Source organism: Copadichromis virginalis, linkage group LG22, assembly GCF_057382275.1.
Source record: "Copadichromis virginalis isolate Kocher_CV1m ecotype Utaka linkage group LG22, C_Virginalis_male_GT1.1, whole genome shotgun sequence".
NCBI lineage: Eukaryota > Metazoa > Chordata > Actinopteri > Cichliformes > Cichlidae > Copadichromis > Copadichromis virginalis.
In genome coordinates this window covers 5,815,422-5,886,103 of record NC_140638.1, presented here as the reverse complement: position 1 = coordinate 5,886,103, position 70,682 = coordinate 5,815,422, and the positions used below count along the sequence as shown (strand labels likewise).

General features: G+C 42.1%; 3 protein-coding genes across 4 annotated transcripts; 2 read left to right on the top strand and 1 right to left on the bottom strand.

The window, feature by feature from the left end:
- The first annotated feature begins 6 nt into the window (after positions 1-6).
- brd2a (bromodomain containing 2a) lies at positions 7-9,535 on the top strand. The gene is made up of 12 exons (XM_085446206.1): positions 7-2,127; positions 4,632-4,935; positions 5,022-5,159; positions 5,374-5,524; positions 5,614-5,813; positions 5,933-6,415; positions 6,506-6,634; positions 6,758-6,949; positions 7,044-7,303; positions 7,394-7,704; positions 7,810-7,935; positions 8,092-9,535. Exons 1-12 carry the CDS (start codon positions 2,096-2,098, stop codon positions 8,217-8,219), a joined length of 2,454 nt encoding a protein of 817 aa, XP_085302332.1. The 5' UTR covers positions 7-2,095; the 3' UTR covers positions 8,220-9,535.
- A 3,031-nt stretch (positions 9,536-12,566) lies between these two features.
- Positions 12,567-18,926, top strand: hsd17b8 (hydroxysteroid (17-beta) dehydrogenase 8). 2 transcript variants are annotated; one of them, XM_085446694.1, is made up of 9 exons: positions 12,567-12,649; positions 13,542-13,744; positions 13,821-13,937; positions 14,157-14,252; positions 15,024-15,109; positions 15,184-15,268; positions 15,528-15,570; positions 16,236-16,310; positions 18,799-18,926. In XM_085446694.1, exons 1-9 carry the CDS (start codon positions 12,604-12,606, stop codon positions 18,915-18,917), a joined length of 870 nt encoding a protein of 289 aa, XP_085302820.1. In that variant the 5' UTR covers positions 12,567-12,603; the 3' UTR covers positions 18,918-18,926. The 2 variants fall into 2 exon arrangements, with proteins under 2 accessions (XP_085302820.1, XP_085302821.1); XM_085446695.1 differs by lacking the exon at positions 18,799-18,926 and adding an exon at positions 16,404-16,606 and having other exon boundaries at positions 12,568-12,649.
- Positions 18,559-59,529, bottom strand: col11a2 (collagen, type XI, alpha 2). The gene is made up of 65 exons (XM_085446707.1): positions 59,267-59,529; positions 48,423-48,584; positions 46,208-46,418; positions 45,849-46,011; positions 45,590-45,712; positions 41,239-42,096; positions 39,890-40,009; positions 38,330-38,545; positions 37,408-37,461; positions 36,448-36,489; positions 36,297-36,359; positions 36,076-36,150; positions 35,652-35,738; positions 35,250-35,306; positions 35,093-35,146; positions 34,894-34,947; positions 34,601-34,654; positions 34,250-34,303; positions 34,092-34,145; positions 33,954-33,998; positions 33,403-33,456; positions 32,680-32,724; positions 32,443-32,496; positions 32,231-32,275; positions 31,387-31,440; positions 31,245-31,289; positions 31,033-31,086; positions 30,878-30,922; positions 30,659-30,712; positions 30,360-30,467; positions 29,909-29,962; positions 29,767-29,820; positions 29,596-29,640; positions 29,339-29,392; positions 29,007-29,051; positions 28,850-28,903; positions 28,654-28,707; positions 28,181-28,234; positions 27,819-28,016; positions 27,646-27,699; positions 27,253-27,360; positions 27,058-27,165; positions 26,863-26,916; positions 26,683-26,736; positions 26,352-26,459; positions 26,165-26,218; positions 26,010-26,063; positions 25,773-25,826; positions 25,636-25,689; positions 25,414-25,521; positions 25,255-25,308; positions 25,036-25,089; positions 24,766-24,819; positions 24,311-24,364; positions 23,963-24,070; positions 23,782-23,835; positions 23,473-23,634; positions 23,320-23,373; positions 23,176-23,211; positions 23,025-23,078; positions 22,658-22,943; positions 22,272-22,381; positions 21,897-21,965; positions 21,507-21,743; positions 18,559-20,027 (listed from the first exon to the last, which is right to left on the bottom strand). Exons 1-65 carry the CDS (start codon positions 59,382-59,384, stop codon positions 19,881-19,883), a joined length of 6,177 nt encoding a protein of 2,058 aa, XP_085302833.1. The 5' UTR covers positions 59,385-59,529; the 3' UTR covers positions 18,559-19,880.
- Between the last annotated feature and the right edge of the window lie 11,153 nt (positions 59,530-70,682).

Here is a 70,682-nt window from a genome sequence, read left to right as displayed (position 1 = left end):
GTTTCATGGTGCAACGCAGACGCAGATCGACAGCAATCACGATCAGAAGAAAAAAACAGATGTCAGTATTTTTCTTTGACAAACTCCGACAAATGAGATGTGGATTATTACGGCGATCATAAACGGATTACAGGTGCAAGAGTTCGGCAAACAGCGCAATCAATAAAACTGCAATCGTTTTTTAGTCACGTGGTCACGCCTGGCCAATCAGAATGAGCCAAATCCTACGGAAAGTATGTCCTTTGTTCGGATATTTCGACAACTTTATTCGCCTAATTGTGGCGAATAATCTGCGCGTCTCTCTGGATATGGACACGGTGTTTTTATGAGCTCGGGCTCGCGTTGAACACATTTTATCGCGGTGTTTGCAGAATGCCACGTGTCCAGATTTGATGAACGGGCACGAGCCGTCACATGACTCCCCTCCCCCACCCTGCGCAGGGAATGGGGGAAGAAGGCGGACATGTTTGAGGGAAATGTGTTGGTTAAAAAGTATCGAGGTGGAAGACAAGAAGATAATTTGAAGAAAGGTTTCGCATTATTTTGGGATTTATCATTGGAATTTCTTACTTACTTTACATTCCAGACTTTATTGACTTATACTCAACATTCATTTTATATTTTTTATATATATTTTTAAAAATGTTTAGTTTAATGTTTGTTTTTACAGCACAATGTTATGAAAACGTTAGAAATATTTGAATCTGTATTAATATGTGCCAGTGCTGTATCGTGTATTTCAGTGACATTGCAGAGAATTTGTAACCTTGGTGTGGGGGATGGGCGCAGTGGTTAGGTAACCTTTTGTGTGTCGTCGTTTCAATGAGTTTAAGTCGTTTTTTTTTTTTTTTTAAAAAAAAAGAAGCCGCTTATATAGGTTTATTAAGTACGATTTTTGTACTATTATCTTGATGTTATTTGGTCTTTTATTGTTTGGTTGAACCACAAAGGTGTGGTTTGATGGTTTAATCTTTAAAACAATAGTCCAATCTTTAATTTAATTATTCCCTTGGACTGTATTGGTTAACGTAGTTGTAAATATTTCGGTTGGAGCTTGATTTAATCAGGCTTTGGATGAGGTTGTTAATGAAAACTGCTGTGTCATTCAGGCGTTGGTTTCTGTGACCTTCTTATAGGTGTTCGTGTTAGGTTTTTATTGCTGATGAAAGATGTAAATGATGGCTTCAGCACAAACATCGTTTAGTTAAATTATGTGTAAGGCCTGATCTGCGCCCTTTCACAGCGTGTAACTGCGGGTCGTGGAGGCCTCGTTTTACAGGCTTGGCTGGTCTGACTGTTAAAATTGTGGCGCTTTCTTCACCAAGTGTTGGGATCTTACACCGTTTGCGCGTGTAAATCGAATATACGGCGTTTTACAGGTTTTTCTTGACATTGTGTGTTTTGAGTTGAGGGTTATTTGATCATATTACTGTCTCTCAACGTGCTTAAAGATGGCGGCTGTGCTTCGTTTCCCTTAGATAAAAAAATGCGGATGTACTGTTTAGTACAACGCTCGTGGGAAGAAGCCCTTGGCTCTTCGAGGGTACGCGTGACTGGATGCAACAACCAATAGGCTTCATGGTATTTACCCTGAAAGCCCGCGTTACAGCAGCTTTGACCAATACCCGTCGTCGCTCTCAACACGTTGACGTAATGTAATATGATATGGAGCAGGCTGGCTTCCTTGCCCTCGCTTTCTGGAGGGATAATAATGGCGGAGCCAGTTGCATACAGTATATCTTAAAGGCTGTAGAAGGGTGGACCAATAGTGTTGTGCAACTTATTTGACGGACAGGAAAATCTTGCGAATAGGCTGACATGAATTGCAGGTTGGAGAGTTTCAGTATCCAGGGGTGTGGTCATTTTAACTGACGTCGTGAACAGCCAGTAGAAATTCAAGGGGCGGGGACGTTTTGGGGTGGTGTGTCCAATGGGTTTTGCGACGGGTCTATAAAAAGCCGGGTGTAGTCGCATAGTCGCCATTTCAGCGAAGCAGATTTGAAAGAGAGCTCCGTGGCGGGGAACGGAGAGATCTGACGACTGGAGACGGATCCTGGTTTGAGTGTAGCTAAAAACAGAATCCGGATCCATCCCGATGGAAATGGCTGTTAACCCGCCCATTGACAGGTATCTACCGGTATAACTGACTCTCAGCTTTCCATCAGTCGGAATATTGTGAACATTTATGGTTATTTATTTTAAATATAACGGAACGGGCACCCTGTTTGCTGTAATGCCAGTTGAAGAGAGGTGGACGCTGAGTATGCTACAGGAAGGACTTTATCGTGTCGTTACAGGCATTAGAAGTGACTTTCATGTGGAAGAAGTAAGGTTGTTTTGGGCTTTTTAACATAACAAACTGCGACTGTTGAGCGCTGTGCCGGCGCCATTTTCGGCTGCCGTTGGCCGCTCTCTCACACTGTCTAGCAGTTAGCATTACTAGCTCTAGCCTGAGCCCAAAGGGTTGCTCATGAGACGCGTAAGTATCACGTTTGGTGCTGTATGTCTGCGTTTATTGACAGTGACAATTGACAATGCTGACCTGGCATCTTTTAAGAAGGCTTTATCTAATGTATAAATGTGGCATTTGTGTAGCACAAAACCATAGTTAAACTTGATCGTTGTGCAAGTACATACGTAGGGGGGTCGGGCGCACCGCCACGGCAGAGTCACTGCGTGTTTCGCTGGTTTGTTGTTGTAGCCATGTGGCGGTCATGGGGTTGTTGTGATCGCCGGTGTAACGACTCCATTGTAGCATAACGGCTAACGCTCCGTTATCAGTAGCACCACTACCAGTTATTTATGTATTATTAAAGTAGTATTGTCACACATACAGAGAGCCTGTCAATGTCTCTGGTAAATGTTATTTTTAATGTAGGGTTATTAGTATATATGTTGGGTGTTTCCCTTGGTTGCCTGGTTACAGCGCACACTAGCCCCAGTAGTTAGCAGCTGCTATCATTTTGAACTAATCCGATAATGCCAAAAAACTGTCTCTAAATATGATAACTTTTTAATACTTTAATGGAGAATCTATTTTTTGTCTCTTAATTTGTTAAATATTTTTTGGGCCAACATGTTTTTTGTGTAGTGCTGTTATATTTTGTACATGATTATTTCCCTTTTTAATAATAAAGTACACTAACTGTCAAATGTGTTTCCAACAGTTGTATCATTTAAAATGACTGGTTTACAATAGCTTTGCACTCCTTTTGTTGTATCATGTTGCTAATTCTTCTTACATTTTGTGTGTAGGGTGGATCAGTGCAAACATACCTTTAGGCTATGCATAGGAGACTTAAGCTACTAATCCCATGGTTATATTACTTGCACTGTTTGCTTAAATGTGGAACTTAAAAAAACCAATTTTCTGTTTTGACTTAATGGTAATGGTGCAGCATCCAATAATACAACACCAGCTGTTTCAGGCTTTTGGTAGAAACCAGTTTTCAGGCGGGTGACCTTAAATACCCCCTCTGGCCTTGGTTAGTCTTGTAAGTCTTGTGGTTCAGATGGTGGGCCAGTGAAGGTGGATCATGGTGAGTCAATACTTTGCAGCACTGAAAGAGGACAACTGAATAAACAGAATTGCTGGTTTTTACATTTTTCTTTTTAAATTAAAAATACTAGCATTAGTGTCACTGTAGATTTGATGCTAATGCCACCAACAGTCCCCATCCAAGTAACCAGACTCTGAAAATACTGCACAGTTAATGACATAAAATACAACTACTGTTACTTTATATCCAGTACCCGTAACTATGCTGTTTGGCTCTAGAGTGTATAAGGATATGCTTTCTTTACACCTTAGTGTTATTAAAGGTACACATGGAGGCACAATGGTAAGTCAGGTCAACACCAGAGTTCAACAGAGATGGTCTTCCTTCGCTGGTGCAAAGTGTCGTGTTACGTATTGGTAATGTGACTTTTGTATAGAACTGTTTTCTCCTGTCATCTAAACATAACTCTGAAGTCACCAGGCGCTCATAGGTACAGTCATGGTTGCAGAGAACGAGTTTAGATAGTCGGTGTCTCGCACCTGTCAAACACAGAACAACAAGAAGTAGGAGTGGCTTAGTGTTAATACTGTGACAAGTTAATGTGTACCCTAAGCTCTGTTTATATATAATCACAATCCTGTGTTAATGACTAATGGGTGGCTTGTGGTAGACAAGGTTAGGAATTAGAATTTGTGTGTAAATTTTCTACACTATTCCAGTCATTACAGTAACATGGCAGCTTAAACTCCTCCCACAATCTAAGTTGTTGTTTTTTTTTAAAGCATGGAAATGGATGTTGGGTTTAAGTCTGAGTGAGACGTGTAAAAGAGGAAGTGCTTGTACCAGTTCACCCAGTGTGTGCGCTCAGGGTCAGGCAGATGGGTGCTTGCTAACAAACGTGTAGTATCCTTTTTGACTTTGTATCAAATTTGACATGATAACAGGAAGCATACGTCAACAAGGGAACACTTATTTATTATGAAAGTTGATTAGCTTACATGGTAATCCCAGGATGTACAGCACAGAATATTCATTGTAACCTTTCTATAATGAGAAGAAAAACTTAATAGAATTTCATCATCACAGCTCAAACCAAAATACTCAGTTCCTTTGTAACTGTGCTCTCTGCAGCTCCCATGTTGGGCCCGATGCCAGTATGTTGGGAATAATGATGGATCAGAACTGTGGCACAGCTGGAAAACGCATCCGAAAACCTTCACTGCTCTACGAGGGCTTTGAGAGTCCTGGAATGCCCCCCCACAGCCAGATGACCCCTTCCGGGCCCCCGCAGCCCCCGGTGAAGGACCCCAACCGCCAGGGGAGGATGACCAACCAACTGCAGTTCCTGCAGAAAGTCCTGCTCAAATCTTTGTGGAGGCACCACTTTGCCTGGCCCTTTCACGAACCCGTGGATGCTGTCAAGCTCAGCCTGCCGGTGAGTGTATAGTTTCAGGTTTCGGTTCCTGTTTAAAGAGTGAAGTTTGAATGTTTCCTACCCTGAAAATGCCTCTCTTCCTCCAGGACTATCACAAGATCATAAAAAATCCAATGGACATGGGCACAATTAAGAAGAGATTAGAAAATAACTACTACCGCAGTGCCAGTGAGTGCATGCAGGACTTCAACACCATGTTTACCAACTGCTACATTTATAACAAGGTAAATCTGCCCTGGTCAATATAACCAAAAATTGTAAAAATATATAGTATAAAATATTTAGAGCAATACTACCCTTGTATATTATGTATCTGTATATAATTATGTCTTTAGATGTTGCCTATAGTTATTAACTATAGTTAATGAATGTATTATGTATAAAGTGTGTTAATATCATTGTTTTAAAACCATTTTGTGTGAATTTCCTTCACTGCAGCCGACAGATGACATCGTGCTGATGGCTCAGTCTCTGGAAAAGGCGTTCCTGCAGAAGGTGGCTCAGATGCCTCAGGAAGAGTTGGAGCTGCCTCCCCCACCTCCACGCAGCAAGTCTGCAAAAAATGGCAAAAAAGGGAAAAACAATGCAGGTGAGCAGATGTGTCAGGCCAGCAGCTGTAGTACACTCAGGACAAGATCAGTCACTTCACAGCCTGATTCTCCTCTTTCACTCTTTCAGTCTCTGGAGGCGTGACAACAGCTCATCAAGTCCCAGCTGTCTCTCAGTCAGCATACTCGCCTCCCACTCCAGAAACGCCCGACTCAATCCTCTCCACCCCACCACAAACCATTTTGTCCAAGAGCATGCCCCACGCCTTTCAGACTGAGCAGACCATGCCCACAATCACAGGTCTCCTGCCCACCCAGCCCACGGCTAAGGTAACTGTAACGCTTGATTTCTTGTATTTATATTTTTGGAATGTGTTCTAAAATTCATGGAGACTAGACATGAAACGGGATTCCTCTGACTTCCTCTGTTCTTCTTTTCTCATCTACAGAAAAAAGGTGTGAAGCGGAAAGCGGACACAACCACTCCGACCACCGTACCCATGCCTATAATGAGCACGATGGGCGTTAGTGGCATGGGGCTAGGGCACAACTCACCGCTAACCCTGACCTCTCTGAGGGTGGACCACAACAGCGGCATGGGCATGGGGATGGGAATGAATATCAACATGAATATGGGCCGACCAGCAGTGGTTGTAGGCACCAAAGGAGCAGGAGGGAACAGGAGGGGAGTGAGCGGACGACCCATCAAACCTCCTAAGAAGGACTTACCAGATTCTATCCTGCCGCCGCCGGTGCGCCGCAGCAAGCTGAGCCCTCAGATGCGTTACTGCAGCGGCGTCCTGAAGGAGCTGCTGTCGAAGAAGCACGCCGCGTACGCCTGGCCGTTTTACAAGCCTGTCGATGCCTCGTCGCTCGGTCTTCACGACTACCACGACATCATTAAACAGCCCATGGACCTCAGCACCATCAAGGTACGCATTCGTTCCACAGACTGAATTTATCACTTCTGAAACTGAAGTTCAGAGACTGTTTATCTAAAATCTTTTCTTTTGTTGTTTTAGCGAAAGATGGACGGCAGAGAGTACCGTGAGGCGCACCAGTTCTCCGCTGATGTTAGACTGATGTTCTCCAACTGCTACAAGTACAACCCTCCTGACCACGATGTGGTGGCCATGGCCAGAAAACTCCAGGTGATTTTCTTTATTTCAATGATTAAAAAAATTAATTGGAACTTTTAAATTCTCGCAATTTGAAACTTCTACTTCTCATTTTCAGTTGCATTTTTTTTAAACCAAACCATTTTCTCTCTCCAGGATGTTTTTGAGTTCTGTATTGCTAAAATGCCAGATGAGCCTCCAGCACCACCGAGCTCTTCCTCGTCTTCCTCATCCTCTTCATCCTCCTCTGAGAGTGAGCTCAGCAGCGAGAGTGAGGAAAGCGACAGCAGCCCAAGCTCCGACTCTGAGGAGGAGAGGGCGAACCGTCTGGCAGAGCTGCAGGAGCAGGTGTGTACAGCAGCATGTCTGTAAACACATGTTCACACACCGGTTGTTCGCAGCACTGATGCCATTTTATCTTTTTATTTTTTTGATCTTTCAGCTAAAAGCTGTTCATGAGCAGCTCACCGCACTCTCACAGGGCCCCATTGCCAAACCCAAGAAGAAGAAAGACAAGAAGGACAAAAAGAAGAAGAAAAAGGTTGAGAAAGAGAAGCACCGGAGGATAGAGGAGGATGTGACACCTGTCAGGCCGCCCAAGACCCCGAAAATGACCAAAACTCCAAAATCTAAGAGCAAGAGTGTGCCCTGCCCCGTGATGCCGATGAAGAAGGCACCGAGCAAGAAAAACAACAAGAGCAAGTGAGTGCTGCCACCTACTGGACAGTTTATGAGTTGACTGCATTGTGCACATTTTTATTTTGTTAAACACTCCCTGCTTTCCTCCAACAGATCCAAAAAGGCCAACGTCATCCCGCAGGTGGCCCACGATCCCCTCGTGAGCCATTTTGACTCAGACGAAGAGGAGGAGACGGCGCCTATGTCGTACGACGAGAAGCGCCAGCTCAGCCTGGACATCAACAAGCTGCCCGGCGAAAAGCTCGGCCGTGTCGTTTACATCATCCAGTCCCGTGAGCCGTCGCTCCGAGACACCAACCCCGAGGAGATTGAGATAGACTTCGAGACGCTGAAGCCGTCGACGCTGCGGGAGCTGGAGCGATACGTCATGACGTGTCTGAGGAAGAAACCCCGAAAGCCTTACAGTTAGTGAACCTCATAAAACATTGGGAAGAAAATGAATAAGCTGGGTTAGTTGATCTTTGGTTAAAGTTCTCCAGCTCATTGATGTTCTCGTCTTCTGTCTGCAGCGAGTAAGAACAGTGCTGGAAAGTCGCGGGAAGAGCTCGCTCTGGAGAAGCAGATGGAGCTGGAGAGAAGGCTGATGGACGTCAGCGGTCAGCTCAACTCTGGAAAGAAGCCGATGAAGACCAAACGTAAGTCGTCCATGGTTGAAGAGTGAAACTTTATCAACAACGACTAAACTGGTCCCGGTGTTGAAAAATGACCAAAAACTACAGCCATGGAGCATAATGTAGTTTTCTTGTTTTCCTCTGAACACATCTTGATGTTGTTTTGTTTTCTTCCTCCAGCCGAGAAGCCTGCAGCCGACACCCACACACAGCCGTCGCGTCTCAGCGCCAGTAGCTCCTCCTCTGACTCTTCTTCATCATCCTCTTCGTCCTCGTCCTCAGACACAAGTGAGTCAGACTCCGGCTGAGAGACAGACTCTTCATATGAAAAGATGTCCCGTTGGACTCTTTTCCCCCCGAGTGGACTGAACTTATTTAAAGCTGCTGACGGAGCTGCAGGAAGGGCTGGCGAGCCCGGCAGAGATGGAGCGTTCCCGGCGCTCAGCTCCGACATGAAGGAGGTTCCTGCTCTCCTCCCTGAAGAACCGGCCTCGGCGGGTGGAGTGAGGGACGCTCCATCTCCTGCACATAAAGAAGATTGAGGCGTGCGTTGGAGGGATAAGGGTGCTAGAGCCAGAATGTGTCTAATTTCTGGAGATAATTTTCCCTTCTCACCGTGCTCCCTGTCTTTATGCTGTATAGACGAGGTGTACAGTACTCAATACATTTCTTTTATAAAGAAGCATTTTATGGAGCTAATTTATTCCCTCATTGTGGGAACAATGAAACTGGCATGAGCGAAGTCGTTTTTGTTTGTGTTTCTTTCTTTTTTTTCCGAGTGGATAAAGAGGGGAAATATTTGTGTGTGTGTTTCTGTGCGAATGACGTCGTGACGTTCTTCATAGTTTTGACGCAGGCGTTGAAAAAGTGGGTCTGCACACAGAAGCACCTTCAGAACGCATGAGATACAGAGGAGCTGACGAACATCTGCACACATCTGTTGGAGGGGCATGAATGTTTCTGTGTCGGCTGTTTTCTCATCCTTTTCTCTGTAAACGTGTTGCTTTTTCTAATGTGACCAATCTGCTAATAAATTGTGGGGGCGTTTCGTCCTGTGCTCAATAACATCTGTTCCTCTGATTTCTTTAATTCAGTCACAAAAACATCGGATCAGAGAGGTTTTAAATCCAGAAGTTTGTCTTTAAACAATCGGCCTTCGAGATCGACGGCAGCTGAAAGTTTCAGTTTTATTTGACTTTACTTTGTGTGATTAAACTTTAGTACAGCAGGTTAGAGACGGCGAGTTTGTTTTGATCGAGTAGACGCCGACGATGGATTCGTGTTGTTGTGATGATGCACTGTTTCGTTTTGTTTGTACTACTAAACCAGTTTGTGATTATTAGGGTAAGGTGTGTTTTCTGTTCTTCTGCAGCGGATTATTTATTTAGGAGGAATTTTAAAAAGGAGAAACTTTTCATACTGAAAGCAAACGTTTGTGGACAGGTTACGTGTCGGGATTGTGGAGGTGTAGATAACCTACAGCCTCTGAGCATGTTTTTGTTTCCCTTTGATTCCTTTTTTAAAGTATTTTCAGTCTGAAGTTTGTCAGAACCCTGAAGCCTGTGTACTCCATCGCTTCACCTGAACATCTGTACATAAATAAACTGAGACGTCTTTTCACCGACTTTGGCAACGTTTTATTGACATCCTGAGTTCAAACAACACGACATAAAAAATACATCAAAGTTTTCAGTTTGGCGATCAAAGAGAGGCGCAGATTAAAGTATTAACTGCAGTTTGTTTATTCTTTTGCTGAAAGAACTTTTTAACCCTAATCTGGACTTTTTAAAACAAACGCTCTCATCACAGAGGGGAACAACACACAACTGGAACTGAGCATTAAAATCGAGTTCCTCTGAATGACGTTCTCACAGTGCCTGACTTCATGTATCCTCACATGTGCAGCCTGCATCCTGCTGCAAGCAGTTTTCCTGCATATTAAAAATCCTGAGATTCTCTGACATGTTTATATTGATTATTAATAATTATTACTAATAATAAATAAAAGGGAACAAGAAGACAAAATCCATTTAATACTCCAAAACAGTCCTGCTGCACTGTGTAACCCCACAGACCAGCTGAAACTTCCAAACATGAGTTTTTTGACAACAGATAAAAGTCCAGAATAACACAGAAGATCATTTAAGTATTTGGTGTCACATTTAAAATCTATTCTTAACTTGGGAGTCTTAATAATATTAAACTGAACCTTTTATTAACATTTTATTAATGATATATTTATATCAGCCTTTAAATGTATTCAGTAATGATGCTGACAGCTGGGACAAAAACATGTAAAGATATTTTTGTGATATTTTAATTGGATTTTATGTAAATTAAGGTGTTTTATCTGTTGCAGCCGAATTAGTTTTTGCTCTTAGTCTAGTTTGGCTCATTTTTCATGAAAGCTCCTTGAAAGATGAAAGTGAAAACCAGATGAAGCAGTCAGAAGTTACCAGGCAACAGGATCTCTTCTTGGAAAATAAATAGAGCAGAGAGGACACAGTGAACTGGACTTCAGCACATCGCTGACGCTGCTGATAAATTTCTTTTTCATTTCTCAGGAAAAAGCTGGACTAGAGTTTTTACAGACACTTAAAAGTGCAAGAGTAAAAACAGACAACAGAATTATGACGGAGACGATTGTAAATCAAAGCCACGTGTGGCTAAATATATAAATGTTCCTCTAAAGGTTTCTGCAGCACATCAGTGTCAGATTTACTGATCATAAGATATTTAATGAGAATATTTAAATAAATCTACCCAGTAAATGAGGAAAATTAACTATATTCTAAACTATAAACGTTTCTGAGTTCTCACTGCGGTGTAGACTGATGCGTTGAGTGTTTCTTCTTCAGTCATCTTTCTCACTCACTATGTGTTAATAGACCTCTCTGCATTGAATCATACCTGTTATTAACCTCGGTCTCTCTTCCACAGCATGTCTTTATCCTGTCTTCCTTCTCTCACTCCAACCAGTCGTAGCAGATGGCTCTGCCCCTCCCTGAGCCTGGTTCTGTCAGAGGTTTCTTCCTGTTAAAAGGGAGTTTTTCCTTCCCACTGTCGCCAAAGTGCTTGCTCATAGGGGGTCATATGATTGTAGGGTCTACGTTACAATATAAAGCGCCTTAAGGTGACTGTTGTTGTGATTTGGTGCTGTATAAATAAAATTGAATTGAACAGACTGATAACAGAGATTGACTGCCCTCCAGTGGCCACAATACGTATTTACACCACTGGTATCCTGCCACATGTAAATACTTCCGGTATTGTGGCAACCACAAGAGCACCTGGCTTTAGCCACTGTAAGGTGAGGAGCGCCACAGTAGGCGGAAACGTGTGACTTCGACTTTAATAGCGAAAATTAAATTGCGTTTTGACCACATTGACAGAGCAGAGAAAATATACTAGACAACAGATTAAGTTGAAATTATGAGATAAAAACATTTTGCATGTAAAAAAAAAACAAAACAGTTTAGGTTTCAGCAGAAACAACACGTTACACTTTGCATGTAATAGATTTGGGGAGAAAAGTCTTTACAAAAAGATACTTTACAAGATACTTTTGTAAAGGCTAACTAAACTAACTAACTGGGCAATAAAAGACATGAATAAAGTGCAATGTGCAGTAAATGGAACAATTTACATTGATGTTACAGACAGTGAAAAGTAGTGAAGTGAATTTGTTCAATAAGAAGCAAAAAACAAATACATTTGAAAGTGACCGCTACATAGGTGTCAAAAGAACACATTTTTCTTTACTCAAGTAAAAGTATAGATACCTCTGTTTAAAAAGACTCTAGTAAAAGTATTGACTCATGTTTTTACTCAAGTGGAAGTAAAAAGTACAGGCTCCAAAACATACGTAAAGTACAAAAGTATAAAGTAAGGTAAAGTAAAAGTAGAAACAAAAAAGTAGCAAAGTAAAGGACAGATACCCCAAAAGTCTACTACTAAAGTACAGTAACAAAGTATTTCTACTTCGTTTCTTTCCATCTCTGATGCCAACAATAAATCATATTTTAATGCAAAATGTGGTTTAAAGACTCCAGCTCTCTTACTTAAATATTCCCATGTTGTAACGCATGATCAGTGTAAGCGGACTTGTTGATTCCTACTAACGGTGAATGACTCTGTTCCAACCTTTACGATCCACTTGCGCGGTTTGCAAGTCACGTGTTTCTGCCTACTGTGGTGGTGACGTGTTTCCGCTTACTGTGGCGCTCCACAGTGGCTGCGCTGGTATTTAAACAGCTGTAAATGACATGTTAGACTATAATCTGTGAAACATGTTATGAAGGAAATTTCTTTGTTAAGAGTGAAATAACAACAAATATAACATAAAAGTGGCCAAAAGTTTGGATTGATTATAATGTAGAAACAATAATCATACAGTCATAAAGTTGCCTAAAAACAGGGCATTTATTTGTTTTGTGTAAATCCTGTTCACTACAGTCTATTTGACATTTTAGGTAAAGACGTTACACATAAAAACATACACAACATTTTTGGTAGACGGTCACTTTTTGGCCCAACACCGGTATCGATTTCAAAATAAAATGCCTGTATTGGCTTTTATTCTTTTACTGATGATGTTGGGTTTTCATTACATTAAACACTGTTTACCTTTTTTCACCGTTTTTTATCGCCGTCTGATGGACAAACCTGAAACTACAACAACAGCAAACTGTCATGGCGGCTGCCACAAGGCTCATCTCAAGGTTGACGCTGGTCACCGGTTAGTTTATGTTTTATTACGGATCCTTCACAGAGAAATAAACCCGACCGTTTCTTTTTGTCTCAGATGTTTTTGCTCCGTTAAACCGGGAGAGGTTTTCTCCGTTATCTCCGCAGCTGAAGGAAACTCGCGCTTCATTAAACTTCTCTGCGAGTTCAGAGGAGCTGTGAAGTTTCAGACTGACGTTCAGACTAAGGAGATTTATTTTGTATCATGTGAAGCTGTTCAAAGTATTCAGCAGCAGCTGATTCATATATAATTAGACGCATCTGTGCAGCTCGGTTATTGTTGCCGTGGAATAAACTGACGACAGGAAAGGATCGTTCATATAGCCCACTCCTTCTTCCGGTCAGTTTCTCTAGCAAATATTCCCAAAGATAACAATACATTATTTTTAATGCACACTAATTAATTATTCAGAGTTTAGGCTGCTTTCAGGTTATAAAGAGATTAAAATTTAGGCTCCAGCTCAACATCTGATGCATAATAAATTTCACCTGTGGAGAAAATGTGAGTTCATATTGTGTTTTAGTGGAGATAATGTTTCTTATTGTAGCTCAGGTTAGTTTCCTGTCATTTGCTCCTCGTGTTTAAGTCATTTGTAGTAAATCGCAACCTTTCATTTTAAAACAGGAAACGCAAACATCAGAAACGTTCATTTCCAGGCAGGCAGCTCCTAAACTATTAAATGTGGATGTTTAATCAGAGCAGGAAGCTTTGAGCGGACCTGAGAGCCCTGCAGTCGTGTTTTCACGACTAACTCTAGTCCAGATGTTTTTGTGGGGACTTTTGTTTTCATTTCAGAAACATCCTGAGCTCCTGACGCCTCAGACGCTGCTGTTTCCTCCTCTCTGCTCCTGCTCTGACTTCATGCTCCTCTCTTCCCACCCAGGTGGAGGCAGTGGGATCGGGCGGGCGGTGTGCCAGCGTTTGGCCTCTGAGGGCGCCTCCGTGGTGGTCGCTGACATCAGCGAGGAGTCGGCCAATGAGACGCTGGGGAGTCTGCAGAGCAACCTCAGAGGGCAGGTCCACACGGCGGCTGTAGTGGACGTGTCGTCTAAAGAGAGCATCAAGAAGCTGGTAACGAGCGTGCAGGTGAGAACAACGCTCCTGCTGCGCGTTCGTCTTTTCCTCCTCCTCCTTCTTTAACGTAAGCTCGTTCCTCCTGCAGACTCGGTACTTCCAGCCTCCCTCGGTGTGCGTGAACACAGCCGGCATCACTCAGGACGACTTCCTGCTCAACATGGAGGAGGAGCAGTTTGATAAAGTCATCCAGATCAACCTGAAGGTAGGCGGCGCTGACACCTGGCAGCTTCTCCTCCATCTCACACTGCAGGCCGAGAGACGACTGAACACAGTTTAAAATGATGCGAACAGCAGAACAGTGACGGGCTGTTTATTTGTTTCCTGTTAGTGATTAAATCCACTCGAGCTCACAGGTAAAAATATATTTGAATCTTGTGTTAGATCAGAGTGAAAGGATTCATTTTTCATTGTTCTCTCCCAGGGTTCATTCTTGATCACTCAGGCGGTCGCTCAGGCTCTGGTGGCCTGTGGAGCGCCCAAAGGATCCATCATTACTGTGGGCAGCATCGTGGGAAAGGTGAGATATGAGCAGGCGCGGTTTGGGTCACAGTTTTGTACAGAAACATAAAAAAATGAGTCAAAGTTGGAGATTTTTGTTCTTTAGTTTAATTTAAAGGGAGAAAATAAAATAACAAAAAGAATTAAAGACAGAAAAAAAATCTCATTGGTCATTATTCTGTTTACACACACAGAAGTAAAAAAACACCCGAACATAAACCTGTAGGCAGGCTTTGAGTTTACAGTCTGTATAAACTGCCCTGTTTATGTCTCTGGTTCCAAACCTGCACATTATTAATAAAACTCTGATTTTTTACTCTGAGAATGAAGCTGAGCTGACAGCAGACTGAAGTCTCAGCAGTGACTCGTCCTGCAGCTCCACTCTAGTCGAGATGCAGTCAGTGTCCTGTGAGACGATCGAGTCACGACAGTTTCAGCGTCAGTTTATTTTCCTGCTTGACTTTTCTTTGAGTTTCTTCGCATCTGTTTAAAATTAATTGTATTTACATTTTATTTTTACATCTTAATTGATATATTTGTGTAAATAAAAGCTCCAACTCAGAATTGGATCTTGTGTTTGTGCTGGCTTCAGGTAAAAGTGCAGTGCATCATCCTGCAGATGATGTCTACTGAAGGTTTTGTTGCCTTGAAGTTTTCAAAGTAAAAGATGCATGAAAGATATTGTATTCCTGAAGCAGCTTTAAAAACCACTGCAGGTGTTCCTCTCTCTGCGGGTCCTTTATGGTTTATGTGGCCTTTATCTCATGTCTGTTGTGGTTGTTGTTTGCAGGTAGGAAACATCGGTCAGGCTAACTACGCTGCCTCTAAAGCTGGAGTCGAGGGTTTAACAAGGACCGCTGCCAAAGAGCTCAGCAGGTAAAACAAAGTGATGCAGCGACGCGCATGAGCTGACCGGAAACTCACCTGTGTCTCCGCCTCTCTCTCTCCAGGTTTGGGATTCGCTGTAACTGCGTGCTGCCAGGGTTCATTACGACTCCAATGACAGATAAAGTGCCAGAGAAGGTTATTAGCAAGGTACAACACGCACGCACGCACACACAGGTGCACACACGCACACAGACATCCACACAGACACACACAAACAGGTACCTGCTGAATGTGACGTGAATTTAGTTTTTTCCTTTTTTTAAAACTATTTCCTGGAGTCTGATCACTGCAGCGAGCTGTTAAACATCATAAAAACTCGTAAAAATATTGTGACTGAAACAAAGCTGCCAACATATTCATTTACTTCCTGCTCCTCAGTGAAGCTGCAGCCATGTTTGTGTTTCAGATCGAGTCCTTGGTGCCTCTGGGAAGGATGGGCGAGCCGGCGGGTCAGTTTCATATCACTGATGCTTTTCACTGTCACTCTTCATCCAGGACATCAGATTCATAGATGTGTCGTTCTGCTCCGGCCACACCGACACCAGCTGCGTTTAAATGAACACAAAGCTGTTGGATGAGTGGGATTTGTCCAAACATCTATATGGAACATGAGAACATCAGTGTTTCTGCATTTTAGAGTCATCAGCCACTTTAACGAGTGTTAAAATAGGACTGTGCTAGAAAACAGGAGTCACACTGAAACTGTCACACGCGGTGAAACAACCGTTCAAAATACAGACAAAATGCACTTTTTTGCGTTTTTCTCAGAGAATCACGAGAAACAGATCAAACATCTGTTTCTGTTACACTGCTTCATTAGGATGATGCAGTTTCAGAGTTGACACTGTGACACTCACAGCTGGGAAACAATGATTGACGAGTTGAACTTTTTCAAACAAATGTGTTTTTCAATTCTGAAACAAAAGTTTAGAGGGCTCAAAAATGCTGAAACAAATAATGCATTTTAAAAAATGCATAATTTCAGCCCAGCTCTCTGACAGCTGTAACTCAGAAAATGTTGGTGGCATGAAGGTGAACGTTTGCATGGCCTCATAAAACAAACTAAAGTTAATTTATTAAAAAGATCAGCTGATGGGCTCTTTGTGTCCTCCAGAGGTCGCTGATGTCTGCGCCTTCCTCGCCTCGGACGACTCTCAGTACATCACCGGAGCCAGCATCGAAGTGACAGGTGCAGTTTCTCTATAAACTTTTCATTTCACATGACAAATGTTTTCAGTTTAACGAGAATACCAACACATCAGGACTCGTCTTTCTTTGTCAGGCGGACTTTTCATGGGTTAAATCAGCCGTCCGGCGAGCGCCCGACTGAAGACTGTGAGACTAGTTTCTACGTAATTATTATTTTTTGACTTGATTTTGATTGCGTGAATGTTTTTGTAATTTTGATGTGAACCTGTCACACGTTGTCTTAATAAACACTAGAATGTAATGTTGAATCTGAATGAAGCTTTAAAAAAGTTTTAACATGTTTGTGTGTTTTTGGGGCACAGCTGGGATTTGAACCAGATGCTTTTGAGTTTTTAGTGTCTCTACACCATCATCACCACCAGAGCCTCCTCAGGCTTCCTGTCTTCTCTGAGAAGGTTTACATAATAACTCTGGCTTTAAAAACATTGTTGGAGGTCAAAGGTCAGCACACACAGTTTGAACCTGAAGGCTGAGCTTCCTCAGATGTTGCAGGTGTTTAACTCTGAGCTGTGAGCCGAGGTGCTGGCAGGCCTTTCAAGGCTGTTTGTTTCATAATCAGAAGCATCCTTGCTCCATCTGTGCTGCAGTTTTTCTGTCTTTTATTGTTGAAACCACAGCAGTTTCCACTTTGAGTCGTCTTCAGCAGATGCTGTTTCTCAGCTAAACATGTGAGTTTGGAAACAGGACCCATAATCTCAAAGACGACGTAGCAGCACATTACGTCCCCCTCTGAGTGACACAGCTGGGCTTGACTTGGTTTTAGAAGTTTAAATACAGCTGCTGAGAGGAGGAGAAAACAATAACGATGCCAAAATCTGTCTGCAAAACACTCGAGCAAAGAAAAACTGAGGTTTCTGTTTTTGTCTTTATAAAAAGTGAAGCTAGCAGCTCTCCAACAACCTGTCTTTTACTCACAAACGCATAAAATGTCTGAAAGCATTTTGAAATAATTACTTGCAGAGAACAAAGTTACGCTAACGAGGTTAACGAGTTAATCCCAGTTCTTTAAAAGTCTGTGACTAGTGATGAAACCGAACTGATGCTGATCTAGAGGAAAACGGGCATAATTTCAGAATGGCCACAAGATGTCGCTGTTTCACCTTCTAGTAACAAATAGAAACAGCAATCACTAAAGTAGACCATAATAAATATTTAATGGAGAGCACATAAATAATTTGAAGTTAAGGATATTTTGTTATATTACCAAGAAATAAATTAATATTGTCACCAATGCAGATTATGCTACTAAGGATTTGGGGAAAATACATTAAAGTAAGTCAAAAAACAAAACATGAAGCTGATCCAGAAGATAAATTAATTAAAAAACGCACAGAAATAAAAACATAATTACCAAGAAAACCTGTAGAGCTCTTTAAACTGCTAAATAATAAAGCATTTAAAATACATTATTAATAGAAATCGTTCCCTATGTTGTTGCCTATGAACAAGTACTTTGACAAATAGCGACACCTTGTGGCCCTGTGTAGTAAAATCATGACAGCAGTTTGGAAGAAAAACAAGAGTCAAGCAGCTCTTTTTAAAAAGATTATATATTACAGAAACAAGAATTTAAAAAAATTACTTACAGACATTATAAAATACTTTTTTCTTTTTTCAGCACCATATTTTTATGTTGAAACGGCTTCAACACAATAAAAACAAACAAATAGTTGAGGTCATTCTCTCTGGAGGAGGGCAGATTTTTTTGGTTTTGGCTTTTTCGGTCATCCATCCTCCGGTTTCCTGCTATATATATTTAAAAAAGCACAAACAAATAAAACCAGAACCCCAGAATTAAATCGCCCCATCATTTTTCACTTTCCATCCCACGGAGGCAGACGACCTTCGCCCCCCTGCCTCTCTCACAGCCTCTCTCTCCCCCGTGGTGGTTCAGTATCTTTACCATCACAGCTCAGATCGATGCAGACTTTAAGTAAAAAGTTGTTCCGCGATTGCAAACCTGCAAAAGCCAACAAGTGAAACAGCAGCAAGGACAGGGACGTGACAGAGGTGGAGAGTCACCGTTTAATCATTACAGTGGAAGCAGGATGTAACAGCACAGTACAGTCGATGCAAACACTAAGACGGGATCTTACAGTAACGTGTGGCCACAGATTCTTATTTTTATTCCGTACAAAAGGAGTTTGAACAGGGCGGAGCACCGCGGTGAGTTTGACCTTCAAGTGTCAGCTGCAGGAAATAAATACAAACCACATGTGACTGAAATATTGGTTGGTTCTTGGTTTTTTAATCTCAAAGCACCCTGTTAGTTTTAAATAAATACAATAGAATATCACTATTTCTGTACAAATGGTATGTAATGCACATCTTCCCCAGGTACAAGCTTCATGAATTAGAAGAGACTACAGGAAGGAGTCGGAGTGGACACTACACCTTTGACACGTTTGTGTAATTAGCACCTTACCACACAGGTCAGTAAAAGCGTGCATTTTTATTTGCTGCTGCAGGAAAAACAGGAGGAATCTCTGAAGCTCAGACATGTTTAAACACTGATGGAAAACAACAAAGAGTCCAGACTCAGCAAACACCGGAGCGGCGTGGTGTTAGCGGCCTCGGTGAGGAGTGATTTAAAGAATCGGGTCTTTAAAAAAAGGCACCAGCAGCATGCAAATACAACAGCACTGCATTTAGCACAGTTTACAAAATGAATGGCTTTGATTTCACTGGTCACACGTCTCTCCTGCCTCGTGCATGCATCACATCGGCTCAGCGCGGTCTCGCTCCTCTCGGGTGGAGGAGGGATTGTCCTGCACCTCGCCACACGTTAACCTCGGTGCTCAGTTCCCTGTGTTTCTGCCGGTGTCGTTAATTCTTTGGTTCCTTAAAGTGTAAAAAGATCTGAATGTTACTCTGTAAACAGCATGGCTGAAGAGTCGCCCCTGATGACCTCACAAAGAGCCTCATCTACAGCTCAGGGGAACGTTTCTGACCTCTGGCTGTTCTTTTATGCTCACGTTTGTCTCCTGTTTTGCTTTCATGTGATTTTAACTGCATCACAGATAAAGGCGGCTGCACGGGAGCCTCTCACAGCCTGAACGACCGTCAGTCATGCTGCCTGCAGAGTGAATGTAGATTAGAGAAGTGGGAATGAGTGTGACCCGTTTCTGGGAGGAGATGTTGGATGGGGAGGTAGAGGGGCATCAGACCTCAGGTTGCCGGCTCGCTCTCAGGTCGGTGACGTTAAAGAAAACACTGTTTTATGTTGAAGAACGCTCCCTCCTGGCTTTATCTTCGTCTCGCGCGGCGGGTCGAAGGTCTCCTCTCCGCGAGTTTTTCAGATTTCTCTCCTCTTTTTTTTGTTTTTGTGACGTCCATTAACTGTTGGGAGGATGTTGGTTTCCCCGGGCACGCACTTTACTGTGAGCGCGTGTTTGTCTCACAACAACTGCATGTATATGTAAGTGTGTGTGTGTGTGTTTTATATCATTTACAAATTAATTTACAAATTACTGGGCATGAATGTTTTTTTCATATATAAGTGTGTCTCTAAGTGTGTGTGTGTTTGCATGTATTGTGTGTGTTTGTGTTCTTAGGCTTGGAAACAAACAGGTCCCACTTCAAAACCAAACTGCTGGTTTTTCTCCCCAAAGTCTGACACCTTGATATCCCGCAGAGGAAGATGCTCCAGCTGTGGCGTGCTGATCTCCAGGACTGTCCTGTCGAAGCCCTTACGATACTGAGGAGAGACACAGAGACACGCACGTCAGGAAACCACAAAATGAAAAAGGTTTATAAAGTCTGTGTAAGTTGGCACATTAGGCTGAAGTTAGAGCAGACGTGGTTCTTCTCCTTATATAAAACAAACTCTCCCGTTGCACCCGCTCAAAAACAAACAGCTAAACACTTCATAAAATCCTCTAAATGTTCCTCTTGTGTTTTGCAGCTACATGTGAAACCGTTTGTCATCATAGTGTAATTAGTGATCGTTCTCAAATTTAAATCAACCCCAAAGATCCCATAAAATGAAAAACTGTCTGTTATTGATGAGGAACGTGACACAGTGTGGGGTTAAACTCTTGTGCTTTCTCCAACAGCTCAGTCACACGACATAAAACTCCAACCTGTTTGTGACAATAAGTAAAAAAGCGGCTGCTCTCAACTTATGATTGAATGTTTTTGATCTCAAAGCGACCGCCTGGTGTAAGGCGAACTGTCTCCAACCAATCACAGTCCAACTTAGACCGACTGCAGTCACTCTCAGACAGATTGGTGAAGGTTTGCCAATAATTTCTGCTTTATCTACAAACACAATTTGCTCAGATGCTGCAATTAACCTGAGTCAGTCTGCATCGATGAGCACAGCTCGTCTGTTTTGTGTTTCTTTGCAAACAGCAGACTCGACTTATCTGGTTGCATTTCTGGTTTAAACTATGCAAAAGTCTCGAGTCTGCTCTTATTTCTTCATGTTTGTCTCGTTGGAGTCAGACTATCTTTACATTTTTTTAAGTGGTCAAAGTTTTTCTTTGCACATCGTCTACTTTTTCATTACTTTCAGTTCATCCTTGTACCTGAGCATTTTCAGAGGGAACAGGTCAGAGTTCATAGATCGGTGTTAAACCAGTTAAACATTCAATCGAGAATAAAAAAGGCACCTGACTCAGCATGAATCAGTGTTCTGTCTACAGAAAACAGACAACTCTAAGCAGTTTGTTCCATTTCTTTGGCTGAATCTATGAAAAATTTAAAAAATGACACTTTAACAGACAGAAAATCGTATTTTGTGATTCCCAAAGAGCGACTAGTTGAAAACATATCTCAGCATGCTGTGCAGTGTGTCCTTAAAAAATCTGAGGAAACTGGACAAGATCAAAGTAGTGGTGCTAAAAAGTCCTAAAAAAACTATAGCAGCACCAAAGTTGCACAGAAGTTTTCAACTGACTGTGAGTTGTCGTAGACCTGCTCTCTGTCTGCAAAGCAACCATTTCCAAGGTAATGAGATCGCAATCATTTAAAAACACTGTTTTTTCTAATGTGACTGCAACATCACAGAAAAAGAGGCAGCTTAATTTACTAGGACTGGATGAGGGTCAGACTAACTCTGGTCCATCATACATGGTTACGATGGTCCAGAGGAAAGATGTGACAGCTCCTCATCACCTTCAGTGACACGGAGCCTTTAACAGGTCTGGATGTAGTTTTATGTGTGTGAACTCACAGAGCAGCCATCGATCACGGCTTTGATGTACGGGTTGGTCTCATAGCTCAGCTCCTCGTCGTTGGCACCCAGGAAGTGCAGCGCCCTTTGGTAGTTGTTCTCGGCGCTTTGGTCGGCCCAGGCCACGGAGCGGTGGCAGTGGTAGGTGAGGTTCTGACGGGCCTGGACGCTCAAGAGGCGCAGGAAGCCCAGCTGGACCACGCCCACGGGATCACCGTTGGAGTCGACGTAGGAGAACTGGGAGGAGGATGAGAAAGGAGAGGAGAAGATTTAATGATAAGACAACAAGCAGCAAAGAGGAAAAGTGTAAGATGAGTGTAAGGATGCAAACAAACGAGGGAAAGAAGGTTAAACAGGTCAAGAACTAAACTATTAAACTTAATTACTAACCTTACTACCAGTGGAAAACTGACTGTACCACGATCCTGGAGTCTCTTTGTCCCAGGAGCTCATCTCCACCTGTGACCACAATGATCCACGTCACACATTATAGTTAAAGTTTCATTTAAACTCTGTTTTCACACAGACAGATAAAAACACCTTTTTTTAAACCTGGGTGGCAAATTTCCTCAACATTACTGCTCTGACATCTTAGTTTTGTTATAAATGTTAAATAATTTTTTTTTCTTACATAAAATGAGAAAATAGAAACCACCACAAACGCTTCGGAAACCCAAACATGTTGATTTAACCAAATTATTATGAGTTTAGTTAATAATAATGTTTTTTGACACAGTTGTTGTTTTTCCAGATTGCTGGACTGACCGTGTTGACGTCCTTGCTCGGGTACAAACACGTCTCTCCAGCACTAAAGTTACAGAAGACCTTGAAGGAGTCTCTGGAGCAGCCCTGATTGGGGTCGATCCAGTACTCTCCTGCAGGGGGCGACAGAGAAAAGAGGTGGGAAAATGTAAAAGTCTGACTTTGACTCTTAAAGATGTTCATTCATCATCGTCCTGGTACTGATATCAGAATCAGAATCAGAATGGGTTTATTGCCAGATGTTGAGGTTTACAACATTAGGAAATTGCTGCGGTGCTTCAGTGCAGACAATAAGAATTAAAGTGCTATGTAGAAAGAAAGATATGTGCATATAAGTGCCAGGATCAGCTGCCAGGTTTGTTTTGGGTTTTGTGGTTTGTTTCCGTTACCGTCTTTGAGGTCGGGCTGGCTGAGGTTCAGGTCCTGGCAGGTGCGCGCGGGGCTGTCCTGAGTGCCCATAGGGAAACGCATCGTCTCGATCTCTTGACGGAGGGAGTTGAGAGAGCCAAAGATCTCCTCCATGCCTTCGCTGCCCATCAGGAACTCTGTGCCGGCGGTGTCAGATGCCGGCATGTCAGGGTCAAACTCCGGCGCCAGCTGGCTGGCATCGATGGAGCGTTTGGACTTGGGACTCCTCTGGATGGGCAGCGGCTGAATGACCTCACCAGGTGGGCCCTGGGAAGCAAGTTTACATCATTAACTGCAGTTCAGAGAGCACATGGAGAAGATTTAAATGAAGAAAGGTGGAGTACTAACAGGAGGTCCAGGAGGTCCTTGTACTCCTTTTTCTCCCTTTGGTCCAGCTCCTCCCTAAATCCAGCAGGAAAAGGAAAGAAGCATTACATCATCACATCGATTCATCTTTGAATTTTACTGACACTGCACTCATGTTAGCGTGGTTACTCACAGATGAACCCTTAGCTCCTTTGATACCTTGAGGACCCTGGAAAAGATGTCAGACTTTAATAAAACGGCTTCAATGACAGGTTTGAGGAGCAGGAGGAGGAAGAATGACGTCATGTTCCTGAAATAAAACAGCACAAATACTTACAGGAAGACCAGGAGGACCAGCAGGGCCGAGGGGTCCGGTGCCTCCAGGAAGTCCCTGTGTTACAAGACATGAGAATCATTTCCATAAAAAAGAGTCAAATAAAATAAAGGTTTCACTGCCTGCTCTTCATCGTGTGACAGAGGTCAAACTTACGGTCTCTCCTTTGGGTCCAGAGGATCCCTGAGGCCCAGGAAGGCCTCGGTCTCCCTTCTCTCCCTGCTCTCCCGGAGGTCCGATGAGACCGATAAGACCTTGGTGACCCTTCTCTCCCTTGGCTCCAGGGTCTCCACGCAGGCCGGGCAAACCAGGCGGTCCCTGCAGGAGGAGAAGCAGAGAAAAGAAAAGAAGAGGACGAAAGCAGGAGGACAGACGAGAAGAGGAAAGATGGAGGATTAAAGAAGGCAGCAGGAGCAAAGTGCAGCGTGACGGAGCATCAAGTGCAAACTTTGTGTTTGCTCTTACCAAAGGTCCAGGCGGTCCTTTCTCTCCAGCAGCTCCTGGTAATCCTTGTCCACCCTGAAACACAATTATTAACACACTTAGTGAGTGAACAGCAACACATCAAACAACAAGTGTCACACACAGTGAATTTGTTTAGTTGCTGTTTGAATAAACCCAAAAATGACTGATACACTGAACTGACCACTGATCCTGGGAGTCCTCGAAGACCTTCGGTTCCTGGTTTTCCTGGTTGACCCTGAGGGCCGACAGGACCCGTCTTTCCTGGGGGACCGACTGCACCTGGATCTCCCTGTGAAGGGTGACGCCAAAGAAACGCGATTCAAAGATTCCTTCTTTGCATCAGTAAAAGTTATGCATCACAAAAATAAGATTGATAAGAATCTGAGAAAAACAGAGTTAATCATTTATTGTAGAATCATTATTAGAAATAAAGGGTCAGTAATCAGATGTAAACATAGTTTTGTCTTATCATCTGAGAGCTTATACTCACTGTGATCTGTGCAGATCATTTAGTAACTGAAGGACTCACCTTGGTTCCCTTCTCTCCCTGACGTCCCTCTGCTCCTCTTGCACCAGCAGGACCCTGACATGTAAATGAGGTAACAGTGCATCAGTGAACATAAGTGACAAAACACTGTATTCCTTCAAAGTTAATAAGCTTTCACTAAATCGTATAAATGAATTGTATTTTAAATAGAAGCCATTTAAATACGACTGCAGGAAAGAAACAGAATAAATGTTTGATGGTGTCCAGGATGCTGCGCTCAGGTTGGGTGTTTGGGTGATGATACTCTAAACATGACTGGTCAGTAAACACAACCTTATATGCTCAGGTAAATAAAAGGTCAAACTGCAAAACTCTGTGATTGTTTTCACCCTTTTTCAAAAGCTGGAAGCATTAAAAAAAATATTGGCTGCATGAAAAACTTGCTACTTAAGTGATTTTTCACAGCAGCAGGTTGCCATCAGACTGAGTGATCTTACCCTCTTTCCTGGGGGTCCAGGAGGTCCGTTCTCACCAGGAGGTCCGGGCGTGCCCTGCGATAGGAGGCAGAATGAAAAGATTGATCCCTTGAAAAATTATATAAATGAAACTTGTCTGTTTTGGATATTTACTAAAACAATATATGAAAGTAATGAGAAAGTGGCCACTTTCATGAGTATTTTATAAGTTTTTACTATTTCTTTTCCATATGGGTGAGGAGCTGGATCATTTCTAATCCTTCATTTCTGCATCTCTGCTTTTTTACTCACAGGTTCTCCTGCTTCTCCGTCCTCTCCTCTCTCTCCCTTGGCACCATCCTGGCCCTAAAAACAAAGACGATGATGTCAGAGGTTTTCTTTGGGTTGTTCGGTTCAGCACGAAGCTCAAACGTGCAGTGAAGAGGCTGAACTGAACTGTCGGCAGCTGTGGAGCCACATTTAACATCTCTGCAAATAAATAAACGTGAATCATTCAAAAACGACACTTACTCTGGGTCCAACCTCACCAGGGGGGCCGGGATCACCAGGGAAACCAACAGGACCCTGAAATTAATACAAAAAGATCAATGATTAAACACAGTAAAGAGATCGGTGCTCACTGATCTGTGCGGCAGTCTGTGTATGTTCTGGTGTGTCCGGTTCTCATACTGGGTTTCCTTTGGGCCCGTCGTCTCCTGGTCCTCCTCGTCCTCCGGCAGGTCCAGCAGTTCCAGGTTGGCCCGCCTCTCCCTTCTCTCCGCGCTCTCCACGAGGACCCTGTCCACAGAAGTACAGACCTCTTTGTTTGCTCATGGATGATATTTAGATATCAGCGACAGCATGACCTCCTGATGCATCGGCTCAAAAAAGCATTAAGATCACATCGTTCACCTTCTTTCCAGCCTCTCCTACGATTCCAGGTGGTCCGGCCTCACCGGGCTCTCCCTGTGGAACAAATATCACATATTTTAATCCAGTTTTTCTGTTTTTGGACACAAAGCTGTAAAAATATTCCTTCAGTACTGCACCTTCTCTCCAACAGCCCCAGGATTACCAATACCACCAGGAGGACCTTGAGGACCCTGAAAACAGACAAAAAACTGATCAAATAATTTCCATCAACAGTTACTCGGAGGAAAAAGTATCAGATAATCTACTTTAATTAATGCTGAACATGAGTTTCATGAGAATTTAATCTGCTAAAATTAACTTGATAGAAAAGGAGCGAGTTTCACAGAGGTTCAGTAAAAGCTCCAAAAACTCACGTCAGCTCCGCTGGGTCCAGCAGGGCCACGGGGTCCTGGAGGGCCTGGAGGACCCTGGAAACATAAAGAGGATTTGGTTATTATCATCATGTTATTTATTTTGTTGCATACGTCATTACCAGTTATTACAATATTCATGTGTTTGTGAAACTCACCATAGGTCCAACATCTCCCGTCTCTCCTTTCTCCCCAGATGGTCCTGGCAGTCCCTGCAGAGCAAAGGTCAAAGTTCTGGATTAGGAGCTTTGCACAAGAGCGATGCTCGAACTGCACGAGTATTTACATCAAATCCAACGTAAATAAAGGAAGTGTTGCTGCTTTTTGACATTTGAAGGTTTTTACCTGGAGTCCGATGGGACCTGGGGCTCCTGGGAAGCCTCGGGTTCCCTCATCACCTTTAGCTCCGAAAGGACCCTGCTGCCCCCTCGGTCCAAGATCTCCATCAGCACCCTGCACCACAGAAGAAGAAGAACAAGGACAAAAGCAGGACATAAGGACAGTTAATGTGCTGTTCTCCTGACTGGATGGATCTAAACTAAAATCTGGAATAATCTTGTATATTCATCACATAACTACATTTTCATTTTAACAAGACCTTTATCAAATCTGTAAAGTAAAAACTGCAGCTATCATCAAATGCATGCACTTGAAATAAAAAAGAGTTTCTACTCACAGCTGGACCAGGCTGACCTACAGGACCGAGCGGCCCGGGTGGACCAGGAGGACCCTGCAAATAACCAGAAACAAGCACATGAACACAGAGAAACAACAATCATTAGGGGAGAAACAGCATTATTAGATCCTGATCGTTACCATCAGAGGTAAACATTAACCCCTGATTTAAGTCACTCACATGCTCTCCTTTGGCTCCTTTGGCGCCCTTCTGCCCAGGCTCTCCAACCTCACCCTGAAACAATAAATAAAATTCATTTTATTTTACGCTCTGAGCTATTTTGACTCTTGACACCTTCTGAGGTGAAACATTCACCCTGCAGCTTTCCAAGAATCTTAAGCTAAGGTGTGATCTCTGTTACTTAGAGTTACTGGCCTTGTCTCCGTCCTCGCCAGGAACTCCAGCTGTTCCAGCAGGGCCGGGCAGACCCACAGGACCCTGCACTCCGTCCCGACCTGCTGGGCCAATGGGCCCTTTCTCACCCTGAGCAGGAGAAAGAGAGAAATCAATAATTGATTTTCATCATTAGCTGGACAGACTAAATTTGATTAACACATCCGGAAGACTCACAGGGACTCCCTTCTCTCCAGCTGGTCCAGGTGGGCCCTGAGGGCCTGGTCTGCCAGGAGGTCCGATGGGTCCAGCAGTACCAGCTGGTCCCCGCTCACCAGGAGACCCCTAAGAAATACATGAGGTCAGCACCAACCACAGCAGGTTTTCATTAAGTGAATAATTCATTCTTAAGTTGGAAGAATAAGTAACAGATTTTAAAAGTTTTTAAAAGATTTCTATCTCCTAGTGAGAGACTTGAAAAATTAAACAAATACAATGATGGTTAACATCCAAACTCAGAGTACGCGCTGTTCTCCTCACTTAACTGAAAGATCCAGACTTGCATCCATTATTTCTGAACTATGAACATTTCTTTAAATGAGTTGTTTTTTAATATGAACAGAAACCTACAGCAGGTCCAGGAGGTCCAGCAGGTCCTTCGCCTCCCTTCAGTCCTCCACCACCCTGGAAGAAATGACCATGCAGGAATAATCAGGACTCTTATTCTAATGACTGAGATAAGAAATGTTTCTTAAACACCTGGATCCTGGCTTGATGACATATGCTGGATCATTTATACTCACAGGGGTTCCAGGAAGTCCTCTCTCTCCTGGGAAGCCTCTCAGTCCTGGAGGACCATCTTTTCCAGGCCGTCCTGTGGGTCCAGGGTCCCCCTTGGTGCCCTCTTTCCCTGAGGGACCAGGAAGCCCCTGCTCACCAGGTGGACCTAGAGGTCCGGGATGGCCACGCTCGCCCATGGGGCCGGTCTCTCCTGATGGGCCCTGGAAGATGGACATGGAGAGGGTTGAGAGAAGAAGAAAGCAATGATGGAAGGAAGAATGCAAAGCAGCAGGGTGTGAATATGGAGAAGTGAAGTGTGTAAGTTGGCTCGTGATGTGATTTACTGTAGCAGTAACAGTATGTGCACCACGATGAATGAACTCACCTGAGGTCCAACAACTCCAGGAGGCCCAGGTGGACCCATTTTACCTTGGAAACCCTGCAAGACACAAACTCAGTTAACAGTTTATCTAGAAAGCACAGACGCTCAGATCTGAAAGGCAAAGACGTGTCCTCTGATAACCATCATCACAGTCTGTGACTGAGATGAAGAAAAATCTGCTGTGATGACTTTTTTGTTTATTTGACACAAAACACAAATAATTCTTCTCCATAAATACAGATTCAAGCACCTCTGTGCATTAAATTTCACAGATCACTACTTAAATACTTCAGACAGACAGAAGACAGCAAAGCTGGGAGGAAGACATGCAGTCAGTGGTCTGGATTAAAACCCACATCTATGGATTAGCCTTAAGGCATATGGGCCACCTGCTCCACTCAGTGAGCTCAGGTGGAGGCACCTCTAAGAAAGAAAAATAAATAAATGAATTAATAAAAAATACAAATTTAACTTACAACTTCTCCTCTTTGTCCGGGATGTCCTGGCAGGCCATCCTTTCCTGGTGGTCCCTGTAATAAAACAATAAACCAATTTTATCAAACTGTACAAAGTACCTCAGTTTTTTTATTAATAGCTCAGTGATATCACCCTGAATTTGTATCATTACTAAAATCAGTCTGTGAGGAACCGTAAATGAAAACGTTTACTTACAGGAGGTCCCTTTGGTCCGGGGAAACCATTGGCTCCCTGAGGTCCTGGCAATCCCTGAGAAATCACATGTGGTAAAGTAAGAACATTAAATATTTGACTCAAATTTAAAAGTAAGTTTTTCCAAGCAGGACACACTTCTGTGAACTTCAACACTCACCCTCTCTCCAAGAGGACCATGAGGTCCATCACTTCCTGAGGTTCCCTGACAGGAGCAATAAAAGAAGAATGAATTAAATACAAACTCTTCTTTTCTTTATTTAAATTATTTACAGGCAAAAATCAAAAGCAATAAATGTAAATGGCATCGAGGGTTTTTAGGCAAGTCTTGTTTAAAAAAAAAAAATCCAGCTCTGACATTTTTGTTCAAATATTTATATAAAGATGAGATACGAGTAATTTCTTTCACACATTCATGTAAAATATGAAGTGAAAACAAGATTCATCAGTAAATCACAGTGTGGACAGTTTGTTTCAGGTGTGCAGACGAACCTTTGCTCCTGGTTTCCCCGTGGCCCCCCTCGGCCCTCTCTGCCCTCGGGGGCCCTGATGGTCAAAAACAGCACGTATAGTTAAGTTACTACGATGCACTCAAATCATATGAAGCAACAATTAAACAACTCTGAAAACTGTGTTTCTGCTGATCACCAGAGGTTACACTGATGATGGGTGATGTACTGATAGGTTATTCTTTAACGCTGTGAGCAGAGCAGCTTCTAAACCCTGAGCATAATAAACAGAAAAAGTACCGTCGGGCCTCTCTGTCCTCTCGGACCTGGTTTGCCGGAAGTACCCTGAAGAGAATCAGACAGACAGTTAACAGTAAACATTAGTTAACATTAGAACTTTTGTTATAACCTGAGAAACTTTATCCTTGTTAGGTTTAAATGTCTGAGTCTTCCACAGAGACGTCGTCTTACCCTTGTTCCCTTCTCGCCGTTTGAACCAGGGAATCCTGGGAATCCAAGAGATCCCTAAAAATAAACCAACATGTCAGGATCAGCTGTTCCATCAGGATCAACCACTGATTCAGTGCTAATGAAAGGCTTGTGCTTCTCTTACCTTTGGTCCTTGTCTTCCAGGATATCCAGGAACTCCAGGTACACCGAGTTTACCCTGGAAACAAACGATGACGTCATCAATCACAGCAGGTGTGACTGCGTTTTCTAACCTGCTCCACTACAAACCAGCTGGTTATGACTGATTAATGCTGGCATGTAGGTGAGAAACCTGAGAAGCACTCAACATGATGCACAGGTATAACAGTCACATTATCTTGTAATAAAGTTCATGTTATAAAGTTAAATGTCAGGTTTAATGGAGAAATTCACATCAATAAAACATAAAAAACTCCTCAAATATTTAGAAAAATTCAAATAAATACTTGTTTCAGATCCCAGGTACAGGTGAAATATAATTCTTACACAAGACTGCATAAAAGTATTAAATGATGGTCTGAATAATAAAAAATAATTACTTTTATGCAGTCTTGCTGTAATGAAACAGTTCATACCTTCTCACCAATCAGTCCAATAGCTCCAACCTCACCGGGGGGTCCAACACGACCCTTGGGCCCCTCCGGGCCGTCCTCTCCTCTGGGCCCTGATACTCCAATCTCTCCCTGTAAGAGATCAGAGTGGAAACACAGCTGTGAGATTAAATCTGTGCTGTATACAAAGCAATAACTCAGAGCAAATATTAACATGGGTTAGATTAAAAATCTGGACCATCCAGTCCTTCATTCAGCCATCTAGTGTTACATTAAAGAACCAGCCAACTGACCAATCAGCTGCTTCGTTATTCACACTTTACCCTCTCTCCCTTGACACCGAAATCTCCTTTAATTCCCGGGAAGCCGTCTTCTCCCTGGCAACAAAAACAAATAAAAACACAATGAATAGATGTACATGACACCAACCTTGTTTTTAATTGTAAAATGCAGTCACATGATATCTCCGTTTTCCTTTTTTAATCACCAGATGTTCACATTAACACGATGTTATTGTGTAAATGTGATATTTATTCATTTACCTTCTCTCCTTTGTGGCCTTTCAGGCCGCGGATGCCCTGTTCTCCCTGTGATCACAACAATTTCATAATCAAATCATTTGCATTCTAATAAATCACATTTAAAAATTGTCTTTGCTAATTTGTTTTACGACACATTAAAAATGAAGCGCAGTGACCTTGACGCCCCGAGGACCAGGATAGCCGATAGCTCCCTGAGGACCGTTAGGACCCTGCAGACCAAAGAAAGCAGGTTTACAGCACAACACACACACTGTGGTAACTACGACCACAAGGACAAACCTAACAGAGGTTACAGGTCTCCTGTTAGGATGGATAATAATAGTAATATGAATGAAGTAATATAAAGTGATGGAGTTATGGCACCCACATGATTTCCCTTGGTGCCAGGAGGCCCCTCCTTTCCTGGGTGACCCTGTGACATGAAAACAGAGAGTTTAAGGCTTAGAAACGACATCACCCAGCTTTAGGTGGTTCAACTTAATAAACAATATAAAGAAAGACAAACATACAGGAGGCCCATCAGCTCCAGGCATTCCTGGGAGACCTGGTTTTCCTGTGGGACCCTGGAGAAGGAGACAAAGTGTATATAAGGTCAATAAATGCTCCTTATTTGAAACGCCTCATATCTGCATGAAGCACGCTTTTCTGCTTCGTCGCTGACGAGTACGACAGACTCACATGGTTGAAGTGTGAGCGAGAGAAAAGTGCACTGATACAGAGAACGAGTGTTATTTTATAAGACTCAGAGTGCTGATTCCACTGCTCGGTGGGGAAAGTGTTGATGTGAATGAGGTAAGGCTGCATAATTTCACTTTAGTTTCAGAGATATTCATGCTGTCACTGTCACAGCTGCAGTGTCTGTGGGTCACAGCTGTATGTGGTTGTCGGGTTATATGAGAGTGACTGCAGTCTTCATGCAGGCAGCTGTGTGCTGTACTGTGTGTGCATGAGGTAAACCCTGCACTTCATATCAAACTTAATTTAGAAGATTCATTTTTTAAGTGGAATAGCATAAGATCACCATCTCTGACAATAACCATCATATTTTCACCTTTGTGAGATGTGTGAGTTTGATTGGTTACTATAATTCTTAAGCATCCAATAGACTCCTGCTGTAACAGGTGTTTAAAGATCTCTTCCTGACAACAGCACATCCTACTCCCTTTGTTTACTTTCTCGGTGTCGTCACTGCAGTATTTAAATGTCAGAGTTGGAGAATAGAGTTGAATAATGCAATGAATTAATAATATTCCAACTATTATATGACTGTTTATTGTTGAATACTTGTTTAGAGCCAACTTTCATTATGTAAATGTACTTTAAATAGAGTATGATGAATATCTAAGGTCTTACTTTCTCTCCTGGGGGTCCGATGGCCCCCTGAGGTCCCGGCATTCCCTGCAAAAAACCCCAAAACACCGCGTGACCTTTAATCAGTTTATGTAATTATTACAATTTGAGCATTAATCTTTCCTTTTATCTTTGTGTGCATGTTCCTGCATAGCTATTCCCATACATTATCACGTATCAGGTACGTCATAATGACCAGGTGTTCTCTCTCTCACCTGAGTTCCTGGGGTTCCCTGCTGACCTGGAGGTCCTGGCTCACCTTGGGGACCCTGAGAGACAGAAACAGAAGAGGAGAGAATAACGATCAGCGCAGGGCAAAGTGAAGGAAAGAGGAAGAAGAGAGAATCTGTCAGAAACTAGCTAAAAGAAAAGTTTTGTGTTAACATTATGAGTTCTGATCTTAAATGTTCAAATACACACGATAACAGGATAACATGGAAACTGTTACTGACCAAGCTTCCTTTGGAACCGTGGGGTCCATCGTTTCCTCGAACACCCTGAGAGAAGATCGAGAGGAAGAAATTAAAAACGATTCCCCATAAATGTCTAAATGTCAGCTTCTAGTCAAAGCATCCAGGGAACAGGAACTGAAAACATCATCTCTGGTGCTTTGCTCAGCATCACTCATAGAAAACGAAACATGTTGATGTTGATGCAGGTTTGTCTTTGTGGGCATCTTCCTATTTAAAGTGCAGTCGGCTAATTTTACACAAGTCTTTGGAAAAAAGTGCACAGAGTATTTGTCTGAAAGCGCTGGTTTGTACTTAAACATGTTATAAAATTTCAAAACAAATGTGAGAGTGTAAGGTAATAAAAAGTGTTTACTGTGTTTAACATTACATATTTAAAATCTGTAAGAAAAATACATGGAACAAGAACACTGATGTTCCTGCTTCTGTCATATTAAACTGATGGAGTAAACTTCCCTTAAAGCTAAAACTTTACTTTAGCAGAACAAGCAGAAAGTTTAAATATATCATGCATTCATTTTTTACATGTTGGTATGTTTTGAGGAGGCTGTGGGAACATCACATGTTCATTTTTAGATTTGGGATGAAACCAGGTTACTGGCTGTTGGTTCAGGTGGTGCTGTGGGTGCTCAGTGGTCAGAGTGGGGTAAAACAATGCAGCCAAAATAACAGCAGAAGGCTGGGCGTGAAATCGCTTCTACTCACAGGAGGTCCGGGGATTCCTGGAGGACCTTTGGGTCCAAGCAAACCACGAGGTCCCTGCAAACACACAAGGACACACAGGCGTCATGCAAACCAGGATCATTCACTCACACATACTATTGTTTTTAATGGAAATGAAAGGAAAAACATAAAGAAAGAGAACTTATAAATATATAAAGTATAAATACAGAATGAGCTATTTAAAGAGGTAATCTGCATTCTCCTTCTTTATCAAATCTAAAAGACTGACCCACAACTAGCTGCATAAAAAACACAACTCCCTATTTCAGTGATTCTAAAAGCACGTTGGCTCCTCCTCCATCTTTGTGTTACTGCACTACATTATTAATTACAGTAAAGATCCCTAAAATATCATAAAGGTGTGATGATTATGAAACAACAGGTGCAAAGGTGACCTTGTTATGTGAGATATAAAAACAGAGGCATGTATTTTGGGAGACCATTTAAAACACAGACAATAAAAGCACGAGTAGAATATAAATAGAAAATAGTGGGAGGTGTAGAATCAGCTGGGCTGTGACTGAAACACTCACTGGTTCACCTGGGAGACCCCTGGGTCCAACGTCTCCATCATCTCCCTGCAAACACAGAAGAAGCACGTTATGGATGAAAAGATGCTGATCAGCAGTGACACAATATCTGGATGTAATAATATTCGCAGATCTGCGTACCCGCTCTCCGTCCTCTCCTGGGCCCCCTGGTGGTCCCAGTGGTCCAGAGTCACCCTAATAAAATATAAGGATGAAGCAGATGTAAATAAATGATTCTACAGCGGTAATAAAGATTATAACTGAAAAACAATCATTGTTTTTGAGTTTGTTGGACGTACCCTGTGTCCTTTATCACCAGGCAGACCAGGAAGACCATCGAAACCACGGTCGCCCTGTGATAGACACAGACATAAACATTACTATTATCTCACTGTAGAAAGTAGAAATGCATCAGAAACAATCTCAATACAATAACAATGAGCACACAGCTGAGGCCTCAGGATCCATGAGAAAGACTTTGATACAGCTGAATAATCAGGGAGAACAAACTGACTGTGTCGAGCTTTTGGCACCAAAATGACACCAGTATTTAAATTTTAATATCAATTCTTATTGGACCAATAAAAAAGCTACAGAGACAGGGTGGAGGCTTCAGGCTGGTGGTGTTTAAATAAAGGCAGTGAGGGTACCTTAGTTCCAGGCTCTCCTGGCATTCCTCTGGCACCATCAGCTCCAGCACGGCCCTGCGAGGAGCAGAGGAAGAACATGTTTAAGTGAACCTACGTTTAAAGACAGCTTAAACAGGAGCACAGGTGAGCGTCTGGATGGACAAAAACTGGCTTTTAGAGGTTTTAAAACTTTCTGGTGACAGCCTGAACTGCAGGCCTGAAACGACACCTACTCTCATAAAACTTAAAAAATAAAATTTACAACGACAAGTGATACACACATCTTGATAAAAATGTCAGCTGTTCATACTCACTCTTCTTCCTGCTTTGCCTGGAGGGCCCATCATACCGTGGGGTCCCCTTGGACCCTGAAAATAAACCAGCGGCCCGTCAGAAGTGTCAGTTATAACTGTGATCTCACAGACATGAGCTGAAAAGGTTCACTTAGAACACAATACAGGAGTAATAATAATAAAGTCATTAATAATTTTACACACAGCTGTTGTTATTTACCTGAGGACCGGGGTCTCCAAGCTCTCCCTTCAAACCAGTACTTCCTGGATTTCCCTGAAAGAGACTCAATCGTCTCAGTCTCATTTTACTAATGACGATGTCATATACACTTAAGAGAACAGACCGATTATTATGATCCAAATGAAAGGTAGCATACCAGGGGTCCAGGGCGTCCGGTGAATCCCATTGGTCCAGGAGGCCCCTTCAGAGCCATCTACAGAAAACACGACAGCTGCTTATAGCAGTGATTCAGGAAGAAACTCTGTTTGCATATTTATGTTCCCTGGATAAGATCATCGTCTTAACGTTCACAGAATACCTGCTGTCCTGTTCACAGTGTTTTTATAACACCTCATCTCTTTTCTGTGTTCTCTTACTGACCACATTAAAGTCTTATTTTGATTCTGAGTTTTCATAACATAAATAGAAAAACGAAATAATTAACAAAGTGCAGTTTTAATAAAATATTGGAGACAATGTCATTTCACAAAAGGTGACAATACCAGGGCGAAACAAAGCATCATAGATAGAAAAGCTGAAATAAAAACTCATATCTGACCCTGGCTTGGGATAAGATGGCTGCAGCCTGAGCCTCCTGTGCAGAAACGACCGGCCCCTTGTCTCCTCCGCTCTGCCCGAAGCGGAACTGCAAACACAGAACGAACATTCAGACTCAGACCTGATCAGTGACAGTGACGCAGGAATTACTCTAACATATATATATAAAAAACAAGGAATAAACATTTGAATAAACAAACAACTCAACATCTGAGAGCATTCCTATAGACTGTAGCTGTGTTCAATGAGGAAAACCCGAAATAATCCAACTCTCGATGCTTATAAAAAACCAACACCGACAATAAAGAGTTAAAACACATTCAGATCTGGTTTAAACAAAACATTTGCCCAAATATGACTCATATTTATAGCTATTCTGATAGTTTCCATAATCAGTAAAGGCTGAAAGGTTAAAGGTGACTTACAGGCAGCATGAGTGAAGTTCCAGGAGGTCCAGGAACCCCATCAGCTCCAGGAAGACCAGGCCTACCAGGAGTGCCCTGCAGGATATCAGAGGGGCAACGGTGAGTCGGCCAGTATAAGAATTTAAAAACATAATCAATTGAGCTCCTTTTGTATAGCACATGTGTAACACACAGATTCAGATGCATGCCTACAAACCTTCAGATAAAGGAAAAATACTCACCCTCTCTCCGGGGTCACCGACAGAACCAGGAGGTCCAGAAGATCCAGGAGGTCCAGTGGGACCCTGCCAGATAAAAATTAAGAGTTTAAATATTTGTCGACAGAAAGTGAGGATTTATTTTTTAAGATGGAGAAAAATAATATTAACTTACAGCAGGTCCCTCAGGTCCTGGAGGTCCTTCAATCAGCATCCCCTGCAAAATCCAAAATAAAGTAAAAAGACAGACAGACAAAGCCTCAGACGTCCTCTTAATGTCTACTCCATTAATCCTCTAATGAGCAACACTTCAGAACGTTTCTTAACTGGCCTCACAAGCTACAGCGCCACAAATATCTTTGTAAAGGTAAATGTGTATAACTACAAGGTTAACTGGCCACTTTGTTAGGTACACAGGTCCAGCTGCTTGTTAACACAAACATCAAATCAGTGGTCTGAAAAAGAGAAAATATCCAGCGAGCGCAGTTCTCTGGGAGAAGATGCCTCAATGATGTCAGAAGTCAGAGGATAAGGACTGCTTCAAACTGACAGCAGGCACAGAAAACTCAATTAATCACCAGTTACAACCAAAGCATCACTGAATGCAAACTGTGCTGAACCCTGAACAGATGAGCAGACCAGGCTGTGCTCCTGTGAGCTCAGAACAGGAAACTACAATCAAAACTGGACAACTGGAAAAATGTTGCCTGGTCTGATGACAATGCAGGAAGATGAAGCACAGAGCTCAGATTTCCTCAAACTGTTTTTTTTTTGGATAAGACAGTGAGTTTACTGTATTCACATGATCTCCACAGCCACCAGACCTCAGTCCAACAGAGCACAGAGGATGTGCATTACAGATGTGCAAATCTGCAGCAGCTGTGTGATGCTATCATCACCAGAGTCTCTGAGGAATGTTTCCAGCACCTTGCTGAATCTAAAGAATTAAGGAAGTCCAAACTGACTGTAACAAGCAGCTCCTAACAAAATAATTGGTGAGTGTATTTCTTGGATTACTGTGAAGAGCAGGATAGTAATGGGAAGGTTGCCAGTGCAATTCCCTGTAGCTTCTGGTAAAACAACCCCCCCCCCCTCCCAAAACACCCGGTCAGGTAAAACTGTTGAATTGACTCACAGGCTCCAAGACAGCAGGCTCGCCCTTTTCTCCTTTCTGGCCTCTAACAGCAGCCTGAGGAAAACACACATGCAGTCAATAACAAGTACGTACACACACACGAGGCAGAAAAAGTGTGCACAAAGTCACTGAAAGCAGATTTCAGTGTTTTGACTGCATGCACATACACATGTGTCAAACATTATCGTACTAGAGTTGATAAAAGAGTAAAATAAAATGAAAACCTGCTCTGCTTGGATTAAAGTGTAAGTTTGTATCCAAATACCATTGATTCAGCAGCTCTCCAAACTGTTGGTCCATGACTTACAGACGTATTTATGCACAGATACAGAATCCTCTGAGCTGGGCACCAAAATACAAAGACATATACTCAAAACGACATTCAGGGCAAAAGATCACCTCTGAATGCCTCTTTATGGAGCATATGTGACAGTATAAGTTACTGTAAGGCTCAATACACACACTGTAAATTAAAACCCATTTCAACCACTGCTGTGATAACTTTGCCTTGAAACGCATTCGCTGTCCGTTTCTCTGTGACTGACTGAGTTTGCAAGCTATAAAACGGAGACTGTGAACAAATTTTACATGAATGTCGTCCACTCTGAATTCACGGTTTGGTGAATGATGGTTGATGCATCCAGTCTGGATAGCTGAGATTTCTAAACTCCTTAACTCCATGTTTGAGGATCATCTCTGTGCCAGTTCTCAAAGCAATGTTCAGTGTTTGAATTCAAATTAGCAAATTAGCTACCAAAACATCAGTAGCTGAATTAATGTAAGGCTTAATGTAAGATAATCTCTCTCTGCAGTGCAAACTCAAACAAGTCACGTGACGGGACACTGAATGCAATTTCACGATACTTTGTAGAGCTGGTTGAAATGTTTTTTGTGTTTTTGCCTCTGAAGCAAAGCGACTTACGCCTCCCTCGTCTGTCACAGCGGACAGGGCGGGGCCAATGTTGCCATCAACCTCTGCAGTCTCTGGTGATGGTTCATTGTAGTCTCTGTAGTTATAGTCGTACTCCTTAAGGCCCACGTCCCCAGTCTCATACTCCTCAGTGAAGAGCTCTTCTCCAGTACCGCCCGCCTTGGCGGCGTCTACCTCTTCTCCCACCAGTGCTGGCTCCACCTGAGGCTGCGACGAGTTTATCGTAGCCACAGCGGGATGGATGGAGGGGCACGAGAGAATGATTCAAGCAAAGGAAAAGAAAAGGTGCAGAAAGAACGAGGAGAATAGTCAAAGAGAGGGGGAGAGGTGTGCAGGACGGGGAAATGTTCAGGGTGGAATTGAAATAAAGAATGAGAGGAAAGCAGCGGTGGAAGAGGAGCATACAGAAAAAAGTGAGTCTTACCTTTTATAAATAAACAGTCACAGAGGGAGAGAACACAAACAGACATCTGGCAGACCGTACAGGCGATCAGGTTTATCCTGGAAACCCTAAATCTTCCATTAATCATCTGAAGTTTAGTTTATTCTGGAATAATTTCACCAAAGCTTTTTAACATCAGTCCTCGTGATGACCGGTGATCAAATACGTTCTCACAAATGTAAAAGTTTGAGAAGTAAAAACACTTTTAATGGTGATGTTTGCATCGTACGTGCACACACAGAACTGATGTTAAACACTTTGTGAAGACGAGCTGCTACGCAAAGCAAAAACTGTTATTTCTTTTTTTTTACTTACCATGTAAGTTTAATAACAAACAAGAATCCAGTGAATTTACTGCACAGTTTTCTAATATAAAAAAATCCACATTGCATTAATATATCTGACACACCCTCCCTGATAATTATGAATAATGTCGGTATTTGGTTTCTAAATCATATCCTGGTAAAAAACGCAGCAAAAATCGAAACTGGAAAACAAAACAAAATCAAAAATGTGATGAATTTGCAAATCATCTAGATCTTTAGTACAGTTAGATTGTCTCTCAAACAAGAATGCATTTAATTCATCTTTTTTTGCTGAGGTTCAAAGCACACATCAAATATTCTCATGTGGATCCTGTTTTCACAAGATTCTTGTTCTTATGTCGAGATAATGACAATGATGGATCTCGAGATGAGAACAAAACGGGACTCTTGCTGTTAGGAAAAACGGGAACCGCGTAAAAATATCTGACGGTACACTCGGATGATTGCGGTGCATTCTGTTTTGAAAGAGGTTTTTCTTATGTCTTGTCACGTGACATCGATGGCAACAAAACAGTGATGAGTGGTTAGAAAAGTAAACGGAGAAACAAAGAGCTTAAACTACTTTGTTACACTACAAAGACTGGGCTCACCACCACACAGGAATCACATCCTCCTCTCCCTCAGAGGTTTTATTAAAACCACTCGTCTTCTTTTTGTCTCTGCGTGTTTATTTTCAGCTTTGCTGTTGGTAGATTTCTAATTCATATGTGAAGTTTAAGCTGTTCTGTGGACTCTAGCTTGACTTGATGTGTGTTTCTGATAAGTGTGTCATCTTCTTTTTACCTGTACAGCGTTTTCTTCTTGTCCAACCACCTCACCCTCTGGCTGTGTGAAGGTCTCCTCATAGTAATAATCAGTCTCTGTAGGGGTGTGGCCAGCCTCAGAATATTCAGTGTCTACATCCTAATTGGTCAAGTGGACAGGAAGTGGGGGAGCAGGGAGGAGGTAAGCAAATTCGATTGAGAGAGTGTGGTTAGTTCAAAGTCTTCTGGTTCATGATGAGTTAAAAGAAGAAATGAGACATGAAACTGTGGTTGGCAAAGGCAAAGAGCTTTTTAGCTGCAACTCACATCTTTAAAGTTTAAAGAACCATTTTTGAAAAGAAATTTCAGGTCGTTTCAGAATCTCAGTGACTATAAATGTTGCCTTACGCAAGATTTAGAGAGTCATTGAGATAACTGTAGTGAGATTTCTTTTCGTTTCTTCGCTGAACCATTTTTGCTTTTTAAAGCTCACAAGCCAAGACTTAAGAAAGGGTGAAATATGATCGTATTGGTGGTAGAACTGAGAGCTTCTAGCCATCCCATCAGGTGAAAACATCATAACATGATGCTCTGGGATGAACTAGTTTCACTTCAGGATGAGACAACAGTGAAACAACCCCATTTAACAGCCTCACAGAACACGATTCAGTGAAGTCAATCACTGCTTTCCACAGCATGGAACATTTACTGAAATTCTGATTTTAAGCAAAGCATAATGGAAAGTTCTGTGAAGCTGCTTAACTCACATGAGATACAAAATATGACAGCAGACAGGGAGACGGAGATCAGGGAGAAAACACAGGTACGCAAAAAACAACCAAAACATAGAGAGGACAGAGTGACAGGGAGGTCTGATGTGTTGCAAGTGTGTAAAATATGATAGTATGTGTTGCATTTATGTGCCATAGCAATCCATGCTCATTCATTAGACCCGTATGTTAAAGGTTTCCCCGGAAAGAAAGAAAGAGAGGGCTGGAGTGCGTTTATGTTCTGATATCCAGTTTCAGCAGCTTGAAGGTAGGAGTGAAGTAAAGAACAGTGAAACCGTTCGATTAGCCATGCTTCCCTTTGCACCGCTGTACCATATCATATGTGGAAGCTGGTGTGATCATGGAGATCATATGATATATGAACAGACAGCTTGGTATGAACCAGCTTCCATTCTGAAGGCCAGATTTTGCATCATCGAGGATTTGCATCAAAATTACTGAAAGTTCAAAGAATTCACAAAAGAAAGCAGGAAAAAAAAGAGGTTTCATAAAACTTTTGCTGCAGATCCTGGATGATGGAAAGATCTGGAAAAGAGATTGGAAAGATGGGACATACGACCCGGGCTGTTCCAACCCAAACATCGGCCTCCTGCTGTACCTGCTGATAACGGTTGGTAACTTTCTTCGGTGGGACTCCAGTTCCGCTCAGCGCTGTGTTGCCAAACGGTGGGAAAGGTTTGTGCGATTTTATATCCGGCACTTTGTTGACTCTTGTGGGTCTGGGTGGAGTCGGTCGGACTGGGGCAGATGTTGCCACTGACTTCGTCGGGGGGGAATCCCTGACGAAGTTATTCCCCCGTTTGCTCACCGGGGGGACTTTGGTCACAGCTTTAACGTCTGCCTTGCTTTGGGTTTTTACTTTTGGAGCTTTGGTGGCTGCAGATTTTGTAGGTCCTGGTTTTGATGCTTTGGTGGGTTTAGGTGCCTTGGTGGCTTTGACCACAGTTGTTTGAATTTTTGTTGTAGTTTTGTGGTTGCCATTAGCCTTAGCCCCACCATTGCTGTTACCTTTTGCTTTAACATCGGTGGCCGTTTTGCCGTTTCCATTGGCTTTCTTCTCTGTTGTGACTTTTCCATTGCTGCTAGCCTTCGAGGTAACAGGAGCTTTCTTCTCAGCTACAACCTTACCATTGCCATTTCCATTTACTTTGACCTGAGGTGTTGGTTTGGCTCCAGTTGTAGCTTTTGCATTACCATTTGCTTTCTTCACAGCGCCAGTTTTGCCATTGCCATTCTTCGCTGGGGCAGCTGTGGGCTTAGATTTGGTTGGTTTGATTTTAGACAGGAGGACGTCTGCTGCAGTGGGCTTTGCTTTGGAGGACTTGGAAGCTTTGGTGGGCATAGGTGGCTTGATGACGAGTTTATATGATCCAGACTTGACGGGCTTAGCTGGAGTGGGCTTGGATTTTACAAGTGTGGGTTTAGCAGGTGCTGTTTTTTCAGTGACTGCCTTCTTCTAATAGCCGTGATTATTGTTTGGTTGAGATGTTATTTTGTATGTAAACGTGAATATGGACAAAGACAATGAAAGAGAGTAGAAGATGACAAAGATACACGGAGATGGGGAGGGGGATGAAAAGCACAAACAAGGGATGACAGAAGGAGAGAGAAAGACAAGAACGCATGTTTTGAGAAACAATGACATAAAGATGGCTAAGGCTCGGATGATTTACTGAGACTGTACAGGCATTACTGGATACAGCACAGAAGTACACTGACACCACTTAAGCATTAAAAATGGAATTTACACCAAGATGGCCAAACAATATGAAATATTTCATGTCTATGAACCAATTTATTTGAGTTTGTTTTTGCTGATCTCTCCAATAATGCCATTCCCAATACTAAATAACAAAGCAGCATCTTCGTGCTAATAAGAACTGAGGCTGTGGTTTGGCAGAGGCACTGAGAGCGTGATGGGGCAGGTAAAGCTGGCTGCAAAACACTCACACATACACACACAGGTACACGCAAACATACATAACGCTGATACCAAACCTGCTGTGTTGTGATTAATGCACCAAGCAAACTGTAAGAGAAGGCTGCTGCAGTTTAGTCATGCAAAAGAAGTTGCAGGGACGGCGGTCTGGCATGCAAATGCGTGTTAGTCACATAAAACCACAAAGTGTAAAGTTGTGTAGATCAATGACTCTAACCACCATGCTGCTACAATAAAATACATGCAAATCAAAACTGTATTCACAAACAATCGCCTACAAAAATACGTTATGAAGAGAAAACAGAGGAATATACCCTCCTCACAAAGGTCAGGGGAACAACCATGAATGCATTTACTAACACAATCACGTGCACTGACATTCTCGTATTTACACAGACGTTGATGTAGAAACTTTTGGTGCAGAAGCACAGTAGGTGCATGCGGTAACATCCTCCCAGACAATGAAGTAATCATGCAAAACAGTAACAGGACATCAAAGACTGTGTGTGTCATTAAACTCCATGTAGTGAGCGATCACAGGAAAGCTTCTGTAAGTGAAATAAGCTGATTACCCAATGTATGACAAACCACACCTAGTATCTGGTAACATGACAAACATGAAATCCACTGCATCTGTAATCTAACATGTAATCACTGTAATCCAAAAAATAGAGAGAAAAATTTTAAATATCTTAACGCTCTCTTAAAGTCCAGTTTATATGATTATGAAATCATATAAATATCAACTTTATCTCACAGCAATTCATTCAAAAATCTCCCTTTGAAGGTGTTTGACATCATTTGTAACCTAAATAAAACAACACAGCTGCACCCTCACTGCCCCAGTGCCCCCACCTGGCCACATGTGAACACACAACATATATGACAACATGTAAATGACAAAAATAATCCTGTGTGATGGGGATGGAGGTAATCACATGTCTGCATTAACGAGAGAAGCTGATGTAATAAAACAAAAAGGGGGTGTGGAGTAATGAGCGCAGAGCGAGAGAGAGGCAAAAATAAAACAAATAATTTATCGTGTAAGAAAATTTCGATTACATCCCAGCACTTGTAAACCTAATAATACAGGATGGATTATGAGCCAGTTATGGTTTAAATGCCTCTCTCCCTCTCATTCTCCCTCCCTTCCACAAACCCTGCTCGTGTTTTCCTTCACTCTCGCTCCCTCTTTACCTGTTGGTTGGGGGCCCCAGGTTGGGGAGAGGGGGTCGCGGAGGAGGAGGCAATGCCTGTTGTTTCCTCATAATAATAAGGGTATTCATGGTCATCCTGCTCCTCATCAAAGTACTGAGACAGATGGAAGGAACGCGAAAGCGAGAGGAAGAACGCATGAAGAGGAGTTTAGATTTCCACAGGGAGGTTGAGAGAGGTTTTAGAGGCCATGTAGGGATAAATGAAGGTTAAGAGTATGTGATGCAGCATTGGGGACGGGGAGAATAAACAACAGTAGGAGACAGGAAACAGGATGATGAGAAAACACAAATCTTTGACTTTTTTCCCACTCATCAGAATCTGTGTCAAAAAGTGTTTACATATGTCGGTACACAAGAATCTGGATGAATGAGAAAATAGCAAAAACAAAGCAATAGTGGAAGCCAATGAATAAAATCACAGAGATTTCTATTCATCCAAAAAAGAAAAAGTCATCTCAACAGCATCAACATGACAGGGTTTGGGAGTGTCGGAGCTCTGAAGTGACCGATAATTTATCCTGATTTAACATCAGACAAACTTCTAAAACAAAGTCTGTGTACTTTGGATGGATGCAGACGATGCAGTCACTGCCAGCTCACAAATATCAGTTTGTTTTACAGTGAAATTAATGAATGTAAGCTTGCAAAGCCTATAGTACTTAATGTAACGTGCACAACCAGTCTCAGTAAGTAAAGAGGCTCCACCTTAAGCCATCGTGATGCCAAATTCTTATACTTGAAAACCAATCAGAATTTAACACAATTCTATGTTCTAACAGGTCCTTTTCTTTCAACTCATTATATATAAAAAATGTCAAAAGACACTGATGTTTGCTTGTATCATCCTCATTCCCCTACCTTTCTGTGTTCCACTGCTCTAAAAAGTCAACAGCATAAAATCATAAAAGTGTAAAAAATGTAAAATCACAGCTCTGGGATGGGACGATGACAACGCCTCTGCTTTACGTCACCGAATGGGAGACACAGACTGCGGCGGTGAGGAGGAAAGCGGATGGATACAAACTGTTGCTGATGACGAGGATGCGAGAGAAAGACAGAAAGGGGGAGCAGCACTTTGATGACATCATCAGATGACCCAAACTGAACCCGAGGACTTCATTTTCAGACGAACTTTAGTAGATTTAGTTTGTAGTAGATTTAGTTTGACAGCTAGACTTTTTAGAATCTTAAAAACTTTTTCCAGAAGGTTTAAAATATATTGTTTACTTTTTTTCTGATCTCAAGATGTTTTCAATATGTTGTATTGTAACATAAATAAAAACAATAAATAGTTAATAATTCTAATGATAGAACTTTAACATAGGCAGTGGAACTGATGGATATAACAGAGATATATTTGCACTACTTTGCACTTAAGGCGGATGTTGCACAAGGATCAGCGATATTCACTGACTGCTTAAAGTTTATTGTAAGCATTCAGCAGGCCGGTCAGTTTTCGCTCCTGTTCCTGCTTTTTTATCTTTCAATAGCTACAAAATACATTTTTATTTAAATTATTGGGATTCGGTGAAAAGTTTTCTTTCTACAGGAAGTGTCACAGAAATCCAAAACAAAGTCCGAGATTCTGTTTGGGCATCTTTTACCGGAGCTACAGACGAGCCCTCAGTTTTGTGAATGAGCTGTAACCTCCTCAGGACTTTATATTTACTTTGTGTTAACAAAGCACCACGAATGCGACTCTAACAAAGGTTACTGTGGGAAGATTTTTTGATATTACATGACTAATGAATTGATGTCTGTTTCTGGACTTGTTCTGTTGTGGTGTTACTCACGTATGTGTTGGGGTCCTGAGCTTGGGTTTTGGGCAGAGGGGAGTCACAGTCAGGGCTGTAGTGTTCACAGAAGTCATAGGCAGCTTGAGGGTTGGAGGCAATCATCAGCTGCTGGATGTCTCCCTGTGGAGGAAAAAACAAACACATAATTAGAACTTGTTCCTGTGACCAAAACACAAACAAACGTGTGATTTTCCTGCTGAAACTTTGTTGCCACCCAGTCAGTAACATCACAGTTTATCTTGATCGAGCTCCTCACCTGGAACACCTCCTCGTCCAGCAGGCGGGCTCCAAACACTGTGATGCCATTGGTGTCAACCACTGCCTTGTTGCCCCTGGGCAGAGGGCGGGTCATCTTCTTCTTGCAGTCCAGCAGCAGTGTCACATTCTTCTTGGAAACAGAGAAAGCAATGCGATGCCACCTACAGACGAGGAGGAGGAACCACAGGCAATTCAATGAGCAACGTGAGAACAGCCCTAAATAAACAGCCATCAGCAACCCCACAAAAAATAATATTGAGTTTCCACACAGCAAACACTGGTCCCATTCACACCTACACCACCACAATCATGTCATTTCAACTGGTCACAAACTGGTTGTTGTTGCTGGTTACTGACTTGCCATCAGCCAGGTTGACGCCTTTGAAGAGTGGGTAGTCCTCGGGAGCTGGCTTGCCGCTCTGGTCCTCATACAGGAAAACAGGTGAACGTCCCAGTTCGATACCCAGCTGCTGGACGCCCTGCTCGCTGTAGATGGAGAGGAGGAAGGCCTGGAGGCCAGCCTGGGCTTTAACCAGAGCCATGACGGAGAAATTCTCCGGGAAACGACCTGAGGATGAGAGCGAGGGAAGTATTAACCATATTTGTAGATGAGGAAAGATGACAAGAGCGAAGCAGGTGTGCAGACTGGAAAGAAACATAGAGGCAGAAAGTGGTAGAAATGTGAAAATAACACTAATGAACAGCTTTAATTTATTAAATACACATGTCAGCATGAAGTGGTTACATAATGTCACGCTCTGATCCCATGTGGAGCTGGCATAGATGGTGTATCACATAATGACAGCTGGAGAAAGAAGGCTGAACATCAGCTTTGACTTTTGAGGATTTATTCACAGCCACATAAGTGCTACCGTCTCCTTTCTGCCCTCACTCCGGGGTGTCAGGCAGCTTCTAAAGTTAATTTGTTGTGGGTTTTCCACATACTTTAACTCTGCTCCTGCACTGAAAACACATAATTATACTTAATATCCACGAGCATCACGCAGAGGGCTCAGCTGCTCCACGCAGCTCAGTGCAAACAGATACCAACCAGTAAGGATAATTACAGGTTTCCTGTCTGGAATTCATGGTAAATATTAAATGCAAAGCTGTTTTTACACTGTGAGGTGGGACAGGTTTAAATAATACTACCTTAAATGTTAAATTCCTTTCCCCCAAACAATCTGAAATATTAAAATAAGATAAGATCTGCTATATGGCGGTAATACTGTGCAATATTGATACAGCTAGCAAAGATAATTATTACAACAGAAGCTGTTCTGACCTAACATTGGGTATAAGATGCAAAACTTCACGACATGGATGAATTACTTTCTACACGATCAGATTTATGGCACATTTATGAACAAAAGAAAAATACTTTTTTCTGTCTGCATGCAGACTGGGTTTGTTTCTTTGGATGGCACCTATGAGGAATTACAAAAAACAAACAGTCTCTTCACAACATTTAACTCTCGGCCTAAAATGTTCTTACACATATAATTATAATGTTCATACTTTAAAAGATTCCTTAAATGCTTTACAATAAAAGCTGTTGTTCTGCAGGACTGTGCAAAAATCTCCCTTCACTTCTTTAGATGTTGCCAAAGAGACATATTTGTTCAGTTTCTAGTCTCGAGTAAAAGTTCTGCACGATTTCAGGAAGTCATGCTTTTTATCTCCTTTTCTGTCCTTGTATCCGAACATTTTCACAGGAATGTTTTTGTTTGTTAAACCACTTTAAATTGACCTGTGAATCATTCAAGCGTATAAAAGGCACCAAACTCGTGGGATAAACTAGAATTGTGTTTAAAAATAACTCAGGCACTTTGTTACCACCAGACTGTCATCAAAACTCAATTTGTTCCCATTTGAAATAGTTGAAAAACATAACAGAGTTTGACTTAAAATTTTTGTACCAACAAGAGCTGCTTTCTAAAAATATATCACTGCATGATGTGAACCTTGATGTGAAAAAATAGGAAAGTAACCGGTCAAAAGAAAACTATCTGGAGCAGTGAAGCATTCCTGGACAGAATAAACCCAGAACTCAACATTATCGAAGCAGCGTGGATGCACTTTAACGGAGAACAGCATCCGAAGGAGAGCTCTGAATGTCCTAAAGACTTCTTAAATTAAGAGTTCAGACTGTGTTGAAGAATAATGATAGTCATATCAAATATTCAAGCTGTTTTTGTGTCATATATTCATACATACTGTGCATGTAGGTTTGCACATTTAATAAATTGTTGCACCCATTTTGCATTTTTTAAGAAAAATACCGTGTAAACCGAATCGATGACATATCAGGTGTATTCACCCGTGAACGGCTGAACTCTGCAGCTTTACTTTAATCATCTTGAGAAAAGCGTGAGAGAATACCTCTGATAATGTCATTACGTTTTATTCTTACATCATATTATAGAAGTCAGTCACCTCAGTAAGTAAAGTAAAAACAACAACAACAAACAATTGGGTTGTGTATAAGGTTAAAAACAATTCTTGAGGCTCTTTACAAACCAGTCAGCCCAAAGACTCTAACACTTTGATGCCCAGCCGGGTGGAGGCCTACCTGAGAAGAGCTGCTTGGTGGGTGCGGAGATCTGGGCCTTCTTGGTGATGCGGAAAGCATGATCGGGGCTGCTGGAGCGACGGGATGTGCAGAAGCCAGGGACCTTCTTCACACCCTCAGGGAGAGAGGGAACCTGCAGAGCCCGTAACACATCGACCGGGTCTAATGACAAAGAAACAAGCAAAGAAAACAGTCATTACGGTTATTTTTAAGACGTGACGTTCACTAAGTAAACAAGTAAAATCTTAAGGCTGATGGTTTAGTTGCTAGAAATACTGCAACATGACTCTAAATCAGCACCTTACACACAGTCATCATTAACACAAACTGGTCTGTGGAGCTTTCAGAACAATGGAAACTAAAGAGATAAAATCTGAATTACAGCTTTTTCTGCACAGAGTACTTAACTCTTTTTCTTGAGTGAGAAAAAAACAGCCTCACACCTTGAACGATTACTCCACAGCAGACCTAAATATTGTAAGTTCAGCTGTTTCCTCTAATAGCTTTCTGGAAGGCTGTCCACCCTGTAAGCTGTATAGAAATAACTGAAAAGACCTTTTTAATATTGCCAAATATTTTACAAAAAAGGGCAGTTTTATTTTTCATTGCAGTCATTCTTTGCAATTTCCCCCAGAGAATCAAAAAGGTCGATCTCAAATGTTCTCGAATCACTAATGTGATATAGGATCAGGTCCAGCAGATGCCCACAATGGCCGCCACTGTACATTTAGGTTTAATGTAAGAAAGGAGGCCCTGTGTCAGAGCGAGCGGGCGGCGGTCCAAGCCACATATATGAAGCAGTGCAGGGCAGGTACAGGAAAGCTCAGTTTAATGCAGAGCGTAGACAGTGGCGTCTATTCTGCTCGCGCTTATCGAGCAGCTGAAACAAGCGGCTGTTGACGTGATCGCGCTGAGTCAAACGAAGATTTGTCTGACACCACACAATCATTTCACAGTCTCCCCCTGACACGTACACGCAGGAATGCACGCGCTCGCTCGACAAATATTCAACACATACCTGAACATCGTACAATCACACACACACAGCCTCACATCCCGTCTCCACATCGGAGGTCAGTCAGTCTGTTTCTGCGGCTGACTTTCTCACATTGCTCAAAGGCACTGTGTCATTGAGGAACCTCTGGGGTTCAGGGTGTGAGTCCCTTTATGATCAATTTTAACAAACAGAACTGTAACAGCAGAAGCAGAAGTGCTGCTCCCTGTACATCAGGAATATTTCTGCTTAAAACCAGAATCTTTGAAGTATTGATTTGTATTATTGGCATGTTTTAAGGCTGGATAGTTTGATATTTATAATACTTGGTGTTGAATCCTAAAAAGGCTGCTTGTTGGCAGCATCAGGGAGACGTTATACTGTCACTGTAGCAGGTCCAGAAGTTTTTTATTATATACAAATGTACATGATTCTCATTTAAAGACTTAAAAAAATAACAGTGAAGTTTGTTTCCTATGAAATGCTCAGAGCTGCTGGGAACTCTGCTGTCCACTTAGATAGAATAATAAATACACATGGCACAAGTGCTGCCAAGGCGTGAAAACAACTGGCCTGCATAAAAACCCAGTGAAGTCTAATTATAAAGCATATCTCACAGAGGTTTTAAAGTGAGGCAGTTCCATCCTCCCTCAGTGTTGGCGAGCCTCTCTGTGTTTGAGCTTACTTTACTGTTAACAACCAATTAAACTCATTTACAGCCAGCCCTGCTGTGGCACCTCTCATAATAAACTCACAGCATCACTGACACGTTTCTCTGGTACAAAAAAATGACAGAAAAAAAAAGATGTATCATCTTCTACATGACAAGTTTCTTTTACTTTTTTCACCCTGCAGCCACATTAATAAACCGTCATTTCCACGTACTTCAAATAGCGTCCTATTTATAGACAACCTGTAATTATTCCACCCTCAGCAAGTTTAAAAAGCACAGTGGACCATATAACAGCAGGGCACTCACTCAGGGCCACTGTTACCACTGTGGACATCACAGCCAAACATGTGAAAAGCAGAGAAGTGAAAAATCACCGCACAGTGTGAGACATGTGTTTCCTAAACTAACGATCAGGCACAAAGTTCATCAGACTTCCGAAGACAGAATCAGGAGTAAAGTTTCACATTCAAAGTGTGAATGAGAGAGTCAGAAAAAAGAAACAGTTTGACTACATCAGCATCATAAATGACTTTAAGTTGGCACAGATCCTCAGTGTCACCTGTCTGCTGCTGTCAAACATAAAGATCCACAGTCGGCTCGTACTGTGACACTGTGAGGCTCTTTATTGTGTTTATCAGCCATTTATGACGTTTACACTGTGGTTTCCTCAAATCACACTCGTCCCATCAGAGGTGCATATGTTTAGGTGACACCCAGTTTATCAGGGGCACAGTTTATGAGATCGTGCCCACAAACTGTAATATTTATTCAGACAGAGCAAACGGTGCATTAATATTGGCTCCTCAACCACAGCCCATTAACGTCACTCTGCTTGAAGTTAGTGAAAGTGGAAACATGAGACAGGTTAAAACAGAAAACACATATGAAGAAGAGTCCTTCAATAATATAAAAAAATTCTAGCCTTTTCTAATTTTTCATTTCCAGACATAGGTGTCTCGACGGCACTAGCTGTACATGATATAATAAAGTAAAAAGAGGTAAAGAACGAACTGGAGAAAACTAGGCTCCATACTTTCCCTGACTTTCAATGGAGTTTCCTTAATTAAAAAACTTTCCAGGACCTGGAGGATGCTGATCTGTTTATCTGCATAACTTTGAAGTCTTTTGCAGATCTTTGCAGCAAAAAGACAGAGAAGAGGTTCAGGCAAAAGTGGTGTGTGTGTGTGTGTGTGACAGCAGACAGCTTGGTTCTGTGATGGCAGGATACTGGATCGGATTGCACCCCGAGCTCCCCCAGTACGCCCAGTACAATGTGCCGCTCTGTTCCCGACTCCCTGTCCAGCTCACATTTGCAGACGGGGCCCTTCCTGCCTAAAGGACCACAATCAGGACAAAAACGCACCCACAAAAATAACACGCTGGGCCACAGAGCTACACACAGAGAAAATTGCACCTATACGTGAGACGAGGAGTGGCAAAAATGAAATTAGACAAGGTAAGAAAACAGACGGCCGAGGGGCACAAGCTCTCCTTCTTCACTTCTCTCTCCTTCCTCTTCCCAGTTCCTTGCTCGTTCGTACCATAAGCGCTAACAGATGGCTGCAGCCTTTTGATGTAAATGTGGGCTAATTACTCTGCTGTCATTAAGACAGGAAACGGGGCTCCCAGCCACCTGAGAGCACATTACAGTAGCCTGTACAGGTATACCTACTGACAGCCTGAAATTTTAGAGAACATCTATCTATCTATCTATCTTGAACACAGCAAGTGTAAACACTGAAAACATCTATTAAGTGAAACTGAAAACTGCCACAATATATTTTAAAAAGATTATCAGACTCGGTCTGTGTGTTTTATCCTTAAACCATCGAGTCTGGAATAATGGTTTGCTGTTCAGTGTATAATGAGCCTGGAGCATGGAGTAGATGTATTTTTGAACAGGTGCCCCACGACTGAAACAATCCTGTCCCTGTTACACTGGGAGCCACCCAGTTACACACAAACCACAACTGACCAAACACGCAGACCACAAGCTTCTTCCACTGTGATAGGAAACACATGTGATACTCAGGGTGGCGATCACACTGTAAAATGACTCGTGCAGCTAAAACTGCAATAAGCTCCTCCATGGTTTCAACTGCTGCAATTCCCCAGAGTCACCACTAGATGGAGCCGAAAGAGACTTAACTAACTGTGACATGAGCACAGTCAGGCCTGTTGAAGTCCCACATGCCACACCAGCACACATATGTGTTTACATGTACACACTCAGTGCAAACAGACACACTCACAGGAGTGTGAGATAAACTGCTAACAGGAGTCGGTACACTCTGCTAACGAGCAGCTTCATTGACTTAACAGAAAACACAAAGCAGCTGGACACGCAGATTAAACTCTGTCTGCACATAACGTCAGAAAGAGGATTACTGGGGAGGAAAGCATGCGCAGAGAAGGAATAAAGCTCATTGTGTTCCTCATAAAGAGCACAAGACCTTAAAAAACTCCAAAAATATTAAACATTAGTAACAAGCGACTCATAGTGACACGCGTCCGATCCATCCACTCATTCTGTACAAGTGCTTCTTGGATTAGAGTTTATCGTGACGTACAATGACTCAAAGGACACTCTGGATACGTTTAAAAAGTTTAAAACATCAAAATAAAGAATAAAAGAAATAAAGACAAAATTATGGGTTAAATATTAAATATCAATATTAAATTAAATATCACAGTAGCTTTGTTTGTTGAAACTGGTTTACCAGGTGACTGAGTTCACTTGCTTCCCTCTCCACTGCTTTGTGCCTAAGATTATTTGTGTGTGTGCCTGTGTGTGTGCCTGTGTGTGTGCATGCCCTTTGTATTTCTGGTACAGCTGTGCCAAATACCAGACACACACTCCAGCTGACACTATGACCTCTCACCTCTCACCTTTACACAACTACAACGTTGTCGGACACAAAGAGCAAGAAAAGTGCTATATTGACAATGGACACACACACACACACACACACACACATGTACACAGATAAGCACTTTAGAGTCACTCATATAAGAAAATTCTTTAAAAAATTAAAAATTAAGACTACTTTCAAAAACTGTCTCATAAAATTTGTTCTGTGATCACCAGCTGTGTCTCCATCCAGCCTGCTGACCACGGAGGCTTGCAGCTCAGGCTCCAGGTTATAATTTCCAACATGCTGCTCTATAGTTATGATTTATTTATAATGCCTGTGTATACAGACAGAAAATCCATTATGAGAAGCCGTGCCGTAGAAAGGGAGTTATTTGAATTGACATGATTTATTTGGTGTAAGTCAGTGTGTGGCTGTTTGCAACATAAATGTTACACCATGTGACACAATCTGTAACTGAAAGAGAGAAAACCAAAGCAGGACTCGCCTTTGTACCACACGGATGTCAGTAAATCCTCCCTGAAAACCTGAAGGAGGCCAAAAAAAGAAGAAACTGAACAGACAGTAGCAGATAACTGCTGCTGTCTGTTCTGCTGTCAGCAACTAACACTGGAGGTAACACACATGGATTAAGAATATCATAATTCAATAAGAACAATTAATCCCCTTAAAACATACAAGTTATTGCCATTCATCCTACTCTGATCCAGAAAGCAAGTCGAGTTTGTGAAGTTATTTGAAGTAGAAGATGATAATGTTATTTTTAATATGAGTATCTGCCACTGTACGAGTACATATATGAAAGAAAATAAGAAAAACCTTTGTTGTTACGCCCCTCTGCAGCCCCTGATCTCCTCAATGTGTTCAGCTGGTAATAATTGGCCACGCCTACTCAGGTGTGAATAAAAACATACCTGAGGCAAGCTTCCCAGGAGCTCACTAGTCTTTGTCTTGGTGGCACCAGCCAGTTCAGCCAGCCTGCTGTGCCATTTTAAGCTAAAACCTCTTCTCACTAACACTCTGGTATTCGTCTCCTTTTTTTATTTTGCAGCTTTTGAGCCGGGTCGTAACATTTCTACTAAACTTGGTCTTATTTTAAAGGGCGTCTCTTTTGCTTTCTTTGCTTATCCTGTCATCTATGATGGTCCTTTAAAGTCAGCGCTCAGTGAGTGTTAACTGTACTGTAAGTCCAATCATTCCTTTGAGAAAACAAACAAAGCATCTCTTTGTCTTTATACTTAAGCTCATATACTTTGTTTTCAGCTTTTAATACCTGCCTCTAAGTTTAGAGTATCTGCACTAATGAATCACAGTCTCCGTGTGGTTTATAAGTAACTGCAGGGCAGTGCCAACATTTACTGTACGGCAGCTCCCCGTGTGCCATTATGTGGTCTGTGCCAGTCTGCGTGTGCGTCCCCGATGATGCCAACGTGTATCATGCAGAGTCGTGTGTGGTTTCAAAGCTGCAGGCCGCAGTCTCAGTTTGGATCTGAGGGTGACTACTGACACCACAAGGCCTATCCGGGACCAGAAGGCCCCGGAGCAGGAGGCAGTCACGAGTGAGTCCCTGTAACTTACTATCACACAGAGCAGACAGAGAGAAAAGGCACAAATTAGACAGCAGTCTTAAGACCGTTGGTGCCCCTGTGCTGAATGAGAGGCCTTCACAGCTGAGCTCTGGATGTTCTTCACAAGTCTGAACAGCGCACATCACAATCTACACTTTTAACTGAAAAGCACTCGTTACACTGAACACTTTTATAACAGAGAAAGAAAAATGAGCATCAGTGCCAGTCCATGTGGGTTCACACAATTCTCTCGTTATAAAAGCTGTTTGTAGACTCCACACATAAACTGGATCATTTCACAGAGAGACCTTCTGAAAACTGCTACTGCACATTACCCACAATCTATATTTTACCATTTAAATGCTGTAAACTAACACAGATCTGAAATTATCCACAGTAGAAATAATATATTTACCATAAATCAAACACTTTAAGTAAGAATGAACCAGACAAAGAGGCGATAAGAAAGAGAGGAATGGGAGCAGTAAGCAGTTGGAAATCCCCTAACAAACACACACACACACACACACACACACACACACACACACACCCTCATCGTGTGTTCTGTGGCAACAATTTAGCTGCAGGAACACATGTGAGGCGTCGGCGGGTAAACACCACTTCAGGGGGAATGCGTGAGAACTTTGACTCGTTGTAAAGTTGTGTTGAGATTCTTACTTATGCGGGAAGATTATGCCTTCAGGACTGCAACATTTAAAGCATTCAACCCTCAGAACTCCAAGAAAGAAGGGGATAAAGTCTGAAGACACCTCTGTAAATCTGAAAACACCGACTCTGAATACTAGAAATTCTGTCGTTATTATAGAATTAAGATCTAACTCTGACTTTCCCTGTCTTCCACACAATACACGCTGGGATAAACTCCATAAATGCCACTCCACCTGTGAGCTCAATAAAGACAAACAGATTTAGAGGCAGGATTAAGTGGGACAGCTGGTGGTTACTGCATTAAGAAAATGTAAAGCCCCAAAAACCTTCAAAGTGCTTTTCTGTCATCGTTCATGCTTCAGGGTAGCATTTTCCAGTGAAGTCTAAAAACATAACTGGTTAAAGCCACAATTTAAAACTATTTTCAAATGCATAGACAGCATTGATGTCTGGAAAAAAGATGTACATTAACATTACATGTAAAATCACACAGCTGCTCTCCATACCCTCCCACATCAACTTCCTTGAAGCAGCAAAATAACAGTGACTAGGAATAGCATCCTATACAGACAGCCTGTCATTATAAAGTTGGCACGCTCTCACGTCGTTCTTGCACATCTTCTGCTCAAACAGAATGTCTCCCAAGAACGACTATCCCCACGCACAAACCGCTAAATCATCACCTATAAAACTGTGGAAACGAGACCAACTATCTTCAGCTCGCTCCAGTCTGCAGTGCTAATGTGGTTTTGTCTGAGAAAGGATTTCAAATATTCACCGTCTGAGGGGATGTCGTGAGTTAGAAATGAGGCCTGAGAGTGTTTCAGCATATCTCAGCTTTGACGTATGCATGCTTTAATCTTGTCTAGACTGAGAGAGTAGGTCAGCGTGTCACACATTTTGTTACAATACTGGATTCAATAACGCATCAATCCAAGAGTGAGGACAACCTGTGGAGGCTCGAATCCAGGAAACACAGGAAGTGTTAAAGATGAAAAGGAAACCGTGCATGTGTAGGCTGCGCTGTGATATCTGTGTCACTGTTCAGCTTCCACTTTGTTAATAGTTTTTGAACTGCTGGCTATTAGATGGCATTCTGACAGGCATTAAGAACATGGGCTGTGTTTGCCCTGAACTGTGCATTTCAAGCAAACTGCTCTCACACGTCGTGTTCTACCACCAAAGACACTTTACATTACATATGGTTAGGTTTAGATTTAAGCACTGGTGGAGATTTATTCATCCCAAAAGTAGACATGGAATGAGAGGGTGCATGAGAACTGCCTGCAAGGCTCAACTTAGGGCACAAGTCAGCTGAAAGTTTACTGTTTTACAAAGTCTCTGAGAAAAATCTAAACCAGATATTGTAACTGCAAGTTTTTCCCCACTGTGGTTAGACAGAGCTCGTTATCTCATTTTTAAAGTGATGGCTGTTGGATGTAAAATGTAGATATTTGATGGGGGAAGGGTCCTGATGTCCAAGTGTAAAAACTCTGAGAAAAGTGTGCAAAAAAAGTACAACAGAGGAAAGAGGATAGATGTGTCACATCAGGGGCCCAGGGGAACATGATGACAGGGCAGGAGAAAACCAAGGGCACGGGGTTAATGCTGCTAAACTGAGTCACGTGCGGCTGAAATACCACACACTTCCATTCAATCACAAGAATGAGCTGTCAGGCTCCTGCTCCACCGCCACATAGAGTGGCTCTATTCACTGGCAGTGAGGGAAGGAGAGAGAGCAGAGTATGTTATGTTTAGCCTGAGTGAGACAGACTGCCCTTTGAGGAGCGGTCGCCTTTGAAATGGGGTTGAGGAACATCCATGTCAAGAAAATATTGGCCTCTGAATTTCTGCTTCTTTGAACAAAACTCTGCTTTCATGTGTTTCTGGGCGTGTTGCTCTCTGGGTGATGGCGACGTCTTCATTCTCTCAGGACACATCTGAGAGCAAACATCTGGGATTCAGACCATCTTCAACCCTCTGAATCTGCATTTCACCGCCGCAGTGTGGCGCTGTTACAGTTTACTCTGACATCTGCTGCTGAGCCACACCACGCACACAGAAACGCGCAACAGTCCGTGCACGGGGCCAGTGCGAGCAGGAACCCCCACACGCGCACGCAGCACAGACCTGAGAGGTCGCGTGAGTGTTTTACTTGCGTCACGCTGACATTATCACAGAGCAGGTGATTATAAAACTTTTTTCCTACCAGCAAACGAAACCCTGTGATTTGGTGTATAAGCGCTCACAGCCTACCCGGGCTGCTGCACACAGAGGCACATTCATGCAGATGAGGCATACGTTTCCACACCCTGAGCTGGACACAAACAGCCATAGCTTGCAGACGCACATACGTAAACACAAGTGCACAAAGCGCGCACACACGCGCAGATACTGCTCGCTTTCAATTCCGAACCCCGACGACCGAGCTGCTCCGCCGCATAACAACCTATTCATGAAAAGCAAAAATGTCTCAGGCTCCCGCCTCCAAAATACACACGGGACACGGCTGGAAGGTGCAATCGCCTCTCGCAATCTGAAATTGGAAACGCGGCCAAAGAATACAGTGGAGGAGGCGAGTTATACCACAGAAGCCCCCGCGGTCCGTAAACTGCTGCAACTGTGCCAACAGCCAACCTGTTAACGTCCAAAGCAACAACTGCTTCAAATCATAAAAGTTCATGAAAACGCAAATAGAAAGTGAAAAACTATTTTTTTATTATTATGAAAATAGTTGCAGTTTGCGCTAAAACAGCTTTTTTGTGCCACGCTTTAAAAAAAAAGAGTTTCTTTTCAGGTAAAACTAAAAAGCATCAAATGCACGATTTTTGTCTGAACTAATCCAGACTATAAACGCGGATAAATGGATTCTGTTAAAAATAACTTGAGACGACTAGCGGTCTATCAAGGAACAGCAGCGCATACGGATCATTCCTTCATGAAGTCCACAGTTTAAAATCCCAAACTAAAATAATCCTGGAAAACCAGCCGGGTGTTGGCTGGGAATAAAGTTCACTTTGTCTTATTGAGATCCCTCAGAAATCCCTCCTCTTTGAACAACCAGAGGCAGTGATGGATGGACTGGTGCACAGGCTGAACTGGTAAACACATTCATATGGTTCCAGCTGGTAGCCCAGTGCACACTGAATCCAATATTTAGTCAGAATAAAAGAAAAAAACCCTAAAAATACTAGAATCCAACAAACCAAATGTTTTATTCGACAAAGCTCATCAGAAACTACCAAACAGGACTTTGTACCGTTTTATCTCATGCCCCACTCCGGGTAGGGGCACAGAAATGAGCACCATCCTGTCAGAACTATTCGGAACTCTAGATAACAAGGTCAGGTTAATACAGAGCACATAGAGTTCAGATCGGAGGAAAATCACAAAGAAACTGATCAGATTAAAACAAACAAATAAAAAAATATCTGTATGTTTCGTAACAGGAACAGATGATGACACCTGTCAGAAGTCTGAATGCAGAGAGGAAGACAGATTCCACGAATGGGAAATTAACAGCTTCTTTGAAGGCATTATTTTTAAAATGGATAAAGGCCGTTAATGGTCATAGAGAAAGACAGAATGCCCGAGAATATACGTTCTTTTTTTCAGATTCAGAATCGGACACCTCTTTATCACCTGATCAATATTTTCCGACCAATATCAGTTCGATATCAGCAGTTAGTCGTTAGTATGGTTCAGATTCAGGCCCCAAAGAGAAACACAAGTCACAAAAGAGCGTTTTAGGAATAAGTCCTTTAAGTCCTCAAAATATAAACGTCTAAAGACGTAATTCTTGCATGCAGCAAATACCAAACAGATTTAGATATTTGGATACCGTGGGGCCCACTGATGGGGCACTACTGCCCTCATTCTTCTGGGAATAAGTAAAGAAGCACGTCAGGTGCGCAAACGTCCCATAACGGAGAGATACAGACTCATTACGCCCACAGTTTATTCAAACAGATGGCGTTTCAGACAGAAAAAAACAGGAAACCATATTTTAAATGTTATTTAAAGAATAAAAATAACATCACCAATAAAAAGTGGAAAATCTGTCTTACCTGCTTGAACCACAGTTGTTTGGCACAGGGCGAGCGCCACGGTTACCAAGGCGAAGGAGGAGAAGTCCATGCGCCATGGTCTCCGTTTCTTCCGGAAGGGACAAGCTCCAATATCCATAGTGTTGCAGTAGTTCTCCGGCCTGGGTCAGCTGTAAATGTGGGATATGGGGGAAGTTATCCTCTCACAGAAAGCCAGCCGACGAGAGGAGCCCGACTGACCCTTCTGTGAGGAAACAGACAAAAAAGCACGCCTCTGGAGACGTCTTTACCTTTCTCCGGAAACCTTCCTTAATGAGTTACCTATATTAATGCACCAAACCTAAAGACTAAAATGGGTTTGGGGTGAATAAATATATTTGATATTGAAGTTTAATCCCTAGCACTGAAGCCCCATTGACTCAGATTGGGTACGAGTACCCAAAGTGGAGAGAGCAGAGAGAGACCTGGAATCACGCTCTCTCTCCCTTCTCTCTCTTTCCCTCTCTCCTTCTTTACTTTCTCCCACGAAGAGTGAGAGCGGTTGTGTATGTGTGTGTGTGGAGAGAGAGACAGAGGGGGAGAGAGAGAGAGAGAATGGCAAAGGTGGAGAGGGAGGGAGAGGGCGTGCGTAATAGCGCGCCGGGCGCACGTAGAAGTACGTGTACGAGGAGAGTCTGGGAGTGGAAACTGGGTCTTTTCTTATGATCGAGCTGCAAAGATGTTTCAGCTTTTCTGTTAACTCTGAGTTATTAACTCAGTGTCAGTGAAACCTTTTTGTCTTCGTCTCGATTCCCTCTGAAAAGCCCAAATTACTGAGATGAGTATTTATCTTTGCCACTTCCTGCTTTCTGCGTCTGTACCTGCGACAGGTAAATGCAGGCTTTGTAGAGCAAGCAGGGCTGTTCAGGTAAACTGAGGATGAGACGGCTGCTGTGCAGAGTAACTGAATGAACGTTGAGTCAGCCAATCAAACGTCTGTCCGCGCTACTAGCCACGCCCCCTCGGCTAAATCCTCGAAGTTCTACCCTTATTCTGATTGGTCAGCCCCACGTGGCCTTGTTTTGCAGGTGTTGGATGGCGATGGGAAACTGAAGAGTATGATGAAGCCTGATGCTTAAAAGGAAAAAATGTTTGCATGCAAGAAAACATGCAGAGACTCCAAAGTCTCAAGGCATAAACCCAAAAAATGAATTTAGTACTGGAAGAATTCTGAGTTATGCTTCAGAGACACTTGAAGAACGTAAACCTGATGGTTTTACATTGTACTCATCCATTTATTTAACAGCACAAATGTCCAATGAGGATCACTCATTACTATCCATTAATTCCCATCCAGATTTCAGCCAGTCAGGACGCCACCTCTATCTGTCTGCCCTGCATGTGCATCTTGCAGTAGATGGCACCATGTGATGGCAGCCTTTCTTCCTCAGATTTGATTCAAGCTCAAGAATGATTCACTCTCCCTCCTTTCCTGCGCGGTCCAGACGAGGATGGAAAGAACTAATGTACATTTCCAGCCTTTTAATATTTGTAAATACTGTACATCTGATTATCGCAGATTTTGACCTTAACTGTGCAAAAAGCTGATGTGGTTTAGGATGATTTAAGAGTCACCACAGGACATTTAAATACCAAAGTTAACACAGTTTGAGTGAATCTTTAGTAGCTACCCTCCTTACTCTTGTACCTTACTAACAATATCATGCAAAGATGAAAATAACTGGCATGTTTTTAATGGCTAAGGAATGCTGCCTTAAGACATAATGAACTCTTTGCCAACAAAACCACAACCTGTCATCTCCAAAATTACCAGAGATGAGTCAAGAGCAACTGAACATCATAAATTTTAAAAAATTGTAGTACAAAGACACTGAAGTAGATATTTTACAGTATCTAACAGGTGTTTATGACGTCCCGTGCTGCTGTGTAAACTGCTCGAGCACTTCTCACATTTCAAATTAAAAACCTAAAGTAATAAATATGTGTTCAGACACCTCAGCTTCTTCTTCTTCTTTTTTTTTTTTACATGCACGGGGGTTGAAATCGTCTCTTTAACAAACACAAACCCTGTTAAGCAGTAATATCAAACACACATTCCTTTCATATAAAATCAAAGCTGCTTTCATTGGCCTACATGTGCTATACGTATATTTCAAAGCTGCCTGTGTGCCCTGCTGTAAACGCTCCACACAGCCATGCTTACTCACTTTCTTTGAATGCAGACTTCACATCCAAAAAGCAGTAATCAACTGTAATTATCTCTTGATGTTCCATACTGCTCGCTCTTTCTCACCACCTTTCATTTCTTCTCTCCTATTTCTGTGTGATTCTCTGAGGGCAAAACAGGGGTGTGTTTGCATTCTCTGCTAAATCCCAGATAACTGGCGTCACTACCAACTGTTCAAAGGGCCTGGTGGTAATGGCAGCACACAAAGGAAAAATAGGGTATAAGTTATTTACTTAACATGCAAACAAAACAATTTTTCATCACCACAATGTCGTAATTCTTTTTGATGTTCTGCTAATGTTAAACCTAAAATAGAAAAGAATGCTTTAGATCTGAGCAGCATCACAGCTCAGGTGACTTTCAGTCAGTTTGATATGATGTCACGTGTGTTGACAAATGAATGATAAAGGTTTTGCTTTATTAAATACTCGTACTTCCAATCACAAGGTGACCTACTGCCCGCTGTTTTAATATTGCATGTTTATATTTAAATGCAGAAAAAGAGGAAGTGTGAGCAGATCCATTCCTAAATTACAGGAAAATTATATCATGAAATCGTCACCAGGCATGTAGCAAAAGTCTGTTTTAGGACTCCACTTCCTAAACTGGAGCTAAATGGTGTGCAGACTTTTTCCCTTCCCCCTGAGTTTTTTACTAAAATACTTCAAATGCAGCAGCGAGCAGCATGGCCCAAACTGCATGACAATGTCTGCGTTATTCATTTGAAAACACTGTAAGTCTGACTCAACTGAAGAAAAATGAGATTCAGGTATTTCTTACAGTGCAGATAAGAAGTGGACTATGGCAGCAGACTAAACATAAGCATGCTACGAGTGTACATTAAAAACTAAATATTTATGTCAGTGTGGCAACTTTGCTGAGTGTGAGGGTGATGTCTGGAAGCAAAGGCATTTCCCAGGAAGTATCTGTGGCCCTAACACCATAAACCATTACTGTAACATTAAAAGATGAATGCGGATCCGGGTCGTGAAAAACAAGTTGTAAAAAGGTTTGTTTTTACCACAACTTTTATAAATAAAGTTAGAATGTAAAAGCACAACCAATCACATTCCAGCAGCCTGTGAGCTGCATGAGAGCGCTGCAGAATATGAAAGTGTGTCATTGCAGTTTTCAGACTTTGTAGAGCCTCACTGGGGCTCAATGAGGCTCCACAAAGTTCTGTAAAGAGTTGCACAACTTTTTCTTAAATTTAATAAAGTCATTAAAAACGCTTTAGCTAACACAATGTGCACACGGTTCAAAATGTTAAGTTGACAAAACTTCTATCTTGTTTCCACTTTTTACTTCTATCAGGTCAAGTTGGTCCAACTTTTCTTCAAGTTGAAAAACTCCTCACATATTTTTACAGTTGGTGGGTAAACCTCATGCTTGTGTTTGGGGCACATTAATACTAGAAAGTGTCAGTTTATTCTTTTACATGTTTTACGATTTTATACTGATCATTTATAGAAGAGCAAACATCACCCAGAAAATGTGCTGAGCAGTCAAACCCTCCTCAAAACATCTCCCAACTCAGACTGACATCATTTACAGAAGAGCCTGAGCTTTCCACATACAGTACATTAAATATGTAGAATCAATAAGATGGAAAAACATGGGGCTCATGTTAACAGTCTGATATCCACATGTTGCTAAAGCACCTGAATTAATGTTAACATCATTTGACATTATAATCACTCAGCATCGAGAATACATTTTTAAGAACGTTTATTTCTAAAAGTCTAAGCTGAGTTCCAAGAGGTTTGTTGGACAATAAAAAATGCAGTTTAGCTTTAATCAAGTTTAAATTCACTGTTTATAGGTTTTATTCTTGATTTATAACTTTAAGGCAACCATACTTCAGGGTCATCACCAGTGACGGCTGACACTGCAGTACAGAAACTCTGAGGGTGGATGCTGCCACAGTAGCAGTGGTTATATATCATGGACAATGCTGGATTTGTCTTATTTATTTATTCTATTTATTATTTTTTAAATCATGGGTTTAAACAATGATTAACTCCACCATCTACATTTGAAAAACATGTATAGCAACGGGACTCTCCCTGGCTCAGATTAGGCCTTTGCTCTGCATTCAATGAATATTGGGCGACTTTATGTGACATAAATTTCTGCATCCTCTTGTTATTTCTGATCATTTAGTAATATTTATTACATTTGAGTTAAAGAACATAAAATAATTTAAAATCACAGTTCTGGTGATTTACTTTTGGCTCTGGCTTAAAATTCTTCTGAGGGCATCAAACTTGTTCAGTGATGAAAAAAACCCTGATACTAAATTTCACGTGAAGAGAAAAAGGACACGCTTTAAGTACCGTGTCCGTGTTTGAGCCTGTGTGCAGCAGTAATGACTGCTAAAAGAAGAAAGCGCACTGCCCTCTCATAAGAAACTACAGGGGTGAGCTCTGATGAGAAGGGCCGGCCATTCTGTGATCACTCAGTGAAACCATCAATAAGCCTGCTGCATCCATCAATTATCCATCAAGAATCATGAGGAAAATGGGCCCGGGCACTTTTAGACCTAAATATTATTACATGAAAACCAAGGAAAATATAGCTTTCCATGTTCACAGATGCAGAAGAAGAACATGAAAGTTTTCTTTGTTGGAATAAAAGTCGAGGTCAGCAGAACAGCTGCAAGGCTGAAAAATCAGAAAGAGTTGAGCACAAAATATTAGTAAATTGAATGCATTTAAATGGCATCTAAATACCATACACTCAAAAGTTACTCTATCATCTACAGTCCAGCTTTACTGAGCTGTTATTTTCTCTGTAAGAGTATTTGTACTAAATCAGAAAGTCCAGGAAACGCTCCCTCAGTGCGGCCGCTCTGGGTTTTATTTTGGCTTTCTAGACACACTGGATCGAGTGTTTTTGAGGACAGACTGTTTGTTTCTGGCTTCCTTGTGCTCTGAAAGTAGATGCCACGGGCCGTAAAAAGAGACACCCCAAGAGACATCTGTGGTATGTGTTTGCTTTTAACTGTACATACAGCTTTGATTCACTTAACCTAAAGCATTCAAGTGGAGAGCTTTTGTTGTATTCATGGCTGAATCACAGACAGAAGACAGAGTGGTGTTCTTGTTTGTTGCCCTTTGTGTTGCTTTTTGTTGCCAGTTTTCTCATCTTAAGAACAAAAGTTTCTATTCTCATCCACACAGGATATAATAACAAAGTTTACTTACAACAATAACTCGTCGGTTGGGTTAATGTTGAAGAATTAAACACAGATCCCAAATGTGGAAATTAGTAATACGACGAGGAACAGAAATTTAACAGATTAAAAACAGCAAAATATGGTCTTACATGTTAATTTGGAAAAAAACAAGCTATAATAGTTTTGTTAACCACTGAACATGTACGCTGTATGCAGGTGCTTGAGCAGGTGCTTAGGCTTACAGAGGCACTGTGCACCTCTGCAGGGCAGTTTTGGATTTAAAGAGTAAACTGGAGGAAACACTAAAACCAGGACAACAGCAGGAAATAAAAGAAAAGCAGTTCATTAAGTTGTTTAGTTACATTTCTTACACAGATCAGCATAATGTGGCTTTAGTTGTTAGCCGGTGTTGCCGTCACCTTGTGAGAGTTTGTCTGTATGTGTGTCAACATGGAAAAATGTTGTCCTGGAGACACCTGGAGTTGCGGAAACTATACCACAAAGGTGGTTTTGAGTACTTTGGCCAGTGTCGGTGGATAGATTTTGTCATGGCAATAGAAACTGTCCAAATGGAGCTCTGAAATTTTCACAGGTGCGTCACTGAGATACAATTGAAGTCGAGGTCAGTGAAAGGTGTGAGCAGACAACTTACTGAGTTTGCAGTTGGTCTGATATCATCACAAAGTTGTCTCTAGTGGTCTAGACTAACTACCCGTACAGTCAGAGCCTGGGCTGCTGGACATTTGAATCACTGGCCAGCACGACCACAGAGTTTGATGATGAAAGTAGTGTGATGTGAACTACAGGGTGACAGAAAGACTGATGGCCTCAGACATTCGGTCACCGCGGGTGGTGTTGCCCGGTCTTGTTATGTGGTGCACAAAGCAGCCAGTTTACCCGTGTAGGAGTAAATTTCTATTTACAAGGCAAAATAAATGTAATAATGTGCGTGTATATGTTTACAAGCAGACATTTGATTTGTGGGTTCACCATCAAAATTATAATCAACACATTTTATTTTTTACTTTCTTGTGGCAGCTCAATAACATCTCATTATTTTGTTGCTTTTAGAGCATGAAAAATTGCAAATTTGGGTTTTAAAACGTCTTGTTCAGCTTTAGTATACAGTGTGTTTTATCCAGTGTGACCACACCCTTTACCAAGTACAGCAGAAGCGAGCGTTCCCTTGCAGAAGCACAGTCCGCACAATCTGCTAAGCATCCATGTTATGGAATGACCACAAATTCCAAAGAACTAGGACTGCACGTATTCCTTCACTCGCAGCATGACTTCATCATCCTCAAACAGACTTATGGCAAATCCCCGTGACCACTTTAACAAGAGGTGAGGCTGCGAAAATACCCTGACATCCAAAGGCAGGTGCTTACAATGTTCTGTCCAGAAAAAGGAAATAACCTGTGAGGCAGGTCAGTGCAAACCCTGTAATTACTCAATTAAGCTTCAATGTCAGCTGAGCAGGGATTAATGAAGCCTTCTAATTTTCCAGACAGAAATTTAAGGGTTTTAAGAGCCCAGAGGCCACAAGGTTTCCCTGAGGGTGCGCTCCATCAGATGTGGCCACCCACTGAACAGATTTCTCACAATTCATCCAATCAGACAGCAGAAAAGTCTTTGCTGGCTGTAATGCTGGTATACAGCTGATAAAGCCACATGGTGTGGCAGCATCTGAGTCAAGACAAGCAAGGGAGACTTCAAGGATAAACGAAACCAAGACAGGGAAGTCTGCAGAGGGAGAGCAAGAGATGGCATTAGCTCAGGAGATGGACTCAGCAAGTGGCTGTGGGCAGCTCGCCCTCTCTCCGCTCTGCCATTTCCAAAAGGAGAACCTTGTAATTACAATAAAGCGACCATATTATATTGCTGACTTCCTTGAAAAGTCTGTATTTTACTGGGCAGGGCTGCAAATGCACACACACCCTGTTGGCCACAACACACTGAAATAGATCAGAGCAGGGGCTCGCTGTGAGGAAAGAGTAAGGGAGTGGACTGATACTCTCGGTACCAGCAGTGGCTCCAAAGAGTGAGTGTGTGTGTGTGTGTGTGTGTGTGTGTGTGTTGAATACACTCCACTCGTCTTACTAAAACAGTATGAAGGTGTGCTGAGTCAGGTCAGTAAAAAGGAAAAAAAGGAGGAAATTTCTTTGGAGAATGGCTCAGTGATTTTGAATCTGGCCACCAAACACACCCAGCTAACCGCATACCTCGAAATAGGCAGGGGAGGAGGAGGGAGGACAACGAGGGGTGACGGTGGGGCAGACGAGGGAGGAGGAGGTACAGCGAGGGTGCACACAAGTGGGTGTGTTTTTCTCTGTGGGGTGAGTGTTTGCGTGCCAGCTGATGTATAACAGAGCACATATGTGTGCAACACAGAGGGACGGTTTATATATGAGCACACTGTATATTTATAAAGTACACAAGTCCTTTGATGATATTCGATAAACTGAACAGTAAAGAAAATAAAAAATACAAAAGGCGTGTGTGTGCCTTTCTAAGCATTTCTATTCCATTACTTTCTTTCAACACTTAGCAATTCTTTTCTGGGAGTTTGAAGGCAGCTTCTTTAGCCTTTGACGTTAAATATAGCAATAGGAGAACTCCAGGATTTGGTCAATTTAGCACAATTACTCACTGTTAGAAGGTAATTTGCCCAGGTGGTGCATAATAGTTGTGCTAATAAAAGGCAACTGAAAGAACTGTGGCTATAGCATGAACAAGAAATAGAAGGTATGCTATACTGAGCCATAAAATTATATATATATATATATATATATATATATATATATATATATATATACACATATACATTTGAGCAGCCGGTTTCACCTAAGGAATATTAAATTGTCAGGAGCTGAAAGTCAGCCCACTACAAGCCTTACTGTGCTTCACAGGGGCCACAGATCCACATCTAACCGACACTGAAATGGCACAGAAAAACGTGCACATTAGTAGCAGCAATTCATTTTTTCTCTCATAAATGCCAATGAATATTGCCTAAGCCTCAAATAACCACATCTAGATTTGCATCTAAATACCAAAATCCCTAAAATGAAACAGAGCCAGAGATGGTGGCGAGCGATAGGACTCACATGAAGGCTGAGGAAACTAGTGCCTGGGAGGGGACGTTAGGGCCGTGGAAAGGTACAGGCAGGAAAGAAAGTCACAGCAATGAATAGAGAGGGAGAGCTGGTGGTGAGGGGCACACAGGCATGCAGAGGGTGAGAGGCAATGAATGAGGGCCATTGATAAAGAGGGAAAGCGCGGACAAGGGTGAGGGGAGGGAGAAAGAGAGGGAGGGAGGAGGGATCAAAAGGTATTTACACATCGAGATTCCAGAATAAAACTGAGGGAGAGGGTGGCTGCAAGGATGGGCAGATGCATCTGACCTACTGACTAAAACACAAGGTGGAACCTCGGCGACTTTGACACAGCAACATTTTTGTGTCGCTAAAGCTGCACGTTTTTCCACAAATGAAGTCACCCCAGCAGCCGGCAGACAGAAGCCTTCAGTAAAGTTTAGAGAAGTTTCCCTCAGAATGAGAGCACAAAGGTGACCTCAGTCAGTCCTAAAGTGCTAGTTCCCATGAAAACACAAATAATCCTGCGGTGTGGTCATGGTTATACTGTTCGAGCACAAATACAATTACATATTTTATGAAGGTGGTGGATATGTAGTGCCTCTCCAGGAGACTTTCAGAGGCCCCAAACTGCATTTTCTGTGTTTTTTCCCACTAAAGTAAAACTTGTTTCCAGAGAAAAGTTAGAGCTTTGTGCTGGATTTAAATATAATCATAATGCAACTTTAAAAATAAAAAAAAAGATAAACCTTTTAAATGTTAAAATGTAAGCGTTTTATGGTTATTTTGAGTTTGGTGTTTAGGACAGATGCAGGTTTACCTCCATGTTTACCTCCTTTGGTAACTGAGGACAGCAGATGCTGTAGTTGTAAAGTTTCCCTGTTTTTCCACAATGAGCTAAATGTTCATGAAGTATTTTACAAAGTGGAGAATCCTTTTCCATGTTTACTTTAAAGCTAAAAACAACATATTAACTGCATACATGTCTGAGTAATCAGGTTGGAATATTTTCCACTATTTTCCTTCTCACATGTGACTCAACAGGAAACGATCCACCTCAACATGTTTATACAGTTATAAATGTTCTGCTTCAAACATTGTTGGAATTGCTACTGAAAATAAAAACCTCAGGATGCTAGAAAAATGTAAATAAAATCAATGAAACAAAGTGAGAAAAATATTTTCTCATTTAAATTTTACATCTCACAGAATTTGGGATGGGAGCAACAAAAGGCTGGAAAAGTAAGTGGTACTAAGACACAGATGGAGAAAATGCAGGTTTATGATATTTACAAATCGTTGTGTTTATTTACATTCCTCACAGCATCCCAACAGCTGCGTAATTTGGTCACAAACTGGGTATAAAAAGAGCATCGTATAGGCAGAGTTTCTAAGAAGTGAAAATGGGAAAAATTTAATCAACCGGCAAAAAAAAAATCTGTCTACAAATCGTGGAACAATTTCAGAATAATTATCCTCAAAATGAAATAGTGAAGTCTTTGAATAACTTATCATCTCTAGAACATGATATCATCAAAAGGCTTAGAGAACCTATTTAGAAATGACTGAGGAAAAGTGAAAAATTGTTCTACAGTCAGACAAACTTAAACTTCAAATTCTTTTTGAAAAACGTGGACGCTGCATCCTCCAGACCAGGGGTCTCCAACTCCAGGCCTCAAGGGCCGGTGTCCTGCAGGTTTTAGATGTGTCCTTGATCCAACACAGCTGATTCAAATGGCTAAATGACTTTAACATGTCTTGAAGTTCTCCAGAGGCCTGGTAATGAACTAATCATGTGATTGAGGTGTGATCTAAAACCTGCAGGACACCGGCACTTGAGGCCTGGAGTTGGAGACCCCTGCTCCAGACTAAAGAGAAGGACCGATCAGGACTGTTGAGCAGCTATAATCCTCTCTCAGACAAGAATGGGATGCATTTCCCAGAAGTCCTGCAGCTGGACTCCTCTGTTCCCAGATGTTTAGAGACTGTTGTTAAAATGAGAGTGGTAGACACAAACTTCTCCAAACTTATTGGTGCCACCAAATTTCAAAATGAGTAAATAAGTATCAGTTTATGAATTTTCCAAATCATTGCACTCTGCGTTCACATTTTTCACAGTTTTCCAACTTCTTTGGGATTGGGGTTGAACTCGGGGTGGTTTGGTGAGGCGGCGCTGCCTGAAAAATGTTCTAAAAGCCAAGTCAAACCCATGTAGAACTCCCTAAAAAGAAAGAAAACTAAAATGACTGAATGAATATCATAAAAATTAACAGCAGTGCAAATAAACCTGTGTAGGAACCTGGTTGGTGAGGTATTACACTTCCAGCAGTACAAGCTGCAGCTCCCTGTGAAAGACGGAGCTGCTGACTGGCTCTACAAAGACAGGGGAGCACTTTAAAGATGAAAACAAGCTCGTCTTCTTCATTGTAAAGAATGAAAGAGGAGAAGCACCAAGAATGTGAGGCATTAGGAGTATTTGGTTGGTTGAAGGGACAGAGGGCAGTGAAGCCCAGCTGTAACCCCTGACTAGTCAGCTGGACTCTGCGAGGTGGAGGTGAAGGTCAGTTTGCCATTAGGTCGACACTTTGCTGTGCCTGACCCAGCTGAGCATTTCAAAGAACGATGGAGGAGCCGCAGCTGAAGCGCGGAGCTTAAAGGCTCCTTTCACACCAGCTGCTGAACTCAACTCCTCCACGAAATGCGTTAAAATTTCAAGATGGCAAATGAGAGAAACAGTCACCCTGAGTGAAAAATGGAGGAGACAATAAAATTTGGTTATATTAAGGGATTGGTTATATTGGTTATAATTTGGCATATTAAGGGATTTAGCTTCAGGTTTGGTAGCAATTACATAAAAACAACATAAACCAAGCACAGTTAGTTTGGAAAATTAGCATCATGCTGAGTCTTAGCAGGACAGCAGAGAGAAGTTTCTCA

Bases quoted from the DNA above. Each gene is read 5' to 3' on its own strand.
- brd2a (XM_085446206.1), top strand. From the start codon at position 2,096: ATGGAAATGGCTGTTAACCCGCCCATTGACAG. The intron at 5,814-5,932 runs GTAACTGTAACG...TCTCATCTACAG, and splicing joins CCACCCAGCCCACGGCTAAG to AAAAAAGGTGTGAAGCGGAA. The intron at 6,635-6,757 runs GTGATTTTCTTT...TTCTCTCTCCAG, and splicing joins CCATGGCCAGAAAACTCCAG to GATGTTTTTGAGTTCTGTAT.
- hsd17b8 (XM_085446694.1), top strand. From the start codon at position 12,604: ATGGCGGCTGCCACAAGGCTCATCTCAAGGTTGACGCTGGTCACCG. The intron at 13,745-13,820 runs GTGAGAACAACG...TTCCTCCTGCAG, and splicing joins AGCTGGTAACGAGCGTGCAG to ACTCGGTACTTCCAGCCTCC. The intron at 14,253-15,023 runs GTGAGATATGAG...TGTTGTTTGCAG, and splicing joins TGGGCAGCATCGTGGGAAAG to GTAGGAAACATCGGTCAGGC.
- col11a2 (XM_085446707.1), bottom strand. From the start codon at position 59,384: ATGGATATTGGAGCTTGTCCCTTCCGGAAGAAACGGAGACCATGGCGC. The intron at 31,441-32,230 runs GTAAGACCTTAG...CTCCTTCTCCAG, and splicing joins TCGGACCCCCAGGAGAGAAA to GGTCCCACAGGAAAACCAGG. The intron at 23,212-23,319 runs GTAAGTATTTGT...CATCTTTTCCAG, and splicing joins CTGGTCCTCCTGGTCTTCCT to GGTCCTCAAGGTATCAAAGG.